General features: G+C 38.9%; 2 protein-coding genes across 2 annotated transcripts; both read left to right on the plus strand.

The window, feature by feature from the left end:
- The first annotated feature begins 21060 nt into the window (after positions 1-21060).
- Positions 21061-33019, plus strand: LOC104088739 (uncharacterized). Its single transcript, XM_009593475.4, has 8 exons — positions 21061-21239; positions 21331-21761; positions 23005-23202; positions 23306-23578; positions 24296-24398; positions 31524-31642; positions 31728-31904; positions 32207-33019. The coding sequence occupies exons 2-8, from the start codon at positions 21465-21467 to the stop codon at positions 32951-32953; spliced, it is 1914 nt and encodes a 637-aa protein (XP_009591770.1). The 5' UTR covers positions 21061-21239; positions 21331-21464; the 3' UTR covers positions 32954-33019.
- Positions 33020-45885: 12866 nt separating this feature from the next.
- On the plus strand, positions 45886-47197 carry LOC138898776 (uncharacterized). Its single transcript, XM_070184873.1, has 2 exons — positions 45886-46477; positions 46563-47197. Exons 1-2 carry the CDS (start codon positions 45886-45888, stop codon positions 47195-47197), a joined length of 1227 nt encoding a protein of 408 aa, XP_070040974.1.
- Positions 47198-72089: the final 24892 nt, after the last annotated feature.

A 72089-nucleotide genomic window follows, 5' to 3' on the forward strand; every position in this document is an offset into this window, starting at 1 on the left:
TAGCTCTCAAAAAACAAGTACCCTGATCAAATAAGGACTCTCTATTCCCCGAGAATCCTTATATATTCAAAGACCTTAACCTATACCCTTTTTATGGGATCTGATTCTAAAATTTGGTAAACCAGTCCTATCCATAACATAACTTTCTCTAGCAGCTCGAGGAAGTTCATTAGTATTTGTGAACCTCAATTTGATTATATAACAAATTATTTTTAACACACTTCTTATACTCATTATCAAGGTAATTAGCAGTAGTCCATAGCCTCTTTTGCAAAACAACAACTATTATTCCCAACCATCATCATCACACTTATAAGTCTAAAATCATTTCGGAACTTCATCTTCTTATACATCGTGCTCTTAATTTGCATACTTAGATATGACCAAAATTATTTCATGGCTCGGGTCTACTTACATACGCCGAGCGACTCAAGCCATTGACCGGTAACACGGAGTATTACATTGACGAAACTTATTCTCTTCGATTTCTTGACCTCTAGTCCATACGACACTTCCCCAACACTTTCTAAACTTAGCATAACCACTTATAACCTCAAAAATAATCTTGTCCTTACAAAAGTACGGGATGTAACACACGCAAGTCATAATACATAATATGAAGCTACTCAAAGTCCCAAACCATCGAATGGAATGCTAAAGCTCAAAACTATCGGTTGGGTCGTTACATTCCCCCCACTTAAACATGCGTTCGTTCTCGAACGTGCCAAGAGTCGTTCCAAAGCCATCAAATCGCCATATACCCTCACCATACACATAACTATGGGTGATCCCACGTCACCCCAATCGATATAAGCCCGACAACAACACCTAATAGAGGATCTTTACTTCATCCTTTGTCCATAAACCTTAAAACCCAAATCCCCAACATCCGGAACTCATTATATGACTCGATTCTTGCATTTATGCATTGTATAATTATGAACAAGCTGTATCAATCCATAACTATATCTCAAGACATAATCACATGATGTACCACATAACTCAAATACTCATAGCAATAACTTTCGACTGCAATAGATGCTCGCTAAACAACCCGACACTAGTAACAAACCTCATATCAACTAAAATCTTATTCTGAACCTTCGTACACTGCTAATGATGAAAGAAACATACAGAAACGCATAACCACCCATCAAATTAACAAGTCGTGGAGCTCTCTTGCTCGATAAGAACCATAGCCAAAATCTAAGTCAACTAGTGACACAATTCTTGCAAACATACCTTAATCAAATCCGATGGCACTCATTTTAGGACCAATAACCTCACCTCATCCAGTACAAGCTACTCGACTGACCTGTCATACAAATCCTACTTAGAGCCACATACCATGCAGTACGTGCACCAACGAACAATAACTCAAATATACCCAATAATGGAAAGAGAATACAAATGAAGAAATCATCCCACCAACTCAATAGATACAACCACGAAGCGCAATGGTATCAATCCATCACACAAAGGGAAACATAACACACGAAATAAGCACAAAGGATCATATCTTAGCATAACGTCAGTGCGATGCATGACCTGATTTTTGCAACTACATACTTTCCTGGAATAAGAAATCCGAACATCGGTCCATATGAAATACCTCAAGCCACAATGCTCAAAATCAACAACCACACGCAATTCGACATCAAGTATATGAAGTGCATGACCATAACCATGGAGAAGCTAATAACACAATATACCACATCCCTAAAAGACCATAACCAAGGTGTAATCAACCTTTCAACACTCCAATAACCATTTCGCTGGAATTTCGCTACAAGGCCCAAATGAAACCGCATCAAGTATGCATATAACCAACAAATCATAACCCCTCGTAGCATAGAAGAGTAACAGATAGAACGTATCAGAATACGAACAAGATCAACTCTAACCGAATGACACACCTTTCAGCAATAATGGTGTTGAGTCAATAAATTTGACCCGGTGTAGAATACACATCCTCATTGGGCCTACCAATGGGCCCCCAAATCAACTCTGGTCATCCCCAAATTGATAAATGGCCCTCAAAAAGTCCACAATGACCTAACCATAACACGTACTACCATCTAGCTAACTTTGGCCACAACTTCACAATCAGCAACCACGAAACAATCTGCTTTTGAGAACTCCCAGTCTCCAAATCCATAGAACACATGAATCAGCATAGCCGATCCTAACTCCACCATTCGAATGACTAACACATCTCTCTCATACATAATCATCCACACGAGTAATACTTCTATAATTCTTCCATGCCATATAGCAAAATCTAAACATTAGCAGTCAATCAACCAGGCGAGTATGCAATACCAATGAAGCATCCGTAAGTCAAAACACAAGGCACATTTTTGAAATGCGTAGCCTTCTCAGGTGATATAAGATTGTGCCAGCATTCTTCTGAATATCTGAAATTGCCAATGTCGTCTAAAACTCAAGACCTTCCTTTTGAAACTGAAATGTATACTTGCACATGCAAATCTTAATCTTACACGATGCATCTCCTTTATCAGGCCATCTTATAAAAATACGAGAACCTCATTACCAACTCGAAATCACAAGTAGAATACATACTCAAATAGATAGAAACCTTCCACTTGATCCCATCAAGGAGAAAATCGCAATGCACAACAACCTCCCCATGTTATAGAAAATATCCATCCCACGTCGTGGTAGAAATCATCGAGAACTCTACGAAACCCATTTGCACATAACTAAGCCATCAGAACTGAATTCCTCTAACTTAACCAAGTCATGCAGGTCACAAAACCTAAGAGTATTGCCACAAAACACCTGTAAAGCCTTATCACATCGTAAGAACCAAAAGAACCGAGCATACCATTACCATACTGATCCAACCTGCTACTCAGATGTCCTATATCCTCTGAGTTTCTTCTGAATTGCCTTCAAGTTAACACTTTTCTTTGCTAGCACGCTACGACCCTTAACTCAACGCTACCACGAGAGATCCTAGCATAAAACCACATCGCCCTAAGGCCCATAAGACGTTGTATTCCCATTTAAACACTCAAAATACCGCATCTGAGATACCCTCTATGAAGAGACCTTATGTGAATCTAGAACTATTTTCTTTATCTTCCTAATACTTAAATTTAAAATCCATAATGATATAGATATACCGCCAGTCTCGACATCATCCAATTCAAATCTCATATTCTAGCCATAAACAAATTCAAAAAATTCCCAATTGCCACATATAAATCTTAAATCCATTAGAACCTTCTCAAGAGTCATCCACTCTACTCAAATCTCCATTACATCGCCCAAGCGGGCCGAACAACATGTGCCCCATTAGCACAACAACACCCAAAGAAGTGACCCCGCCTTAATACAATCGAGCAAATTCCTACTCCGTGTGCACTACATCCTTCACGAATAACATCTCAATCATTCCATGATTCCCATATACCCAAAAAGTATAATACTCCATGCATCCAGAAATTTCCTTACTTAATCCATCCTCAAAACCACCCTCTGTAAGTCATAACCGATCCACAAGTATGCCTCAAACCGAAACCAGTACACCACATAACCATGCAATCAAATTGTCGATAGCAGACTCCCCCACTTGGCTCGAAGCCATAGATCAAAACATTCGATAACTTACAATACACATACTTTATTACTGCCATAATCCTGCACCGAAATTAAGCTAAATCATTCATAATCTCATGAAACACAAACCATCTAATACCTCTTCATCCTCGTGATGGTCAAGTCGACTTTCTCAATCGAGCCAAACTCAAATCGCAACACATATAACCCACTGATAGAAAGGAACTCTCCACACAACATCATGACAATTACACATTCGTAGACTACCCCGTAGGAGATAACCCCCTTCTTAGCCTCAAACTGGTTTCCCTCTATACCCTTTCATGGCTACGACCACTATGCAATCACTGCATTTCCTCGAGTCTGAACTCGTCAACAAGACATGAGAATCCACTTTATTGCATAAATGAATAACATGAAAGAATCGCTCAAAACACTAATAACTCAAGACTATATAACACATCCGCAGAAATCAAGCATTCATAATCCTTTCACATTCCAAGCAAAATCTTCCTGTTATATCAAAAACCATCTGAACACATCTCGTAGTCACAACATAATCACCATTTAGTCATCAAACCACTCACTGAGCCATCAATCTCGCTCCAAGGGACACAACCGTACATATAAGTTAAAATGCACACGCTCACACAATTGGAACCATCGAGCCCAAGCTATGGTCAAAACCCAGCCTCAAGTCCTCCAGACTGGCATGTCATCAAATTACAGAAAAACATATCTCACACCTCCTCCATGGAAACCACAAGTCGTCGATGCTTAGTTGATACCGAGCGCGCACATACGCATACGAGTGAGTGGAAGGAATTCAAAGTGATATGCATCAAGCTGAATCAATTTTGCACGATAAGGAATGAAATATGGTAAGTTTATCCTAGATGCCCTGTAGCCTCTCGAAGATAGGTATGGACGTCATCATATCGATCTGCAAGACACTACCAGATATTTGCTCACGACTCGTAGAACCTATCAACTTAACGCTCTGATACAATCTTGTCACGACCCAAAATCCAACTATTCGTGATGGCACCTAACCCAACTCGCTAGGTAATCCAAATATCAAAAAAACACAATTTAATAATAAAATTAAGAGTCAATATGAAACAACTGAATCTTTATACAACACCCCAAGGACTGGTAGTACAAGTCATGATCCACTAAGATTTAGATTTACGAAGTGAAATGAGAAATGATACATCAGTTTAAAATGTAAATGAATAAAATCTCAAATCTAGAGCTACCAAGAACTAGTGGTAGCAAAATCTGGAACGCGGTACATCTTTAATGCTAGCTCCCGCCATTCATAACAACATCAACTCCAAAATCTACACGCAAGGTGCAGAGGTGTAGTATGAGTACAACCGACCCCATGTACTCAATAAATATCCTAACTAACCTCGGTGAGGTAAAAGAAGCAAGAACTATAAATGATACTTACCAACACCTGTGCAATTCATAATTTCAACAAGTATAAAAACAGATATATGATCAAATCAGGAAATCTCAGGTAAAAACCACTTTGATGCTCATAATTATTTGTTTAAAATATTTTGCTCAGTCAACAATCCAGCATATAAGGAATATATGCCAGTAAATCAGGAAAACAATCAAGGAAATTGCAAGTAAAGATGAAATGCAATAACCAAATATCAGTCTATTGCGGCACGCAACCCGATCCAATAATAAGACAATAAGGCCTGTTGCAGCGTGCAACTCGATCCAAATATAGTAACCAGCTCTCCCAGAGCTCACATCAACTAGAAACCTGTCGGTTTCTCACAATCCGCGTGTACACAATCAAGAGAAAAACATGATATGGTTACCCTAGAATGATGGATCCTTATTCACACGCAAACACGACTAATTAAACATGCTACTAGCCCGGCGTGGTTACAGACTCAATATCATAATCCGCCTGGCGTGGTCACAAGCTATATCACAATCCGCCTGGAGTGGTCATAAGCATATCATCACAATCTGCCCGGCGTGGTCACATGCATATCAACACAATTCGCCCAGCGTGGTCACATGTATATCAACACAATCTGCATGGTAGGTCATAGGCATTAAAACACAATCCGCGCAGCGTGGTCATAGGCATATAGTCCAATCATATAACAAAGAAGCAAATAAACAAGAATACATATATGTGATGAATGAATAACAAATGTCATGCTTCTGGACTAGTATAAATGACATGCTAAAGTGTGGCATGTGCAAAGTGTGCTATCATAGCTCAAATCGGTAATTTTATCATAGAATAGCATTTATCAAGTTCATTCAGGGATTAAACCTCTATGTAGCCTCAAATACAGCTCAAATAGTTCACACAATGTTAAAATATGAGAAACATCATAGCTTATAGCTTAACAGTCAATTCTAGGTTTATCATGGCCTAAACACAACTCGAGCATGGATAAATACCCCTCGTTATCAGCACATGGGTTCAAACCCCACGCATGCGCGCACTCATAGCACGTAGCTATCACAAATAATTCAGTGCCTCAACCAAGCTTAAATAAGATACTTACCTCAAACAAGCCAAAACAATACCAAGCAAACCAAACAATACTCTAGAAATTCCATCTCGTGCGTATCAACCTCCTAACGGCTCAAAACTAGCCAAAAGAAACTCAAGAACATCAAATAATGCCAAAGGAAACAAACTCAATCGCTAAAGGCCGAATCTTTAACCAAAAGCCCAAAGTCAACCAAAAGGTCAACATCGGGCTCGCCTTGGATTCTTAATCCAAGCTTACCCGAGCGAAGCTCGAACCAATACAAGCTCACACAAATGAATATCGACTCAATAGGAGTTCGATAGCTCAACCAATTTGTCAAAACATCGCTCTAACTCAAAAGGAATCAAGAAATAAACGCCTCTAACTCATTTTTATTTTTTAAAAATTTAGGACATAACCGTAGGTCTTGATTTAAAGAATTAAATGGATTTTCAATTAAAATCACTGATTAAAGCTTAAACCAAGGGAATGAATCAAAGGAATATACTTAGGTTATGGTTTAGACCTTACCCCATGGAAGAAACTTGAAGAACATCCTTGAACTCCCAATCCCAAACTTTCAAGATGAGAAAAACTCCAACATTAATAGCCAAAAATGCCCAGTTATTCTTCCTTGTTTCTTGTGTTAAATGATCCTGAAACTTACTTTTGATGCCTCCAATGGATTCCTCGTAAACTTTCAGTTAAGTTAGGCTTTTGAATCACTCAATTTGACCTTATAATGAAGGAGATATGTTGGTTTCACTATTTGGAATTAGTGCAAATTTTTAAATGCGAATTCAGTAGCAATTGCGTAATTAAGCGAAAATATCTGGCAACCCGATTCTTAGTAAAATGACCATAAATTCCTCATACAAAGTCAAAACTTGATTATTTCAGTTGCTATGGTTCTAAAATTACGATATGGATATAATACTTTAGTTGAAACACAATCAAATGTCGTTTGTTCAATATGGTAACCTTTATGCTCAAATCGACATCGAAATCGAAAACAATCACCATACAACCCAAACTTATCCAAAACTCGTCGGAATTTAACCAAACTTTGTGGACATATCCAAAATCTTCATAAAAACTTACTGGAATAATTAAAACCCAATTCTGAGTCTGTTTGCCCAAATGTCAAACCTTAGTCAACTCTTCCAACTTAAAGCTTCTAAATCGAGAATCATTCTTCCATATGAATTTTGAACCGCTCGAAAATGGAAACCAACCATACACAAGTCATAATACATAATATGAAGCTACTCAAAGTCTCAAACCACTGAATGGAACGCTAAAGCTCAAAACGATCGGTCGGGTCGTTACATTTCTCTTACTTGTCTTACCCGTTTTGTCAGTATTTGATAACTTGTGGTTCTCATTATGTGTTCCTTTCTTGTTGCCTTCTAGATTTAATTTCTGTCAACAACTTACATTATTACACTGCTTAGTCATCACTCATTTCATCGTTTACCGTTAGTTGTCTTTATTATACATTATTCTGTTTATCTTGTCCTAGTAGGTGTCTTCACCTGGCCTCGTCACTACTCTACCAAGGTTAGACTTGATACTTACTAGGTACCATTATGGTGTACTCATGCTACGATTTTGTACATTTTTTTGTGCAGATCCAGGTACGTTTCCCCGTGATTGATTAACTTTTTTTGGAGACTTTAAGGTATACCTGTTCGACGTTCACAGGCCTCGAAGTCACCTTCTGCTTTTAGATATTCTACTGTTTATTTCTTGTTCCAAACAATATTGTATTTCGAGACTATTAGTACATTCTTGTAAAGTTTATGACTCTGCTCCACCAAGTTTTGGCGAGTTGTTGACAGTTGTATTGTTGAGTTCTATTATGATAGTTTAAATGGTTTAATTTGAAGTTTTATTATTATTTCTGATGTTTCTCAATGCATGTTAGGCTTACCTAATCTTAGAGACTAGGTGCTATCACGACATCCTAAGGTGGAAAATTAGGGTCGTGACATTGTTTTTCATGGTATCTTAGGATTTCATTTCTGTTTATTTAATTTTCGAACAAATGTTGTATTTATTCATTTCACCAGCTTTGTAAATCTAAATCATAGTGGCTTATGACTTGTACTACCAGTCCTTAGGATAGTTGTATTGAACTTTTGCAGTTTTTATTTTTTAAATTGATTATTTCTCATTATAGTTATAAATTATACCGCTTGACTTACCTAGCGGGTTGGATTAGGTGTCATCACGACTTGGTGGGGTTTTAATTGGATGCTTATGCGATAAAGAAAATGAATCTTTAGGACACGCCCTATTCCAATCAGTATAAGCCACACATACTCGCTATTTACTATTCTTTTTCGTTACTACAATAGTATTTGCTAACTAGTCAGGATATTTTACCTCACGTTCAAGAGTTTACTTAACTCTTCTTATATTACATGGTTATTAAAGCACCTTGTTTTCTCTTCATTTTCTTTACTGATGGATGTAAGGGATGTTGACAACCATTTTTGGCCCTCTTTTTTTTTATTAATTTACTACGCTCCCTAATCAATAATAACATAATAAAGTATATTTAAAATTATTATTACTTAACATATTTTCTAAGTTTGAGCGCCTTCAACAGGGTAGCATGACCGTTACTAAGTATGAGACCAGATTCGTGGATTTATCATGCCATGGAGCTATCTTGATCCCTACTTGGAGGGAGAGGGTGCAGAGGTATATAGATGGCCTTACATATGGCATCAGGCTACAAATTGCAAGAGAGATCGATGATGGTATTTCTTTTACCAGGGTAATGAAGATTACTAGGTAGATCGAGAGGATTAGTGGCTAGGGTAGAGAGGCGACTTCTGACAAGAGGCCTCGTCATTTTGGTGGCTTCAATGGTGCCTCGTCTGGAGGCAGGGGTTCATTTGGTAGAGGCCATCCTGTAAGGCCGGTTCAGTCAGTGCTTCAGGTACCACATAGTGCTTCGAGCAGTCATGGTTCTTATGGGTCTTATCCCGAGCACTGAGCATTCAGTGTACCTTCAGTTCCCATCAGTGCACCACCGATTCAGAGTTATCACAGTGGTTATCTGGACCGTCAGGGTCAGTCCCAGATTCAGCAGCCACGTCAACCGAGAGAGTGCTTTGAGTGTAGGGGTATGGGGTACATCATGAGAAATTGTCTGAGACTTCATAGCAGCACGCCACAGTAGGGGTAGTCATTCCATAATTTCGGCATCAGTTGCTCCACCACACTCAGCTAGCTAGAGAAAGGGTCAGACTGCCCGAGGTGGAGGTCAGACAACTAGAGGCTGAGTTCAGTCAGTGAGGGGACATCCGAGAGACGGAGGTCATATTGATGGGGCTCAGCCCCGTTGCTATGCATTTCCAGTTAGACCTAAGGCAGAGAAAGGTCTGTCATAGAGATGCATCAGTTTTATTTGATCTTGGTTCCACTTATTTGCATGTGTCATCTTATTTTGCTTCATATTTGGGCACATCTCGTGATTCTTTGGATACTCCTTTCTATGTGTATACACCCGTTAGGGATTCTATTATGGTGGACCATGTTTATCACTCTTATTTGGTCACTATTGGGGGCTATAATATCGTAGTTGATCTTTTGTTGTTATATATATTGGATTTTGAGGTTATTCTTGGTATGGATTGGTTGTCCCTATATCACGCTTTCTTGGATTATCATGCCAAGACTATGATTTTAGCCATGTCAGGGTTGCCTAGGTTAGAGTGGAGAGGGACTCTTGGGCACTCCACTAGCAAGGTAGCCTCATATTTGAAGGCTCGGTGTATGGTCGAGAAGGGATGTTTGGCATATTTGGCTTATATGTGTGGTTCTAGTCCTGAGGTGCCTTCCATGGATTCGATTCTGGTGGTTAGTGAGCGCCTTGTTATAGCCTCATCTCTACTTCGTCGAGGTTAGGCTCGGCACTTACAGAGTACATAGGGTAGGTTGTACTCATACTACACTTCTGCACTTCTTGTGCAGATTTTGGTGTTGGTCCCAGCGATGCTTAGTGGAGATTTGCTGGGACTATCATTATCAGGAGACTTGAGGTAGAGTTGCATGACGTTCGCAGACCCTGAAGTCCCCTTCTTACCTACTATACTGTTTATTTCATTTCGGACAGTTGTATTTTATTTCAGACCTTGTTTGTAGTACTTTTAGCAACTCATGTACTTGTAACACTAGTTTCTGGGTTTAGACTAGACTGCGTTGGTTTTATATTATTATATTACAAGTATTTCAAACTTATATTCTTAATCATTTGCGTATAAATTCTTAATCATAGGCTTGCCTAGCAGGCGAATTTTAGGCGTCATCACAGCCCTGTGGTTTAGATTTTGGGTTGTGACACAAAGTATTTTGTAGAAGGATTATCAACTTAAAATGTAAACCTGCAAGGTACAAATAATCTCAGGAAGACAAAACGACAAAATGGGCTACCCGACCTAGCTATTTTCAGAAAATAAAACAGAAAAGAAATAGGATTTCAAAACTGACTGGCCCAAACATTTCTGGCCCAATACTTAGAGATTTATGCCCCTTTTAAATGAACCCCAAGTAAGTAAACCAACTATGTTTATTAGACTTATTTTACTTAGCCTAATTTAATCCCTCTAAATATAAAGGTATACGTGATGGTAGCTTCTCTCATATTTTTTATTCTTACTCACATTTTATTAGTTATAATGTTCTATCAAGTCTTCATCATATAAATTCGACAACTATCTCTTCTTTAATTTCTCTAACCAACTTATGACATACGAGCTTCTTTAATGATTTGGGTTTCAACTTTCTGTTACACTAATAATTAGAACAATAGACTATTATCCCCATATTTTAGACTGAGTTTAAGAAACTATCTTTAAATAGATTTTAAGGGATGTCACACCTTTAGAATAACTTGAACCCTTACCTATAATCTCACTAGTTTAGTAGACTATTAAGAATTGATCTTTATCCGACTTGTAGTACCCTAATATACCTTAAATATTAAGTGGTGACTCCTTATCTTCAAGAACCTCGGAATTACCATTATATTGAATATTGTCTTAACTAGTGTAAAATAGGGTGTGTCAATGGATCTTCATCCAGTTTGTGAGTCATTACCTCTGGTGTAATACTTGTCATATCTGAATGCGACCAAGCAAAATAATTAGAGTTAGTTCGCACAAAACTCAATTAACTTACATTTTAGCTTCGGGCTTAGGTTTGTCCCAATGTAAACTTTTCTCTTTGGCTAGTGGAAAAATAAAATAACAGCCTCGAGCTCCTCCGATGTTGTTTTGATAGTATCATTTTCCTCCGGTTTCTGAATCACATCAGGTTTTGCATCTTTGTCAGCTTCGTTTCCCGTATTTGATGTTGCGGTTGCTGAGAGTTCGATGTGCTCCTCAGCTTGGCACTATAATTGCTATTTTTCTTCTCCATCCTTGGTTGCACCACTTGCTATAGCCACAATTTTTATTTTTCGTACTGCTCAATGATCTCCTTTGATCTGACGAATTTTCCACTGTGATGGAAATTTAATAACTTGTGCAAAAGTTGATGGTACTGCATCCATCTCGTGAATCCATAGTCTTCCTTGAATCATGTTATAAGCCATAGCAGCTTTCACCACTTGAAATTTGGTGTCTTTCACCACCCTTCGGTGAAAGTTGACAATGTAACTTCTCCCTTTGTTATTACACTTGAATTGTTGAACCCAGACAGAGATCGAGCCTTAGGTATTATGCAATCTATTGCTTGCATTTCACTAACCACTCGTAGTATAATATTTACTGAGCTACCTGGATCAATCAAAACTCATTTCACATTAGTATCATGAACAAGTAGAGAAATTACCATTGCATTATTGTGGGGTATGAACAAATCATCTGCATTTTCATCATCAATTATTATGCTCTCCCCCTCCAAGACCTAACGAATGCATTGTGTGGGTCACGAATATCTTGGTTGTTCTCTTCGCCGCCATGTATGTTACTCCATCGACCTCTTTACCTCCGGTTATGACGTTCACAATCCTTTTAGGTGACAAAGGCTTCAGTGGTTCTTCTCTATTTTTCATGTTTACCCTTTTCACTAAATAAGTTAATAAGGTAACCTTTCTTTCATAAGTAGTCTACATCTCCTTGTAAGAGCCTGCAATCTGTTGTTCGGTGTCCATGATCATTGTGAAATTCACACCAAAATTTCTAGCTTTTTTTGCTTGGGTCTGACCTCATTTCTCTTGGCCATCGTAACTTATCTCACATGCCTCTTAATACTGCTACTAATTCTAAAGTACTTGCATTAAAATTGTAATCTGCTAATTTTGGTTTGGGGCTCTAGTCGTTGTACTTCACCATTTCTCATTCCTTTTCAAATCGAGAAGAAGAATCAACCTCCTTGCCTTGACCTTTGATCAGATCATACATGTTCTGGCTTTTGCATGCAATCTTCGTTGGTCCCATATAAGGATCGTACATATTTTTTACATTTCTTTATTCTGACTTTGATCTTCTAGGCCCGAACGTGTCTTTCACCTTTGGCTGACACACCATGTCTTCCTCTATTTGAAGCTTCATGTTGTACCTATTATAAACATCATCCAAAGTTGTCAGTTGGAATTCTCGTTAACTTTCCTTTAACCTTCTCATAGCTTCTGAATTTCTCTCATTCAAGGTCTTTGCAAAAGCTATTGCTGCCCAATTATCAGGTACATGAGGTAGCACCATCCTTTCTTGTTAGAAGCAATCTACAAACTCCTTGAGTAATTCTATTCGTCCTTGCGGTATTTTTTTATGTCCTCCATTCATTTCTTTACATTTTGCGCTCACAAATGTGCTTTAATAAATGAATCTGCAAGCTCAGCAAATGAATCAATAATTTTTTTAGGTAAACATGAATACCATGTTAGCGCCTCTTTTGTAAGGGTTTCACCGAACTTTTTCACTAGCACTTACTCTATCTCCTGATTAGTCAAATCATTTCCTTTGACTCTTGTGCAAAATACAATTACGTGATCGCGAGGATCAGAAGTTCCATCATCCTTAGGAATATCTGGCATCTTGAATTTTTTTGGTATTGGTAACGATGCTGCATGAGATTTTTATGGCTATTACAAATTCTTATTCATATCCACACCTTTAATTACTAGCAGTACACCCTGGATTTATTCTATCCGTTCATTCTGTTCCTTGAGTTACTTCTGCAAGGTTTGAACTAAATTTTATAAATCAGAATTATTTATCATATGTGACCCTCCTACTCCAGAGTTGTTTGACATTTCTCTACTGCCTGAATTATCCAGTCCTGAATTAGGATTTTTTGTAGTGGTATTCATTATTGGTGCTACTGAGACTACATTTGGTTCATTGTTTGACAAAGCTTGCAATGCCTTACCAATGTGTTGAGCAATGAATTCCTTCAACTCATCTTGAAAATCTCACTATTCTTCATTTCACTGCTCGATGATGCGATTAGCGGACCTAACTGTGAGTTGTCATGTGAACGTTGAGGAGAATGTGTGGGTGAAATTCTTGGAGCCGGTCCTCCTTGTCCATTCCCATGCTGAGTAATTTCATTTGTTTCAAACATAATTTGTTGGTAGAATGTAAATATAAAGGTACAGTAGAATCCGTTGATTTACCTTAAGAAGAAGATTTAGGAGTAGCAGAAGTTCTGAATTTATAAGAGGAAGCAGATCTTGAAGAACTTCTTTTAAAAGAAAAAGTATTTCTATTTTCTAAGGAACCTAGACTATGACGTCTTCCACCCCTCCTTCTATTCCTTACCGGAGATATAGTAGAAGGAAGATCATCGACTCTAATAGCACGACGAGGAGAAGTAGTAGAAACAGTAGGGGACGAAGATTTGGAAGCCATTGGAGATAATAAAGAGGAAAGTTAAAATCAGGAATGAATAATTGCAGAAAAGGTTTGAAGAAAGAAGACAAAGACGAAAGAAAGAATAAGGAGAATTTTTTGAGAATGTAAAGTTTCGTATTTATAAAGGAGAGATATATCATCATAAATCGTCATTATGGAATTGTCATCTCAGGTTGACAGAGTCGTTTGTGCCTGGAAAACCACTGCAAGCTTTAGAACCAATCACGATCAGACACGTGTCTCGAGCATTAAATGGAAAGAGTGCATGTCTTTTCACTTCTGCAACACGTCATAATGATCTCGGGAAGAGATGGAAAATATTTCCCCCATAAATAAACGCTCCACTTCCCAAATATTTAATTGAGAATATTCAAAAAGTTGGGGAACTATCTGTATTAGTGAAAAATAAACTCATCATGTGGACTAATACTGTAATGACAAGTGTCATGGGAGTCAATACGACAAAGAAGGGTGACGTATTTAGAAAGTGCACATAATACCTATGGGGTTTTTCGTGTATGTACCGTGCCTATTAGTCTCGGTGCTAAACATAAGAGAAGTCACGAGACTGATAATTATGGTCATTAATAGCTACGCGTAAGGAAAGAATCAGTCAATCCCTGATTATATGCGACTTGCTACCATTATCTCAACCGTTACAAATCAATCACGTAACATGTAATTAATGCAATAATGATCGTAATAGGCAGGAGCTAAACAAAGCAAATGGTTACGAGTAGTTATACTATTTAAACCCCCTTCCATAACGTGTATCCCCATCAAAAAATTCATAAGTCATACTGTCAATCATAGAATTTTCTTATCATTCTCTATTGTCAGAAGATTAACTCCTTCCTTTCGGAAAAGACTGCGATCATCAATAAGATTAGTATTTCCTTTATTCTCTCAATTTATTTCTTTATAGTTATTATTCCTATTTGGTATCAACTATATTTGAAAAAAAAAAAAGAAGTAAACTGGTTGTTAGAAACCTGAATTATTCTATTTAATCGCTTTTGACTTCAAAAACTATTTTTTGAGTTAAACACCTATTGTTGCAATTATAGATTCGACAATACTCGATAATTTTAGTCTAGATCTTATATTTATGTTAAGAAATTCAATTAATATGTATAAATAACACATGATGAATTCCTTAATTGTTGTTCTGCCAAAAGATATAAGAATGCATAAACTTAAATCTTGAATCATCTTAAGGGAATCTTCTATAATTTCACACGTCAGAGAGATGATTTCTTAGTTTTGTCCCGTCATTAATAACTTGATCTCAGTAACTTAAGGCAATCATTTATTCTTTACTTACTTTTTTTTTATTTCTCACCGGGTGTTCGGTAACCGCATTGGAGCCCAATTCCGGATTGGCGCCTCGTATGGTCCCATTCGGAAGGAAGCGCTCTCTACCAATAATTTTTCCATACTCATGGCTCAAATCCGAGACCTACGATTAATGGAAGAGCAGCCTCATCCACTGCACCACATACTTTGGGGTATTCTTTACTTACTTTGTTTGTTGAAGAAAGCAAACGATCCATTAAACGGTATATGCGTCCGCTTGAAAACTTTTCCTGTTCAATCTTTAATGGTATAGAGTTAAGGTGCTTGCTTTGACTTAGAACATGAAAATATCCATTGATTCTTTTTCACCAAAAAAATATATTTTCCTCTTCATTCCTATTCATCCAACTTCTTTAATTAAGAGATATAATATTCATTATTATGTATGAACTCATCTCGAGATTCATCATCTTGCTTATTTTTCAATAACCACATTAAGTCAATTACACATGGCTAATAAAGAATACTTACGTTAATAGCTGCATACTTTGACATCGTTTAATTGCTAGGTAAACATGGCCATGGAATCAAGTGGTGGGTTTCTCTTTAATTATACTCCTTTTCTTTCTTTTAATTTTTAACCTTGTGTTTGGTACCTGCTTTTAGTCTCTACTAATTTAAATTTATACCGAAAAATTCTATTCTAGGGATAAAATATTCTCACAAAAAAAGACTTCATTCTCAAAACTCAACATGAAACTATTTTTAAGGATATTTAAGTACCATCCAATACAACTTTTGGTGGTATTTTACTCTCAATTTCTAGCTAGTATCTGATTTATACTTTGAAACTTTTTTTATTTTCGATGTTAACATGTATTTTAGTTTAGCCACCTCCCTAGCAAGAGGATGAAAAAATTGATTAATGTGCACTTATTCCTCTTAATTCTTTTTATTTAGTAACATTCAAATTTTAGTAAATTTTAAATTTTTGTGAGTCATTACCAACTTGTTTTTTATTTTATGACCTCATTTATTTTACACATAAGAAGAATATATTTTTTATACATAAGAGATCTAAAATAGATACTTTCTTAATTTTTACATTGTAAAAAGTCATGAAAGCCCATTTCCTCTCCAATATCATAAGGCCAATAAGAAAACAAAAAGAGAAAAAACTAAGGAAATAACTTTCAAGAAAGAATAAGAACGTGATTCATTATTCACGATTAATAACTTTTCTTAGAAAAATTCTCCGTAATGCTTGTATAATGTCCACCTGAGGACAATTTTATTAACTAAGTTAGACAAATTAATTGGAATTATTCATTATAACTTTTCTCCACCACAGGCATTGTCATCGAATAAGACAAGATAGTGAGGTAATTGGAGCAATAAGAAACTTCAGTAGGCATCATTGTCATGTCTCCGAACTTCAGAGCGCAATATAAGATTATGACCAAAAAGTATTTTTTACGAGAAAACACAAACGACGTAACAGGAAAGCACTCGGATCGGATCCAGCTTTCTCAACTCTCGTCACCGCACAATATTTTGGCCAAAGTTGCAAAATTATCTTCTTCTTTTTTAAAAGTGTTTTTTCTTTTAAAAGAAAGTATTTTTGACCAGAAACAATTTGTTTTTGGCTAATTAATTTGAAAAACACTTATAGGCAGTATTTAGTAAGCTTTTAAAAGCTGCTTCTAAATGTATTTTTCTCAAAGTGCTTTTGGAGAGAATGCTATTTTTTTCTGCTTCTCCAAAACTTCTTCTACTTCTCCTCAAAAATATTTTTTTTCTTCCAAAAACTTGGCCAAACACTTCAACTTTGAAAAAATAATTACTTTTAAATTTTTTTTTGTAAAAAAAGTACTTCTAGGATTAGAAAAGCTTGCCAAACAGGCTATAAAATACTACAATCGTCTGTCATTATCTTCCACGCCTATAAAAGTTTTTTTATATAAAAAAAATCACCTTAACGTTGCACTTTACTCCCTTACACTCTGTTTGGATCATTGTTATCTATCGTTTTATAATGTAACGTATTATACTGTAATGTATTGTATTGTATTATATTATTTTAATGATACAACGTTTGAATAGATTGTATCGTTTGCTGTTGTTAAATAACATTTTTGCTTTTTGGTTTGATTGTATCGTAGTAACTGATAAGTTTACTAAAATACCCCTAATTATTTTATATATTAAAAAAAATATTTCCTAGATTAAATAATACTCGCTAAAAATAGCTAACTTGTGAGAAAGATAGAGTTCGAGAAAAGTTCTTCCATTTTGTTAACTATGAACAAGATGAAGAGCGAAAGGCCTGATACTTCATGTTTAATATCATGTACTTAACACGGGTTACTTACTAGGAGTATTAAAATAGTTGGAGACATGAACAACAAAATGGAGCCATAATATAAAGATAGTTATTTTTTCTTAAAATGATATCCAACGGACAAGAAAATTTATGTGCCAATTACGAAGGCTTGCTCCTATTTGACATATAGCTGACCATAAAAAATTTAATAAATAAAACGTGATCAACAGTTCGGAGACAGAAACAACAAAAATAAATTTGCATATGAAAGTAGAAACATAATGTGTGCCATAAATATAGAAAATAGTTTGAGAACTAACATGTGATAGATATTTGCAAATCACTGATGGTATTTTAATAACTTCTAAGGTTAAGAACGAACCATAACTTGGAGTGATAACGATGGATACTTATTTGGGCGGCGCAAGTATAAAATAGGATAAAGACAAATATAATTATGGAGCAATAGGTAAGGGTATGATTGGAAAGAAAAGTATGAAACAATCCCACCATACAGATTTGGTTATTTCAAAAAATGGGGGTTTTCATTGTTATGAAATAATAGATTTAACAATACAATACAATCAATTTTAAATAAACAATCAAAACAAACATTGTTTTGGGATAATAATACAATATTATACAACGGGTAACAACCATCCAAACAAGCTGTTATGTAAGAGACTTTTTTTTCTTTTTCATTTTTTCTTAGGCACCTTATTGAGTAGACTCTTTTACCCATCATCTCTATTACAAACTTCAATCTTTGCTATTTTCTCATGTCACTGTATTTTCTGCTATTTGAAAATGAATTTTGGTAAGATGAGCAGTGATAACATCCAACTTTAGTCCAAAAAAAGATAAGAAATCACTGTAAATATAATCCGATCTAAAAATATAAAATCGAATCCCACAAAAAATTAAGGTTTCGATATAACTGTTCAATATCACTAAGGAGACAAACTCGAACAAATTCCTAAGTTATAAAAGATTGGGATTTTTATTTTAAACTAATTAACTAGCAACTATTAAAAGCAGTAAAAATTATTAACTAAGGAGACTTAGAGTTCGAGACAAATTTAAGGAGGCCTAAAGTTATGATTTTCTCAATTTTCGGAATTCTTCCCGCTACATCTCCTATAAATTCACCTAAGTATTCTCTACCGATCGTGAGTACTTTCAGTGTCGTAATTCTCTTCCGAGCAACTACCAAAATTTACTAGACGTATTATTCCGAACTACACTAGCTGGCACTAATTCACTGCTCACTAAGATCGCACCAAGGTTTCGTTATTCATAATCCTCTGTATTGATTCCTCACCTACGTTAGGAGTGATGTCGTTCAACAACTACCTAAATATGTACCATTTTCAAAGCAATACATACTAAATAGGCATAGTCAATTGAGAGCTCTTCAATCAACTGAAAGTAGAAAAATCCAAAAGCTAAATTATATTAACACGTAACAATAATTCATCCTTTAAAAGGTTCCATCAAAACTCTAGATAATAAATTAGCTACTCATAATACTAAAAGTCATAACCAATAATGAAAAATAAGAAGAAAAAAGGAAAAACGCGTGGCTGAATCTTCCTCTTTGCTCATAGCATATTCTTGCCTCCTTAGGTATTGTCTTACCCTAAAGTAGTGTCTCTACCCTCAAAATGACGTTTTAGGATGTATTTATATCAATTAGGGTTTGTACGGGGCGACCTTGAGCTCTCCTATTTCGAAAAGGAGAAGTTGAGTTGCGTGCCTAGGGTTCATGCAACGCGCAAACCCTAGGCACGCTCCTCGTTTTTTTTCTTTTTTTCATTTCGCTTGCTGGAGGTTGGTGCCAAAGTGCCATACGTCACTAATTTAGATTCACTTTCTAGGTCATTTTCATGCCTAACTTTTATGCGAAGGCTTCCAAAGGCGATCGACTTTCCATACTAGTTGTTACCTTACGCTGCTATTTTTTCAATATTATTGAATAGCATGGCCTGGGGCTAAGATAACTTCCAACAAGCAGAATAGAAGTTGACCATAAGGCCATCTCGAGCATGCAAAAGAAAGGCGGCGGGGTAGGGCTTTAGTTTTTCGCTAGAAGCTCAGCCTAGAGTTGATCGACAGGTTAACCTCGGAATGAGTTGATCGACCGGTTACCCCCCGTAATTGACCCTTAAGCTCGGGGGAATCGGAAACTATTGTATCTTTTCTAAAACGGCACTCTCCTTTGATTTTCCTCAAAAAAGGAGTCAACCTGTCTAAACTTCTCTACAAAAGTCTTCCTCTCGCTGCTGGTCTTTAAACTTGCAACTGCTATCTAAGTCTAAGACAAGAAATTTTTCTTACTCTTAAGTTTGATCTTTCGCTAGGAGCCTTAGCAAGAATGGTTGGAACCGGTCCTACCTATGAGACTACTCGAAAGGAGGGACCATGCGAGCCGGGATGATATTAACCAAAAAGATACCCTCCTCGAAAGAGCCTGAAATCAAAGAATGCACTAATTGTGGCACGCTTCCAACTCTTGCCTCTCAAGTCTCAACTTCTTTTTACATCAAATCATTCGATTTTCACCAACTTTTATCCAAACTCATTCCTACACATACTAAACACGTGATGAGCATATTATTCGTTTATAAGCATGTGATCTCCCGCAACTGACATAAGAAATAATATGCAAACATAAAAAAAAAATGCACTTTTCATTATTTATCAAGCACACAAATAATAATTTATTGAAATTTTATTTCTAAAAGATGATCAATATTATTATTAAGATCATCTTTAAAATACATGAGCGATCATCTATCTATTCTCTTTAATGCCATCATATGTGAAATAAATAGGATTGTACATTTTCATATCTAGAGCATTATCTGATCGAGTAGGCAACAACACTTTACTGATAGAGTTTTCACTAGTACCTTATCACCACCCTTTTATTTATTTAATTATTATTTTTTGATTTTAATGTGTAGCTAATTTTTTACGAAATTATCTTTTTAAAATATATTTTTACTATGTAATAAAACATACTAAGACTCAATTTATTCCGTGATAATTAATATTATGTGTCATCTTATTCCTTTCTTTGGAGTTTTTTATTTCTTACTTTGCGTTCATAATTACAATAAAAGATCAACAACAACGAATAAATTTCAATCCCAAACAAGTTGGAATCAATTATATTAACCCATGCTTCAATTAAGCACTATATAATATACATATCATGTTCTAAATTCGGAAAAAAAATTGTCCTGATTTTTTCTAATTGACCTAATATTAAAAAAATTAATTTTATACAGTAATAATAAATATTTACCAATCGGTTCACTGGTAAGGTATTTGCACATAAATGTGTATACGATAAATATTGGCTAGTATATAATATTAAAAAAATGACTAAATAACTTGGTATAACATAGTGCTAATATTATTTTGATAAATTTTTATTGTGCATATAACTTGGTGAAATCACACTCACGCAACAAAGGGCAACAATGCCATCTGACGTTACCGCAAAAGCAAACTCCGTCTCATTTCCGTTTTGGCGTTTATCGTCTCCGTCAAGCTCCTTTCGCGAAAGCGTGTGTATAATGTCTTCATGAACACTTTCCGAAATCATATAAGTATCTATAATCAGTATCATATTATAATGTACGTGTAAACAATAATTTATTTCACTTCTTCCTCTATTCAATTTCACGAAAGCCCTAATTTTTCAATCCAATCTTGATTTATCTGTTAGGTGTACAGTGAGCACAGCTTTGATCTGAGTTTGTGCCGGATATTAGGTGTACAGTGAGTATCGTGATCTACAGATCACCAAACACGGATTAATTTAGGGCTGTGATTTGACAGCTGAATCGTAATAATCTGAGAATGGCCGCGACGATGGTGGCGACGGCGGCGGGGGCGGTGGTGTTATTGTACTATGTGCTGAGTCGCCGATTAACAACTGCGAAGGAAGGAGAGGAGGAAGAAAGCGGAGATTACTCGAAAGCAGCAAGTAGATCTGTGAAGCGGAGACTATCACGAAGGCCAGCTCAAGCTCCGGCCACGTGGCTCGAAACAATTTCAACGTTGTGTGAAACTCTTCGGTTTACATATTCGGAAACACTTGGGAAATGGCCTATCGGTGACTTGGCTTTTGGGATCAACTACCTTATCCGAAGACAGGTGAGCTTATCTTCTATACTTCTAAGCTTTTATTTGATACTTTAGCGTTGGATTAATGATGAAATTGTGTACCAATATTGGAATGAAGTGGACGAATAGAGTGGAAGTGTTATAGAGATTTATATATAGCTGGCTTTGAATTGGTTGGGATTGAAAATGTAGTTGATTGATTGATTGGTAAGTTTAAGCTCCTAAAGGCGGAATCTCGAATGGAAAAATTCATTTACCAGTACTCGAATGAGATATGCCCGGATAGTGCCAAGTGGATATAGATGATTCAGTTAGTCTATCTCAATTAGTTTGGGAGTAAGGTATAGTTGATTGATTCATATTAAGTGTTGAGTTTGTAGAGTTAGAATCTTTTCTCGCTAGATGTTTTTACAGCTCGGTGAATGGAAGTCGATGTGATGTATGTGAATGGACTGATTTCTCATCAAGTCCTATACTATCTGAATAATTTCTTGTTGCATCCTTTGCTTTTGTTTTTTAATAAACCAACATAAATACATTTTCCACTATGGTGAACTTCCTGCCATCAAAAGTAGTTATGTGTTCAAATTAGCTAGAGGAATTGCTTGAATAAGTAAAATTGAGTGAAATATAGTATTCTTTATTGCTGCCAGTACATTCTTTAATTGATACTCCCACTCGAAAACTAGACTGCTTTGCTGTAATTTCAGCACATCATTGTGTGTGCTTGTAGAGCTTTATCAAAAAATTGTGCTCACTTTTAGAGCATAGTTAGTCCATTGTAGGTCTATAACTAGCAGATTTTAGCAAACTATGCAATTGAGGGTATCTTTGTCGCAATTTCCTGTTAGAGTCGGGATTAACTGAAGCATGTCACCAGTCGGGACATCCAATTCTGACCTTGGTTTTGTCACATTATACTCTTACATTCTTAAGTTATAGTGATGAATATATCATTTGGGAAGGTTTCTGATAGCCAAGATGACACTACTGCTGCTTTTGATGGATGTTTTGTCTGTTATTACTTCTCTTTAGTTATGTGTTTTTGCCTTTTTCTGATATTTGTGCGTCATCCTGTTCATGAAAGAAATTCTAGAGGCTGCACTCTTTAGTGCCTTGAAATTCAGGCCCAAGTCCCTCAGTGTTATTTTTTCTTTGAGAGGGCGATCTTGTTTTATAAATGCAGGGTTACAATAGTTGTGGGGTGCTTTATATATGTGTTTTGTTATGCTTGAATTCTACCTCAATTTCATATGTTTTTATGATCTTGAAGGGAAATGCACCAGTTGCAAGTGTATATGCTGGGGAAAGCTGTGTGCAACTAAAGGGTGCTGAGATTATTGCTCAGTTGTATCATTACTTAAGGTTGGTGACACTTTGTATGCTTTTTTCAAAGAAGCCATTTCCTGTGTTTTTGGAGTCTGCTGGCTACTCTCAAGAAGATGTCCTCCTTCAGAAACCTAAAGCAGGAGTATGTAATTGCATTACCACTACCCTGCTATTTCGATTTATTTCACAACTTTATAGTAATGTTTTGATGGTCATAACTAAGATTTTGAAGTTTTTGTTTGCAGCTTCTTAAACCCGCCTTTACAATTATAAGAGACAGAAATTTAAAATGTTTCCTTCTTCTAATTCGGGGCACTCATAGCATCAAAGATACCCTGACTGCAGCAACAGGTGCTGTTGTACCTTTCCACCATTCAGTTTTAGATGATGGTGGGATTAGCAGTCTTGTTTTGGGATATGCGCATTGTGGGATGGTTGCTGCTGCTAGGTGGATTGCCAAGCTTAGTATGCCTTTCTTGGTCAAGGCTCTTGACGAAAATCCTGAGTATGAGATAAAGGTAAAAGTTAATATTCACGTCGTTATTCTTATCCTTTTTCCTGTTGAATATGGAGATTGTAAGGTGCTTTTGATGCGTCTTTTCATTCATTAACTTGTTTATACTGAAAGATGGCATAGTTTTACATGTTAAAATTGGAAGATTCGACAAGTTATGATTGTAGTTCAACGTTTCTTGTTACTCCCATTTTTGGCAATTATCATTGATGTACCACGAGATTTGCTTTCATTTGGATATTTCTGATACAACCTAATGTTATATACTGTGATTGCATCTCCTTTCTGTTCATTTAGATTGATCTCAAATTTCGGAGTACCAATTACTCTCCTCCAAAGAGCAAGTCACAAAGTCACCTTCTACATTCCTTCTATTCTTTTGATGTACATTAATCTCACAGTCATGTGTCCTTTCGTTCTTGTTGCTTTTCATGTCTTGGGGATAAGGGTGACGGACTGAGATTATTAAGCAGATAGCTTTATCAAAGTAAGCATTACCTTTGCTTATCAAAAGAAACAGTAGTCATTACCTTTGTTGGTATCATGTAAATATTCTGAACATACCTGATATATATTAATATAATGGTGATTCTTGAGTGGATACATAATGTTAATATACTTTCAAAAGTCAGGTTATTTAATTTTAAAGTGAATTAGTACTTCGTGTTTCTAGTTTTTAGTGCTTTATATCAATGCTGTAACCCTAGTTTTGAACTTTCAGATTGTTGGGCATTCACTTGGTGGCGGTACTGCTGCACTTCTGACCTATATCCTTCGTGAGCACAAAGAACTTTCCTCGAGCACCTGTGTCACTTTTGCACCAGGTGTGTTTCTTTATGCTCCAGTTGCAGATCTCTGTTTAAAAGTTGAAAGGTTTATTTTTCTTCTTCTATTGTGGTTGCTAGGTTGATATATCTGTACCTCGTATATGAGAATTGTAGGTGACAAGGAGGAATGTAGAACATTCTCTCATCCATGCCTTTTTTCCATATTCTTTAGTGAATTTTTTAAGTGAAATTAGAAGTCATCTTATTTGCCCTTGTTGGGCTTCTAGGTCCTACCGAAATGATTTACGGTCCATTAAGTGCTAAATTAGAGCGGGCTTTCTGAAAATTTTATGTTTTAAATGGCTGTTTCCAATTGAGTCCTAATATTTGTGATAAATATATATATATTTCATCTTTTTACATTTCTTCAAAAAGTTGAGTTTATGATGCATCTGTAAGACCAGTATTCCAATCTATGATACTGCTTTCAACAAATCTATGCTATCTGGAAATTGTGAAGTTGGAACCAAAAATTTCCGAAAGTCAATGCTCCATTAGTTGAATGATGAATTCTTTCATAAGAAACTCTTTGACTGTAATTGGATTTTTAGAAATGCCAAATGTTCTATCTTGAGTTGTTTGTTATTTTATGTTACTAGCTTTTATGTTTTATTTGTAAATTATAAACTACACATATAGCTAGATCTCAAGAAAGGTTCTAATTTAGAATGAGAAAGGAACCGACTATTAAAACTGGTCATCTCGGAATAGACATCTCTGTTTGCTCAGTATAGGTTTTCTTTGGAAATTGAAAAGGCTGGCCTGTGATCGATTCAGTATTTTCCAGGTTTTGAACGTCCAAAGTTGTTCCATAGTTATGCGGTATTACCTTGAAGTGATCATGGTAAAACAACATATTATTGCAAACTGAAAGAGGAGACTAGGGATTGCCTACATTGTTAAATTGTGTTTCCTGAAATGAAAATGAAATTGAATGACTGAGATCTTTATAAAAAAAATAAATTTGAAAACTGAGCTGAGAGCATATATCACACGTACTAGCTAAACTTTTGGCAGAACTGTTTTTTTTTTTGACAGACTGTTTTTGGGGAGGTCTGAAACGTCATTGGATTTTAAATTTTTTCCTAGAAACACTTTTGAGGAAAAAAGCTCGCAATATTGCCCCTAAGGCTTTGGTCTAGTGGTAAGGACACAACACGTGATGTGTGGATCAGGGGAATGTCTCAGGCTTGTACCTTGCGTAGGCAAATGTCTGGTATTTAGTATTAAATATGATATTATTTTGATTAGGGATGGCAAATGGCGGGGCGGGTGAAGCTTTATTCTGTCACATATTTGACCTGCCCAGCCCCGTTTAACAACTTTTCTTTTTTTAAACCTGCCCCTCTTAGCCTGCCCCACCCTGTTTAACTTATTTTTTTTCCCTTCATTTTTAAGTTTTCATGTTCTTACGTATTTGGACGGGTCTGATTCTAAGTTCGATTCGAGTAAAAGTAAAAGCAAACTAAGTCAATAGAATTTAATAACTTGTAAAATCTGAAACTTGTTTAAAGATAGGGAGCTCTAATAAACAAACAAATTATAATATTTTACTGAAGGAAACTTAAGCATGTACTTCATAAGATGTATCATGTTTGACTCAGTAAATGTTTATGAAAGTTTGGATTAGAATTGGGCAATATTATCATTTCAAAGATTTGCAAGGAGAAGAAAGGACCAAATAACAAAGTACGAAACGAAAAATAGAAAATAGCAAATTAACAAGTTAGTGATACTTTCACCAATACGCAATCCATTTGCATGTTCCCAGTGAAAACACTCCATTCTAACTATAGTGTAAACTATGAATTATAATTCATAATTCATGCTATAAATTATTACACATTAAATTCATAATTAAGGAGGTATACTAAATCTATAGGCAACACACTGTATTGTAAAATGAAAAAGTTTCAGATTATTTTTGATCAATTTTGCAGTTAAAACCCTTGCCCTGCAACCTGCCCTGCCTCATTTATAATTTTCCAAAAATATTCTTTGACCTGCCCCGCCCTGCCCTTCCCCGTCTAAGTAATCCCCTGTCCTACTCTGTTAAGGCCCTAACCTGCCCTACTTTTGCCCTGCCCCATTCCATCTCTAATTTTGATTATAGTAGAATGCTAAAGGGGAAAAATTAATTAAAAGATCACAATATAAAAACATACAAAATATCGCGGAGAGTACTTGGAATAGGTTTTGAGGGATTTGAGGGGCAATTATGTCTTTAACCATGTATATGCAAGTATTAAAAATCCTTGCATTGCTAATACCATGGTTTGCTATGTATTAGTTATACATAGGATAATACCACATAGGATAAGTTGAAATAATACCAAACAAAGTCTTAGTAATGCACAAAGCTAATGCTTGCATTGTTTTTTCTAATACCTCCTACCAAACGATCCTTTATTGCCTTAGTGCAAAGTGCACCTCAAGTGAGCCTTTGGAGGTGGGTGGTGAAAATTAGCTCTCTGAAGTGTTCTAAACCTTTCTCTAGGATGTCTTTGTAACTAATACAACACCTTTCCCTTCAGGTTGTGTATTAATGGTGCACACTCATTGGATGTTGGACATGTGCTCAAACAAAAATCCAATGGTATCATTTTAGTAGTATAATTGGAGACTACTACCTAATTTCTATCTTCTTTCTGTTGATATGCTTTTCTGCGAGGTACAAAACAAATGGCATTCTTGACGAAGCCGAAATCAGAATACCTTTTCACGACCCAAAATCCCAACCATGGGGTCGTGATGGCGCCTAACATACTCGTGCTAGGCAAACCAACCTTAGCACAATAGACAAAAGCAGTTTAACAACTAAAGAGGCATTAACAATAATAAAGCTTGAAATAACATAAACGTATAATAGATGTACAATCATCGCTGTCTAAAACTGTCCCCAGAATCTGGTGTCACAAGTATATGAGCCACTAACAATGCTAAATACAAGTCTGAAATGGAAAATACAGTACTGTCTAGTACCATAAACAATAGTAAAAGATAGGAAGGGGACTCCAGGGTATGCGAATGCCAAACAACACTACCTCAAGTCTCATGGGACAAGGTCCGAGCAATCACCTCTGAACGCTGCTGGGACCACCGGAATTTGCACAAGAAATGCAGAAGTATAATATGAGTACAACCGACCCCATGTACTCAATAAGTATCGAGCCTAACCTCGACGAAGTAGTAACGAGGCTATGACAAGACACTCACTGTAAACTTGTACGAGTAATGAGTAGAGAGGCAATAACAGTGCAGAGAAATGGATAACTACATAACGAACAGAATAAAAGAAGTAGATAACAGAGGGCCCCTGAATAACGCCACGTCACGTCACAACCTCGAAACCTAAGTTGCTCGGACACAGGTACGGGTATCCGACACGGGTGCGGATCTAGAGGTCGGATACTTCAAGATGCAAATTCTAAGATTCCGGGACATGGATCCTAGTATGGATACGAGTGTGGGGACCCAGCTAAAAATAATTCAAAAATATAAAAATATCTCTAAATTATGATGAATTTTGTGGAATACTTGTGTATAGCTTGTAAAGTGTGTCTATTGTACTTGCAGAGGTCACGGGTTCGAGCTGTGCAAACAACTTCTTGCAGAAATGCAATATTTCATCTCTTCAACAAGTTTAGTAATAAGCATAGCGACCCTATTGTTCCGATGGAGAGAAGAGCCTATGATTAGCTTTTCGGGAAATTTCCAAACAAACAATTTTAACGAAATCTTTCAATTTCTTATTTTACTATGTTCAACTCTATGTATTCCTCTATCCGTAGAGTACATTGAATGTACAAAAATGGCTATAACAGAGTTTCTCTTATTAGTATTAACAACTACTTTAGGGGGAATGTTTTTATACGGTGCTAACGATTTAATAGCTATCTTTGTAGCCCCAAAATGTTTCAGTTTATGCTTCTACCTATTATCTGGATATACCAAGACTCTTGTGGTCTGGCCCTTCCCCAGAACCCGCGGATAGCGGGAGCTTAGTGCATCGGACTGCCCTTTTTTTTTTTTTATTTAGATAAGTAAATGATTGATTTTCTAGATAAGATATGTTATTTTCTTCAAATTTATCCTAGTTTTGGTTTTGATTTCGGGAATCAAATTGTAGCTCAAAGTACCCAAAATTGTTTGACCAAATCCGGTACGGATCCCATAGCCACACTCATACTAGTGTCGTGTCAACACATGTGCAGTACCTAAACTACCGTGTCGGAGCAACTTAGTTCGAAACATAATACAACACTGGAGTATAACAACCAAGAACAATTACTTTCCGTTGCGGCATGCACCCCGATCCAATATATATCAGTAACAACCACATACAATGAATCTCATAACATAACGTAAAAGGGAACTAAGACTCATAATTCTCTAAGGCAATCCAATATAACATAGTAGAGTGAAACATGAAACAAGTAGAGGCATGAGACAGGTAAAAACATCTATCTAATAACATGTAAGAGCACGTAACAATTAAAGGTGTACAATAACTAAGAGTATGAAATAAGCTAGAGCAGTGCTATCAAAGGCGCGCTTAAACCCTGAAGCAGGACTCAAAACATGTTGGGCACTTCGCCTCGCTTTGTGGGCTCTTCAGTGTTGTCATCAAGGCTCTAAGTCATACTTTTCCTTCCAATGAGCGTAATCCTGAAGAGGCGACACTAAACAAGTGATATATCACTTTGTCGTAAATTCTCTTCAATTTCTTGGTCCATATATTTGGTATTCATGCTTATAGATATTAGTCTTGGACTATACATATATATTTGTAGTTTTTCTCCATTTGCGTCTTTCTTCATTAAAGCCCACGCTTTATTTGCGCTTAAAACCTCACCAGACCTTAGAGCTTTTTTGCGCTTTTCGCCTTTGCTAACACTGAGCTAGAGCGTGTAACAATTAAGGACATGTAACAAGAAGGGACACATATATCAAGTAAAACATGTATCACGTATGAGCACCTAGCAAATAATAACATGAAATAAGTAAAGACATGGCATAATTAAAGACGTAAAATAAAGTAATACATCCTGCATGCTTAACCCATGATAACACATATACACTCGTCACCTTGCATATATGCCGTCCCACACATAGATCACGTAGCAAATAGACCAATCATGTCCCAATTTCCTCAAATCAAATTTAACCGCGATACTTACCCCTTTCCAGAACAAGATCAACAACTCAACACGACTTTCCCTTTAGAACAAGCCTTCAAACCACTTGAATCTAGTCAATTATTGTTCAAACAAGTCAAAACAAGCTTTAGACACTACCCTCGTACTAAAAAAAATTCGATCTTTAACATAATTGGAAAAGTTAACATAAAGTCAAGACCCATGTGACGAAATCCGAAATTAAGACCAAATCCCGATTACCTATTCATTCCCGAATCCAAATATGTGATTTGTTTCGAGATCCGACCCCAATTTGAAGTCTAATCCTCAATTTTACAAAATTCCTAATTTCTACCCAAAATACCCAATTTGTACTCTATGAATCTTAAATTTGATAATGAAATTCATGAAAAAGTAATGAAAATTGAAGAAAAACAAGTTAAGATTGCTAACCTATCAAGCTGGGAAGAAATTATTCTCCAACAATCGTGAAGTCTAGGTCTCAAAAATGATGTAAAATGAGCTAAGTCCCGAAATCCCTAATTTCTACCCAAAACCTTAGTTTTCACCCTATGAAATCTGATATTTGATAGTGAAAATTCATGAAAAAGTAATGTAAACTGAATGGAAGCAAGTTAAAGTTACTAACCTATGAAGTTGAGAAGAAATTGCTCTCCAAAAATCGCCTCTATGGAGTCTAGGTCTAAAAATGGTGTAAAATGAGCTAAGTCCCGAAATACCTATCTTTTACCTAGCTGCAAGTATCGCAACTGTGAACGAATGATCGTAAATGCGATCAATGCCTGAGCCTCCCAGATGTCGCAAATGCGACTAAACCTTCGCATTTGCTAAGAACCAGCCCATCGCAAAAGCGGACTAAGCTTATGCGAAGCTGCTCCTCAACTCCCAGTGTCGCAATTGTGACCAATTCCTTGCAATTACGAAGCACGGCTAGTTCGCAAATGCGAGGCTCGCATTTGCAAACAGAACCTCGCAAATGCGAGATCTACAGACCAGCAACACCAGCAAACACAATAGCTATGCAAAACAGTCCGCAACCTATCCGAAACTCACCCGAGTCCCTCGGGCTGCAATCCAAACATCCACACAAGTGTAATAACACCATACATCTAAAATAAAGAATCGATCATCAAAACTCAAGATTTTCAAAGTTCAAACTCAAATTTCCAACATTGCACATAAAGCCCCGAAACCCCAACTAAACATGCGTACAAGTCCAAAATCATCATACGAACCTACCGGAATTGTTAAAACACCGATCCGAGACCGTTTATCAAAAATATTGACCGAGGTCAACTCTAGCTACTTTCAAAGTCAAAAATTATATTTTCTTTAAAAATTCACATTTAATCTTTCTCGAAATCCATACGGACCACACACGCAAGTCATAAATCGATACGGTCCACACACGCAAGTCATAAATCATCAAATTAAGCTATGGAAGGTTTCGAAACACAAAAAGGGAAGCTAGTACTCAAAACGACCTATCGGGCTGTCACATACCTTGACTAGGAAAAATGCGAAAATCTTCAATCTCCTTTATCTCCTTTACTTGACTGCATCCCACATATTATCCAAACAAGTAGTCTCCTTCACTTGACTTCTCTACCAGGCTTAGATTTTATACCACTTTTTATGCTGTACAAGTACTCTGAACTATTTGCAGTACTTTGTTAATCTTGTTCGTGTGTGATCTGTTTATTCTGTTGTTTTTAATATTGGATTTTATGAAATTAATAAAATGATCTTTCTCTTAATGCTGCAACTCTGATGCTTTTTGGATAGGTTGAGGCGTATAATAGCACAATCTCTTTTCTCCTTTGTGCCATGCCTCCAATTTTTAATGTACAACTGTAGTGTTTATCTCCTTGCTAAATTAGCATCTCTTACATCTTAGCCTGTGAATGCAAATGCCTTGATGTGGTTTTCTTTCCTATATTCTTACTGTGTTAGAGTTGCGCAGCTGCTTGTATGACGTGGGAGTTGGCGGAGTCAGGAAAGCACTTTATCACTACAATAATTAATGGTTCTGATCTGGTGCCAACTTTCTCAACCGCTTCTATAGACATTCTTCGTTCTGAGGTATGCCACATTACTTGGATTCATAAACTTCAAAGTCTTATCTTGGATTTGCTGTAATTTCTAACTTCAAAATAATCAATTTCAGGTCACTGCGTCATCCTGGGTGAATGATCTACGTGACCAAGTTGAGCGCAATAGGGTTTTGAAGGTTATTTATCGATCTGCCACTGCTCTTGGCTCTCGTCTACCATCTATTGCTGTAGCAAAAGCAAGGGTTGCTGGTGCAGGGGCACTTCTCCATCCTGTCTCAAGCAGTACTCAGGTAGGAAGTTGGGGCCTTCCAGTGGCTTTGCCCCTCTTCAACTTGTTAGTCCTAATTTCCCTTATTGAATGATGCACAGCATTAAGTTTGTGAATAAATGGATTATGTAATTCTAACTTGAGTTTTCAGGATCAGTAGTAATTATATCTTTATAGTTCTGGATAAGTAGATGGAGTTAAGGTGAAATATTAATAGGATATTGCCATTGAAACTTTCAGGTTAATTATGGTTGCCACATCTTCAACTTTCTGTCTCCTTAATTTTCATGGCAGGAAAGCTGATTTTATTGCCTTAATGTGCAGGTGGTGATGAAGCGGGCACACGATGTTGCCCAAGCAGTTGTCAAGACACGCTCCTCTTTATCATCATGGACTTGTATGGGCGTGCGTCGTCGTGTTGTCTCCCCATCGGCAAACTCCAAATCAGATGAATTCTGTGACGCACCCCTTATAGCTCCAAGAACATGTGAAACGTTTGTGAGTGAAGTGGTAAGCAGTGTTCCTGATGGGAACAAAGTCGAATATTGTTCTTCAAGCAGTGGATCTGGACAAGATGAGACCGATGAAGAGGAAGATGCTGTTGGAGTGGATAAAGCAATTGGTACTTCCACCATAGAAGATATCACCGAAGGTGAATTATGGTATGAATTGGAGAGGGAGCTGCAAAGGCAGGAGCTTGAAGCTGATGTCCGTGACCAAGAAGCAGCTGCTGCAGCAGAAGAAATTGCTGAAGAGGAGAAAGTGCTGGCTGATGCAGCCGAAAACCAAACACCAATATCTCCATCAGATGTGTCAGATAACCACCATTTTTACCCTCCTGGAAGAATAATGCATATGGTTTCTATACCATCATCGGAGACAAGTGATCTGGAACACGATTGTCCAACTGAAGACAATGTTGGGATATATGAGACCCCTAGAGAATTGTATAGTAAGCTTCGTTTGTCAAAGACAATGATAAACGATCATTATATGCCAATGTATAAGAAGATGATGGAATTATTGATTAGGGAGCTAGAAGATGAATTAGACTGTGATTGTGAATCATGAGTTACACAAAGAACACAGTATATATTGAAGGTGCCAAACAAAGGCAACAGATTGAAATTTCTGTCATCCTATCCTTCTCTCTCTCTCCCTCTCTCTCTCTTCCATGAGTTAGTGTATTTTCTTTTTTGTTTCTTCTCCTTTGCTAGAGTAAATTCTATTCTTTGTAAAGCCTCTGTCAATTTTTATATTTAATTTGTGCTAATTTCGGGCTTAAATGGTGCTAGTAAAGTGAACCTGAGGTGTAGAGGACCCACATGAGGGTAATAAGATATTGAGATTCTGACATAGTTGGCGGCTTGGCCAAAAAGTAAAACAAATCGCCTGACCCATCTATATTACAACTTGTAGCAATAAACAAATAAAATATACTAAGCAGTAAACTTATATGTGCCCGAGTCCGGAACTAAAGTATGGTTCATTTGGACTCAACAAACACAAATAGGTCAAAAAAAAATTGGGCACCATTTTATATATAGCGTGGTTATTCACCACGCTATTCCTTAACGGTAGTTTTGTCCGTTAAGGTATAGCGCGGTGAATAACCGCGCTATATATAAAATGTGGCCCCACCAATAAGTCATCTGCACTTAATTGACGCACCAGTAATTCATATAGGTATAACGCGTATTATGGATGCGCTATACATCAAATAATTGGACCCCGAACTGAATTTTTCCTTATTTAAGGAGTTTGAGAATTTGGTAAAAATCCATTCAGCATTTTTCGAGTATTTTGAAATATTTGATCGTTAAGTTATTTTGCATTTTGTCATAATGTCCGAAGAGTAAAAAATTAGGGTTTCATTATATTGGGGGGAGGGGGGAGGATGAGTTTGTGGCGGAGAATAACTCAGTACAGTATAGTTGTTCTCCACAGTATCATGTTAAGTTGCCACTTACAATAGAGTACGATAGAATGGTATCGTTGTTATGTTAAAAAATGAGTGTGAGCAAATGTTCGGTGAATATTAAAGTAACCGGGATATATCCGTATTCTGTTACTCCGCAAGGGGTTGCTTCTTATGCTGAGTTTAACATCGAAGACGATCAAACTCCGACAGAATTTTTGAGGACTCCGGATGAACACCGGGAACTTCTTGTGATAAAAATGTTGGAAATGTACGTCAAGGCTGAAGACGTTCGCAATAATGAGGTTCCGCATAGCAGGGATATCCCTCAATCATCGGGTAGTTTTTTTGGAGCAGTTTTAGCCGAACAGGTTCTGGTGAAAGAGTTTGGCCTGATCTAAACTTATCTCCACGAGCGAATGAGGAGCGAGGACATAATTTATCCCCAAGTTTACATAATCCACAAGCCAAGTGGTAAACTTTAATTTTCCTTTGTGTTACGAAGTTTATTTTTATGTATTAAATTTGTATTAAAACTCATATATTCTACAGGGGGTACCAACCAGATATGAATTTTACAAGTTATGAACCAACATACAGTTGGAACATGCCTAGTTTTGGTGTGTTGGATCATGGTGGTCCATCCGGGAGTCATCAGCAACAGGATAATGTGCATCATGGGATATCAACACATTTTGATTTGTAAGTTAAGTGATAAAGTTTTTATGTAAAGTTTGGATGAATTTGGAAAACTCATTATTTAATTGGTTGTGCAGTGAAAACGAGCAACTTGAAGGTCCTGTCCTTACTCAATTGCCCGAAGACGACATATTTAATCGGGATCTGCCAGATGCGTAGAGTCAGGAAGATGACAGTGATTATGACAACAATGCTGATGAGTCTGGAGATGACACACCCTTCCCTGATGAGGGTGATGATGACGAGGACGAGAATAATGAACCTGATTTGACGAGGGAGTATAATGACCCGGCCGATCGTTTCGAGAGTTATAGCCCCGTTTCTCCCATTTCTGCTTCTTTTGTGCTTTACAGCTATATTATGTCTTACCGGGTTGGTTGGTTCGGGTCCGAAGTAGTTTTGGAGTGAATTGTGATACTTATTCTCTTAATTAGAAGCTTAAGTTGGAAAAGTCGACCGGATGTCGACTTGTGGGAAAATGACATCGTATTTGAATTTTTATGGTTCCGTTAGCTCTGTTAGGTGATTTTGGATTTAGGAACGCGTTTGAAATGTGATTTGGTAGAATTAGGTTTGAATTGGTGAAAGTTAGAATATTGACGATTTTGGCTAGCAGTGAAATTTTTTATATAGGGGTCGGATTGGATTTCCGAAAGTTGGAATAGGTTCATGGTATCATTTTTGACTTGTATGTAAAATTTGAGGTCAATCGGACGTGGTTTGGTAGGTTTCGGCGTCGTTTGTGGAATTTGAAAGCTTAGAAGTTCTTTAGGCTTGAATTCAGATGTAATTGGTGTTTTGATGTTGTCTTGAGTGATTCGAAGGTTCGACTAAGTTCGCATGGGGTTATATGACTTGTTGGTATGATTGGTTGAGGTCCCGGAGGCCTCGAGGTGATTTCGGGTGGTTAACGGCTTGATAGGAGTTGAGGAACTTGCAGCTAAAGATGCTGCTACTGGTGTAACTTCACCTACAGAGTGGGAACCGCAGGTGCGAGCCCGCAGAAGCGAAGGAGGAGCCACAAATGCGGCTAAGGAGAACCTGGGCAGAGGACACAGGTGCAATGACATTCCCGCACTTACGATGGTCGCAGAAGCGAATGTAGGGGCGCATGTGCGAGTTTGGACCGCAGGTGCGATGCAGTTCCCGCACCTGCAAAGAGCGTAGATGCGGTCACTTGATCGCAGGAACAGAGGCAGTGTTTAGGAATTTTTCTGCAGAAGCGGGGCTTTGCTCGCAGATGCGGCTCCGAGATGCGAAAATGGAGCCGCAGGTGCGAGACGCTGGGGCAGAACCTATAAATAGAACACTTAGAGATTTTTCACCATTTTCATCATTTGTGAGCTCGGATTCTGGGGATTTTGAGAGAGATTTCAGAGTAATCACTAAGGTAAGTTCCTTGTGCCTATTTATCTTCAATAATGGTATTTTTCCACTGATTTTACACCTAGTTGGTGAGTGTTTGAGGTGAGATTTGGGAGATTAGGGCTTGAAAATTGGAGAGTGAATTATGAGGTTTTGGAGGGGTAATTGAGGTCGAATTTTGATAAATTTGGTATGGTTAGACTCGTGAGTGAATGGGCTTTCGGATTTTGTGACTTTCGTCAGGTTTCGAGATATGGGCCCGGGGGGCCGGGTTGAGCCGATTTCAAATTTTAGACTATATTTTAGTAGTTTTCTTGTGGAATTGATCCTTTTAGCCAATATTGATTATCTCGTATTGTTTGTGCCTAGATTCGGGGCATTTGGAGACCAATTCGAGAGGCAAAGGCATTTTAGAGTAGGATTTCTACGCGATTGAGGTAAGTAACAGTCTTAAATATGGTTTTGAGGGTATGAAACCCCGAGAATTGGTATGATGTGAATATTTAGAGGTGACACACATGCTAGGTGACGGGCGTGTGAGCGTGCACCATGAGGGATTGTGACTTGGTCAGTCCCATGAGACTGTAAAGTCGAATAGCCATTGTTATTACTTGTTTTTCTTTGTCTTTGAGCAATTGACTGCCTTTCATGTTAGAAACAATTCTTAGGTCATATGATATCACTGTTGGGACCCGCAGTGGTTGAATACTTGTTGAATTGACTGCTAATTACTGTCTTGTACTCAGTCACAGTCTTACTTGTGTGTTATATCTTCGTACCCTCTCATTTCTTGTAGATACTTGTTGTATTCTCTGTTTGGGCTAATTATTATGATATTCTGTGAGCCTGAGGGGCTGGAGAGGTTAGTGACTGAGATAGGGCCTGAGTGCCAAGTTGCGAGCTACGAGCTGTGAGGTATATGGATCAGGTTGCACGCCGCAACAAGCCTTCGGGCTATATATATACATTATTGGATCGGGTTGCACGCCGCAACAATATAATGTTGGATTGCACGCCGTAACAATATAAGATCGGGTTGCACGCCGCAACAATATTGGATCGGGCTGCATGCCGCAACAATATAGCACTTGGGCTGAAGGATCCCCTCCGGAGTCTGTACACCCCTAGTGAGCGCAAGTACCTATTGAGAGTGTGTATTGAGGGCTGAGAGACGAGAGTATGAGCTGTTGAGATGAGTTGAGTGACTGCTTCCTTGAGAGGCTGTACTTACTTTTATTTATTGTTGCACTTAGTTGCTATCCGATGTTGTTGTGAAATTTCTAAAAGATTCATATCTGTTTTACTTGAGCTCGAACTGATTTGACTTATACCACCGGATTTGAAAGCATGTTCACTCTTTATTGAAAACTTTTGAAATGATCTATATTATTATAGTTCGTCACTGCTCCTCAATTCCTTATTTAATTCCGTTACTTGCTGAGATTTTTGTACTCATGCTACACCCTGCACTTCATGTGCAAATCCAGGTGTGTACGGTTCTAGCGGTCACTGAGTTCGTGTGCAAGCTGATTATCGGAGACTTACGAGGTAGCTGCCGGCATCCGCAGTCCTTGTTTCTCCTTCCTTATTATCTTTTCTCTCTTGTATTGGCATTTGGCACAAATTGTAGTAGACTCTGTTTCTAGATTGGTTATTAGATGCTCATGACTTAGTGACACCCTGATGTCGGGCTATCATTCCGCACTTGTGTTTTGGGTTTTTAACCCGTTATTATGTAAACCTTCAGTTAGTCTAATTACTTTAGCTCACTTCTGTTATATATTGAAAGCATATTGAAAATGTCGGCTTGCCTAGTTCCACGATATGCGCTATCACTACTGGTTAGGTATTTGGGTCGTGACAAGTTGGTATCAGAGCCTAGGTTACATAGGTCTCACGAGTCATGAGCAGGTTTAGTAGAGTCTTGCGGATCAGTACGGAGACGTCTGTACTTATCTTCGAGAGGCTGCAGAACTCTTAGGAAACTCCACATTCTTGAATTCTTGTCGTGCGAATCTGTAGATTCTAGTAACTAAACATCTGTTGTTTCATTCTCTCATAGATGGTGAGGAATCGTACTACCGGGCATGATGGACAACCACCAGTACCACCATCTAGGGCCACGAGAGGCCGAGGTTGCGGTAGAGGCCGCGGTAGGGGCAGAGGTGCAGCCCACACAGCAGCTTGGGCAGTACCTGCAAATCCACCAGTTTCCCTAGATCAGGACCAAATTCCAGTTGTTGATGCACCAGCTGAGGCACCACCTGTGCCTATTGTGATTCCAGGCCTTCAGGAGGCCTTAGCTCAGATTCTGACTGCGTGTACTAGTCTTGCTCAGGCGATCTCTATTCCGGACGCAGCAGTCACTTCTCAGGCTGGGGGATGTGCTCAGACACCCGCTGCCCGCACACCAGAGCAGGTGGTACAGGGATTCCAGACATCGGGAATACCACCAGCCAGCTGGTTGCAGCTGCTCAGGACTATGTGGTTCCTGCTATGCCTGAGGATGATCAGCGTAGATTGGAGAGGTTTGGGAGACTCCAACCTCCATCTTTCAGTGGTGTAGAGGGAGAGGATGCACAAGGTTTATTGGATAGGTGTCATAGGATACTCCATACAACAGGTATTCTGGAGACCAGTGTGGTCTCGTTCACTACCTTTCAGTTCTCTGGGGATACATTCAGTTGGTGGGAGGCTTACGAGAGGCGTAGGCCGGTCGGCGCAATGCCCCTTACCTGGAAACAGTTCTCCGTTATCTTTTTGGAGAAGTTTGTGCCTCAGTCCCGAGAGAGGAGCTGCACAGACAGTTTGAGAAGCTTCGTCAGGGTGATATGTTTGTGATGCAGTATGAGATGCGATTCTCGAAGTTGGCCCGTTATGCTATCTAGTTGGTTCCCACAGACAGGAAGAGGATCAGGAGGTTTATAAATGGCATCACTTATCAGCTGCGATTGCTTATGACCAGAGAAAGTGTTTGGTGCTACTTTTGATGAGGTTGTCGACATTGCTCGTCAGATTGATATGGTTCCCAGTTAGGAGAGGGTTGAGAGGGAGGCCAAGAGGCCTCGTGGACAGGGAGTATTTAGCAGTGCTCCTTTTATGGGTCAGTTCCAGCACGGTAAAAGCCGTCCTTTCAGACATGCTCAAACGGCTCGTCCAGGTCACCGTGGTACATCATCTGGCCATGGTTCTCACAATTATCAGCAGGTCCGTTCATCTCTCGGTGCCCTCCCAGCGTATAGTTTGTCTCGTGCTCCATCGGGTCAGGGTTCGTCTATGCCAGGTCCTTCTGCTAGTTATCCCGGTGCTCGAGGTTCCCTTCAGTACCTGAAGTTTGGTCACACGAGGATAGAGTGTCCCCGTATAGTGGGAGGTCCAGCTCCATAGATGAGCCAGTCTATGTCATCAGCACCAGCCCCTCCACCACCCGCTCAGCCAGCCCGGGGTGGAGCCCAGTCAGCTAGGGGTCGCCTGAGAGGGGGAGGCAGATCAGGGGGTGGCCAGGCCCTTTTCTATGCCCTCCCTGCTAGACCGGATGCCATTGCTTTAGATGCTATGATTACAGGTATTGTCTCAGTTTGCCACAGAGATGCCTCTATAATATTTGACCCTAGTTCCACTTATTCATATGTTTCCTTGTATTTCGCTCATTTTCTGTATATGCCCCGTGAGTCTTTAGTTTCATCTGTTTATATATATCTACTCCTGTGGGTGATACTATTATTGTGGACCGCGTATATCGGTTATGTGTGGTGACTATTGGGGGTCTAAAGACTAGAGTGGATATTTTGCTGCTCAGTATGGTCGATTTTGATGTGATATTGGGTATGGTTTGGTTGTCTCCATGTCATGCTGTTCTAGATTATCACGCTAAGACTGTGACGTTAGCAATGCCGGGGTTGTCGAGAGTTGAGTGGAGCTGTTCTATAGACTATGTTCCCAGTAGAGTGATTTCATACTTGAAGGCTCAGCGGATGGTTGAGAAGGGTTGTCTATCCTATTTGGATTTTGTGAGGGATATTAGTGCAGAGACTCCTGTCATTGATTCTGTTCCGGTGGTGCTTGATTTTCCGGATGTGTTTCCTGAAGACCTATCGGGCATGCCGCCTGACAGGGATATTGACTTCGGTATTGATTTGGTGCCGGGAACTCAACCCATTTCTATTCCACCGTATCGTATGGCACCGGCGAAGTTGAAGGGACAACTTCAGGAACTCCTTGATAAGGGGTTTATTCGGCCTAGCGTGTCACCTTGGGGTGCACCAGTTCTATTTGTAAAGAAGAAAGATGGTTCTATGAGGATGTGCATTGACTACATGCAATTGAACAAGGTCATAGTCATGAAAAAATATCCTTTGCCATGTATTAATGATCTATTTAACCAACTTCAGGGGGCGAGGGTGTTCTCCAAGACTGATTTGAGGTCAGGGTATCACCAGCTGAGGATTCGGGATTTGGATATTCTTAAGACAGCTTTCAGGACCCGATATAGCCATTATGAGTTCATTGTGATGTCTTTTGGGCTGACTAACGCCCCAGCATCGTTCATGCATTTGATGAAGAATATGTTTCAACCTTATTTGGACTCGTTTGTTATTGTATTCATTGATGATATCCTAGTGTACTTTCGTAGCCAGGAGGAACATGCCCAACATATGAGGATTGTGTTACAGAGATTGAGGGAGGAGAAGCTTTATGCAAAGTTCTCCAAGTGTGAGTTTTGGCTCGGTTCAGTGGTTTTCTTGGGACACGTGGTATCCAATGAGGGTATTCCAGTGGATCCGAAGAAGATAGAGGTGGTGCAGAGTTGGCCCAGACTGTCCTCAGCCATAGAGATTAGGAGCTTTCTTGGTTTGGAGGGCTATTACCGTCGTTTTGTGGAGGTTTTTTTCATATGCTGCATCGCCCTTGACCAAATTGGCCCTAAAGGGTGCTCCATTCAGGTGGTCAGATGAGTGTGAGGAGAGCTTTCAGAAGCTCAAGGCTGCTTTGACCACAACCCCAGTTCTAGTTCTGCCATCAGCTTCTGGTTCTTACACACTGTATTGTGATGCCTCGCGGTTAGGTATTGGATATGTTCTGATGCAGGAGGGTAGAGTGATTGCTTATGCTTCACGCCAATTGAAGACCCATGAGAAGAACTATCATGTCCATGATCTTGAGTTAGCAACTATTGTTCACGCCTTGAAGATTTGGCGGCACTATTTGTACGGGGTCCATTATGAGATTTACACTGATCATCGGAGTTTGCAGCATCTATTCATACAGAAGGATGTTAACTTGCGTCAACAGAGGTGGTTCGAGCTTCTTAAGGACTATGATATCACCATTTTGTACCATCCCGAGAAGGCCAATATGGTGGCCGATACCTTGAGTCGTCGGGCAGAAAGTTTGGGGAGTTTAGCGTATCTTCCAGCAGCAGAGAGACCCTTGGCATTGGATGTTCATGCCTTAGCTAGCCATCTTGTCAGATTGGATATTTTGGAGTCGAGCCGGGTATTGGCTTGTGTGGTCTCTAGGTTTTTTCTTTATGATCGTATCAGGGAGCGTCGGTAAGATGACCCCCATCTGCTCGTCCTCCAGTACAAGGTTCGGCTATGTGATGCTAGAGATGTGACTATTGGTGATGATGGCGTGTTGAGGATGCAGGGCCGGATATGTGTGCCCAATGTGTATGGGATTCGGGAGTTGATTCTTGAGGAGGCCCACAACTCACGGTATTCCATTCATCCGGGTGCCGCGAAGATGTACCAGGATTTGAGATATCACTATTGGTAGAGGAAGATGAAGAAGGATATAGTTGGGTTTATGGCTCTGTGTCTCAACTGTCAGCAGGTTAAGTATGAGCATCAGAGACCGGGTGGCTCGCTTCAGAGGTTAGAGATCCCAGAGTGGAAGTGGGAGCGGATCACCATGGATTTCGTAGTTGGGCTCCCACGAACTTCGAGGAAGTTCGATGCTATTTGGGTGATTGTGGATCGGGTGACCAAGTCCGTGCACTTCATTCCAGTTGGTACTACTTACTCTTTAGAGCGGTTGGCTGAGATTTACATCTGAGAGATTGTTCGCCTTCATGGTGTCCCAGTTTTCATCATTTCAGTTAGAGGCACACAGTTTACATCGCAATTTTGGAGGGTCGTGTATCGAGAGTTGGGTACTCAGGTTGAGTTGAGAATTAGACTTTCACTCTCAGACGGACGGATAGTCCGAGCGTACTATCCAGATATCGAAGGACATGTTACGCGCTTGTGTCATTGATTTTGGGGGTTCATAGGACCAGTTTCTACCGCTCGCGGAGTTTGCATATAACAACAGTTATCAGTCGAGCATTCTGATGGCTCCGTACGAGGCTTTATATGAAAGGCGGTGTAGATCTCCGGTGGGATAGTTTGAGCCGGGCGAGGCTAAGCTCTTGGGTATATACATGGTCCAGGATGCATTAGACAAGGTGAAATTGATTCAGGAGCGGCTTCGCACAGCGCAGTCTAGGCAGAAGAGCTATGCTGACAGGAAGGCCCGTGATGTATCTTTCATGGCCGGGGAGAAGGTTCTACTGAAGTTATTACCCATGAAGGGTGTTATGAGGTTTGGGAAGAGGGGCAAGTTGAGCCCTCGGTTCATTGGGCCCTTTGAGATACTTCAGAGGATCGGGAAAGTGGCTTACAAGCTTGCCTTTCCACCTAGCTTGTCAAGTGTGCATCCAGTATTTTATGTTTCTATGCTCCGGAAGTATATCGACGATCTGTCCTATATTTTGGATTTCAACACGGTTCAGTTGGATGGTGATATGACTTATGATGTGGAGCCGATGGCCGTTTTGGAGCGGCAGGTTTGGAAGTTGAGGTCAAAGGATATAACTTCAGTGAAGGTGCAATGGAGAGGTCAACCTGTGGAGGAGGCCACTTGGGAGACCGAACGGGAGATGCGGAGCAGATATCCACACCTATATGAGACTCCAGGTATGTTTCTAGACCCGCTCGAGGATGAACGTTTGTTTAAGAGGGGGAGGATGTAACGACCCGGACAGTCGTTTCGAGATTTATATCCCCATTTACCCCATTTCTTCTTCTTTTGTGCTTTACAACTGTATTATGTCTTACCGGGTTGGTTGGTTTGGGTCCGTAGTGGTTTTGGAGTGAATTGAGACACTTAGTCTATTAATTGAAAGCTTAAGTTGGAAAACTCGACCGGATGTCGACTTATGGGAAAACGACCTCGGATTTGAATTTTTATGGTTCCGTTAGCTCCGTTAAGTGATTTTGGACTTAGGAGCGCGTCCGAAATATGATTTGGAGGTCAGTAGTAGAATTAGGCGTGAATTGGCGAAAGTTGGAATTTTGGAGATTTTGGCCGGCAGTGGAAATTTTGATATCGAGGTTGATTGGATTTCCGAAAGTTGGAATAGGTTTGTGGTGTCATTTTTGACATGTGTGTAAAATTTGAGGTCAATCAGACGTGGTTTGGTACGTTTCAGCATCGTTTGTAGAATTTGAAGTTTAGAAGTTCTTTAGGCTTGAATTCGGGTGTAATTGGTGTTTTGATGTTATCTTGAGTGGTTCGAAGGTTCGACTAAGTTAGCATGGGGTTATATGACTTGTTGGTATGATTGGTTGAGGTCTGGGAAGCCTCGGGGTGATTTTGGATGGTTAACGACTTGATGGGAGTTGAGGAACTTGCAGCTGAAGCTGAAGCTACTGGTGTAACCGCACCTGCGGAGTGGGAACCGCAGGTGCGAGCCCGCAGAAGCGAAGGAGGAGCCGAAAATGCGGCTAAGGAGGACCAAGGCAGAGGACGTAGGTGCAATGGCATTCCTGCACCTGCGATGGTCGCATAAGCGGATGTAGGGGCGCAAGTGCGAGTTTGGACCGCAGGTGCGATGTAGTTCCCGCACCCGCGAAGAGCGCAGATGCAGTCACTTGATCACAGGAGCGGAGGCAGTGTTTAGGGATTTTTTCGCAGAAGCGGGGCTTTGCCTGCAGATGTAAAAATGGAGCCGCAGGTGCGAGAAGTCTGGGCCGAACCTAAAAATAGAACACTTCGAGATTTTTCACCATTTTCATCATTTTTGAGCTCGAAATTTGGGGATTTTGAGAGAGATTTCGGAGTAATCACTGAGGTAAATTTCTTGTGCCTATTTATCTTCAATAATTGTGTTTCCCCACTGATTTTACACCTAGTTGGTGAGTGTTTGAGGTGTGATTTGGGAGATTAGGGCTTGGGAATTGGAGAGTGAATTTTGGGGTTTTGGAGGGGTAATTGAGGTCAGATTTTTGATAAATTTGGTATGGTTAGACTCATGAGTGAATGGACTTTCGGTTTTTGTGACTTTCGTCGGGTTTCGAGACGTGGGCTCAGGGGGCCGGGTTGAGTCGATTTCGGATTTTAGACTATATTTTAGTAGTTTCCTTGTGGAATTTATCCTTTTAGCCAATATTGATTATCTCGTACTGTTTGTGCCTAGATTCGGGGCATTTGGAGGCCGATTCGAGAGGCAAAGGCATTTCAGAGTAGGATTTCTGCGCGGTTGAGGTAAGTAACAGTCTTAAATCTGGTTTTGAGGATATGAAACCCCGAGAATTAGTATGATGTGAATATTTAGAGGTGACGCACATGCTAGGTGATGGGCGTGTGAGCGTGCACCATGAGGGATTATGACTTGGTCCATCCCGTGAGACTGTAAAGTCGAATAGCCATTGTTATTACTTATTTTTCCTTGTCTTTGAGCAATTGTCTGCCTTTCATGTTAGAAACCATGCTTAGGCCATATGATATCACTGTTGGGACCTGTAACGGTCGAAAACTTGTTGAATTGACTGGTAATTGCTGTCTTGTACTCAGTTACAGTTTTACTTGTGTGTTATATCTCTGTTCTCTCTCATTTCTTGTTGATACTTGCTGTATTCTCTGTTTGGGCTAATTATTATGATATTCTGTGAGCCCAAGGGGTTGGAGAGGTTAATGACTGAGATAGGGCCTCAGTGCCGAGCTGCGAGCTGTGAGGTATATGGATCGGATTGCACGCTGTAACAAGCCTTCGATCCAATAATATATATATATATATATATATTATTGGATCGGGTTGCATGCCGCAACAAGTCTTTGGGCTATATATACATTATAGGATCGGGTTGCATGCTGCAACAATATAGCGCTTGGGCTGAAGAAGCCCCTCCAGAGTCTGTACACTCCTAGTGAGCGTATGTACCTATTGAGAGTGTATATTGAATGTTGAGAGCCGAGAGTATGAGCTGTTGAGATGAGTTGAGTTACTGTTGCCTTGAGAGGTTGTACTTGATTTTATTTATTGTTGCACTTAGTTGCTATCTGATGTTGTTGTGAAATTTCTGGAAGATTCATATCTCCTTTACTTGAGCTCGAACTGATTTGACTTATACCACCAGATTTGAAAGCATGTTCACTCTTTATTGAAAACTTTTGAAATGATCTGTATTATTATAGTTTGTCACTGCTTCTCAGTTCCTTATTTAATCCTGTTACTTGCTGAGTTGATTGTACTCATGCTATATTCTGCACTTCATGTGCAGATCCAAGTGTGTACGGTTCTGGTGGTCGCTGAGTTCGCGCGCGAGCTGATTATCAGAGACTTACGAGGTAGCTACCGGCGTCCGCAGTTCTTGTTTCTCCTTTCTTATTATCTTTTCTCTCTTATATTGGCATTTGGCACAGACTGTAGTAGACTCTATTTCTAGATTGGTTATTAGATGCTATGACTTAGTGACACCCCGATGTCGGGCTATTATTCCGCACTTGTGTTTTAAGTTTTTACCCCGTTATTATGTAAACCTTCAGTTAGTCTAATTGCTTTAGCTCACTTCTGTTATATATTGAAAGCATATTGAGAATATCGGCTTGCCTAGTTCCACGATAGGCGCCATCACGACTAGTTAGGTATTTGTGTCGTGACAGGGAGCATGCTCCACCTCCCGTTAGACCAAGAGTGTACGAGTCTTAGGTGCCGTTTCATTCAAGGGTGATCCCCTACCTTGATCAGTTTCCAAGTATGCCGGATGTCCATGCCCTCACAAGGGATCTTGACAAAATTCAGATAGCAATGTGTGATGAATCTATAGCAACGGTGCTATCAAAGGGCATGCTTTTTGCTGATAAAGCGCGCCTAAACAGGGCGGTACGAATGTACAATATAAAAGAGTGTCGTGAGATCGAGGTTCATGAGTCCTCTTCCGAAGTATACAAGGTTATTTGTCATAAATGGTTTCAAGGTTGTAATTGGATGTTGCGTGCGAGAAAGTTGAAAACAAATATGTGGATTATGGGGAAATACAAAGGCACCCACAATTGTGAAATGGATACATTTAGTGGTAATCATTTTAACTTGAATGTTGACTTGATTTCTTTTGTCTTGATTCCACACATTGAAGCGTCCATAAGGTACAAGATCAAAAAGTGTATAACATCTGTACACCAGGTATATGGATGTACCATTACCAAAAGAAAGGCATTTCTCAGGCGTAAATGTGCGTTTGAAATTGTTTATGGTAACTGGGATAAGTCATTTGCCGCTCTACCCAGGTACATGGCTTCATTGCAACACTTTAACCCCGGGACTGTTGTTGAATGGAAGCTTAAGCAGAGTCCGGGAATACTAGAATACATATTCAGATTTGTGTTCTGGGCATTTAAACCAGCCATTGATGGTTTTGTGCATTGTCGCCATAGACGACACTCATGTCTATGGAAAGTATGATATTGAGTTGTTGATCGCAGTTGCTGTAGATGCTAATAGAAGTATATTTCCCCTAGCATTTGATATTTGTGCCAATGAAAGCCAAGATACGTGGACATTATTTTTGAACCACTTGAAGGAGCACGTTGTCAAACAGCATTCATGTATTTGTCTAATATCTGATCGGCATGGCGGTATTTTAAGTTTTGTACAGAATTTGCGTGCATGGCAGGAACTGTATGCCTACCATCGTTACTGTGTTAGGCACTTGAAGGCCAACTTCCAGAGGGCTTATCCGAACAAGGACTTGCATGATTTAATGTGGATGGCTGCAACAGATCACCAAGAGTGTAAATTCAGGAGGCAAATAAAATTGATTAGGCAGGAAGACCTAGAAGCCTATCGTTGGTTGATGCGACATGAGTTTGACAAGTGGACTTTGCATGCGGATGGTGGTAGAAGATGGGGAATTCTGACTACAAATGTGTCAGAGTCTTTCAATGGGTTATTGAAGTCTACACGTGGATTGCCAGTCACTGTCATGGTGAGGATGTCATTCAAGCAGATGGCAGAGAGGTTTGTTGAAAGATCTAGAGATGCATCGTCATTGATGGAAAATGGGTGTTGAATTTATGCCACAACCAATGAAGCGATTTGAGAAATATAGGAAGCAAGCGCAGTGGCATTCATTTTTGCAGTATTGCAGCGAGCAAAATATTTTTGAAGTTTGCACTGGTCTACATCACAACCGTGAGAATAATACACACACCGTCAATGAAGCCAGAAGATTATGCTCCTTTGGAAAATGGTCAATCTATCACTTGCCATGCTCACATGCCATGGAGTGCTTTCAACATACAGGTTTCGGGACAACGAGGTATGTTGATGAAGAATATAGTGTTGCTGCATACTTAAACACCTATAGTGGACAGTTGCAGCCAGTGGGTGATGATCATTATTGGCCATCGAAACCATTTAAAATGGTGTGTAACAAGGATGTGCATCAACTACAAATGCAAAAAGAACGCGTATACGGAACCAAATAGATGTTGGTGATACCGTTTATGCGCATAACTATGGCATATGTTCCCAAACAGGACACGACCGCTGTAAATGTCCTTCAGATGGTTTGGGAAGCGGTGGTAATTCAGCACCAGGTGGCAGTTCATCCAACGTGCCCAATTATCAAGGATAAACGTAGTATTTTATTGGAGTAATTTTGTTGTACTAAATTTATGTAAATGTTCAGGTTGTAAAATGTATGAAATAAAATTATGTTTCCAATGGGGTTAAATCTAATTGTTATTTAGAATTAAAGATTCAATACAACAGTTTAACATACAGCCCAAGGAATACAATTTTGTTTTCATTCGCCATTATTGTCGCTGTCTGGCAGTATTTCATTGTCACCGTCTTCATCTTATTCGTCAACATCTTGTACGCACCCTTCAGTACCAAGGGCATCGTAATCTAGGCCCCAATTGACACACATTTCTCGTATTTCATCGCTATCATCAATAAGACCACTTGTTTGATTTCTACAACAATATGGGACTCCTATGTCCAATGTCTGTGGTAAAAACTTAGGTAGTCCCTCCTAGTCGACAACTGTTGGGAAAACATGATACTCATTGTCTTTATGCAATTTTTCATTTTATAATATATCCCAGTACTGATCCTCCGTTCCTTATAGGTAGTTAAGATCATCGATAGCATGATGAACAACAAGTGCCTTTTCCATCTCTAGAATCTCCTTCATCAAATGCCGAATCACTTCTGGTTCATGTTTGTGTGTATTTGTTTGGAAGGTTGAAGATAGTGCTTGTGGTACAACAAGCCCATGCCAGTGACATAGTACTTCATAATCACACCGTTTTGAGTATAGGGGAACCCATTGTAGTTTTTCGCCCCAAACTCGCATACCTTCAGGATTTGTAGAATGCGCTTCGCCCTCAACAATATGCCCTGCAACTTTTAGATCAGTATGTATATTGATAGGCTTATTTTCCAAGGGACGCAGAACACCATACCACTTGTCATCAACCAAATCAGTATAGCAACCTAGCATATTTTTTTCAAGGTAGGGATCAATTGTGTTATGACGTGTTCCATTTGGATCTTTTGAACTACCTTCACCTTTTTGCTTCTTCGTAAACCACTTATTAAATGTTAGTGGCATTTCTGAATTGGATGCTGTTCTGGTTCTTCAAATGGTATTTGAATATTGATCTCTTGGTTCAAGTTAAGAAGAACTAAGCTGCATGTCGACCTGTATAAATGCGAAACATGGCGCCTCACCAATATGCGCTATGTGTATTGTCATGTTGACCTGAAAAAACTGTCAACCTGAAAAACTTGTTGACATGAAATGTTAGGCCCACTTATACCCCAATAAATCATTATCATGCAAAAAATAACACCTTGCCAATATGCGCTATGTGTATTGTCATGTCGACCTGTAAAAGCTGTCGGCCTAAAAAGGTTGTTGACATGAAATGCTGGGCCCACTTGTACCCAAATGAATCATTATCACGCAAAACATAGCGCCTTACCAATATGCGCTATGTGTATTGTCATGTTGACATGAAAAAGCTGTCGGACTGAAAAAGCTGATGACCTGAAATGCTGGACCAACATGTACACGAAAGAATCATTATCACGCGAAATATAGCGCCTCACAAATATACGCCATGTAACCTAAAATCACTCTTAGCTGCCTCGCACATTTCAGTTATTATTTGCGTGGTAACGAAACGAATAGAAAGACTTTCCATTAATTTTCAATTTTTGACCATTACGACATATTTGGACGCAATTACGTACCAAGGTGTTACTATGGAAAACGTGCGATTTTGAAGCAGTGTTGGTCAAATTGCAATCTGGGGCACGGACGTTGGATGTGTAAAAAAGTTGTAATTTATTATTCTTGGAAGAAATATTTGTTAATACTTTTTATATAACATGTTAATTAATAGTCTTGTGTTATTCTCTCAGTGGTAGGACGAAAAGAAATATGGTTTTGATGAATGGTATGATGAACCCATTAATCAGGAATACTACAAATCATGTTTGCTAAACATTTGGAATATGACCGGTGAATATGAACTCCAGATCGTGAAACTACAAGAACAACTTGCGGCATTGCAAGAGAAACTAAAAGAGGCAGAAGAAGAAAAAAAAAATAGGATAGAGGAGAAATTTATGTGGTTGAAGCACAAAATAATGGACGATAGTGATTTAACAAATACATTGATACGCTGTGTGTAGTATTTTATTTTTATGCTGTACGTGTCATGTATTATCTTTAATTTGTAACGAATTTAAATTTTATGTTAAGCTGTCATTTTTTGTTGTGTTGAAGTGTTAAACTAATAAATATCTCGAGAAATAAAAATTTGTGCGCAAATTATGTAAAACATAAATAATGTGGTTATTATATATTTAATGTCATATATACGAATAATAGTAAATGTCAATGTGTCCCACAACCTGTATGCTTTAAAGCATTGGCTGGCCTGAGGCACATCCCATCCCGCTCGGCTACGCTATCAGGATCATCCTCATCACGTCGCCTCTTTATCGGAGGATGCGCTGCAGCATGATCATCGGTATCGCTGGCAGACTCGGTAGAAGCGGCCGTTGGGCCGGCAGTAACCTACAGAATAATAAGATATTTTACTATATGAAATAATAATTAATAACGTACGTATTAGGAATTCTTTTTAAATGGCCATACCGTGGTCTCAACGGGCTCCTGAATAAGATCATCCATCTCTGGCATCTCAGTATTGCACAATGCGGCCTCCGTGACGGGCAACGCCGATGTCTTTAAAAAATATTAAAATGCTTTAGATATTACTGACTAATCAATGAGATAAAAACAAGTAGAAATATCAGTAATACAAACAAATCTGGGTATGAGTAGCACCACAAGGATCTATCAGAACATCAAGGTGCACTGGAGTAGATGAAGTATGTGCCAGATCCTCAGCATCCCTCGGTGATGAGCCATAACTCAGTCATCGCCCACTATGCACCTCTCCTGTCGGACGATAATCAACAACCGTCTATGGCTCTAGAGAATCAGAAAAATACTGATCCCACTCCTGTCGCGTAATGGCTATGACCACGATTAATAATGGAGCTGACAGGGTCACATGCAAAGTTCCTGGCGACAACTGAAGGCTGAATGATGGCATGTCATGATGAGCATCGTGTTTCTCAGGGTGGTCACCCGACTGATCATCTCTAATATCGTCCATGGGTGACTCAATGCCCCCTTGCTGGGGACCCCATCATCGCCGACCACCACGACCTCATAGGGCACCCCTTCCTCTCTGCCCACGTCTGCCACGTCTACCACGTTCAGGATCCACTGGTGGCCCATGATGGTACTCCTTTGGCGGCACATAGGCAGCCCCTCTTATCCTAAGCACTCATCATCTCGGGCATGCCTCAATGTCTGGGCAGCCAGATCTATAACCTGCTGGCCATACTCGTGCAAAGCTGCCGCTCCCTCGCCGGTATGCTGCAGCATCTGCAGTCCCAACCGGTAGAACTGATGTAAGCCAATAGCCTGCATAATATGTAAAATATTAATTATGGAAGGATAATTTAACGTTATAAGTAAGTGTAACAAGTAACATACCAGTGCCTCAGGCCTCCCGACGTATGGAATGTACCAACCACCAACGCGATGAACGGGATTCCCGACGAGAAGTCGGGTAACACTGCGATACCAACCCATATACTCATGCTCACCATCCATACCCTCAGGTGCAAGGGGTGGAGGAATCAGGTCATACCAATGATCCCAAACCTCAATCTAGGCCTCTAGCCAGGCCAAGTATGTCTGGTCAACCCTAGAGCGATCATCCTGCTGGTAATGTGTCCTAATCCAAGTGGGCGGAATAGGTACAAGCTATGGTCGACCAAACTGGCGAAGGACTCGCTCCGTGGCATTATGCTCGACAATATCGAGACATATCAATCGGACGGAAGAGCTCCACATAGCTCGGCCGTGGGAGCAATAATTGGGCAAACCAGCTATGAGCGCGTCGCTGTATGGCCTCCATAAGAACTATTAATTAAACACAAGAATCGTGAGTAAACGCAACACATATAAAGACAGGCCAAGTAAACTTAAGTATACATGTACCTGCGTGCCTTCAAGAAAATCCAACAAATCTCTGTAATAGGGGAGTTGATGTCGAGCCTCGAACTTGCATCCGTAGCCTCGCCTATCAACCCACCTCCAAGCTAAGGGGAGAAACGGTGGAGGTGGTGCATCCGGAGCGATGGGTGGTAGAGGTGGCTGGAACTGCAGGAACCGTTCCCAAGCCCAAACCTAATATAGATAGTGGATGTAAAATTTAAGGTATTGTTTTACTATGTGTGTTATAATCATGAAAAGAATTGACTATGTTTTTACTTGCAGCAATGGTAAAAATATGGCAAATTATCTCTGGGTGCCCATGCTAGCCCAACATATCTGCCTATACAGATAACCTAGCACAACTGCACCCTAGCTGTAACTGGGTAAATTATCTAGCCACTCAAGATGATGTAGAAATATCAAGCTGACTAGGTTTCCCGAAGTGTTCGGGAACAGTACACCACCAAACATCAATAGCAGCAACAATCTCGTGTGCCGATCGATAACCTCCGGTGGTGAATCATCCGTAATCTCCGCATCCATCGCCTCCATATGCAAACGACTGGCCCCATTCAATGTAGTCTCCTCCGCTGGCTGGAAACCGATGAGCATGCAGGTAATACAATCCTCTATAGTCTCTAAGAGCATGCGGGTAAGCTACAGGTAATCCATCAACCGGCAGCCTGAAGAGAACCTCCACGTCCTCAAGTGTGATGGTAGCCTCGCCGATGGGTAGATGAAATGTGTGCGTCTCTGGTCGCCACCGCTCTATCATAGCCGTGATCAACGCCCAATGGAGCTGTGACCGACCGATCTCTATGATCCTGTAGAAACCTGTATCCTGAAGGCGTCTAACTATACAGGGATGTAGTGGGTGGTCCCTAATGAACTCCCACATATCGTCTATACTTCTGGGGCAGAATGTCTGGGACAAACACTACCCATCCCATATGTATGAAGACCTATGGTTGGCCTGTATCAATAGTCGTTCTAGAGATGCAAGTCCGGGATGCACATGGGGAACCTCCATGACGATCTTTGTAAATTGAAAATATTAATTGAAGTATTTTTGTTTTTAATTACTTAACATCTTTAAGTATATTGCAATATCTTTTATATTAATATTTAATCGATATTTTTACTATATTTTTACTTAGGTTGATACATTTTCTATATTATAATTTTATATGTTAATTTATTATTTTATATGTTAGTTTATTATTTTATATGTTAGTTTATTATTTTATATGTTTCTGTCTTATTCACCTATTTTTGGGTATAATAGAATTAAATAATTAAGTTTTATATGAATACATGATTTAATTAATAAGTATTCATATACAAATAATTAGTTTTAAAAATATTGTTGTTTTTATGTTATTTTCTTACATTTGTTGACTAGAATTTGAGAGAGTTTGTGTTTAAACTATCATCTTTTTTTAGATATTTTTTGGGGTTAACATATAATTAAATAAATAATTTCAATAACTACAAAGATACTATACTAAAGGACCTACATTGTACTACGCTAAAGGGCACTACATTATAATTACGAGCACTACATTAAAATTATGGGCACAACATTACACTAAAGGAAACTAAATAACACTAATTATTCATAAAATAATAATTTATCTATTTTACTAATCTTTTAGCACATAAATAATCAAATCCGGATAACAAAAAACAAATTAATTTAATCACAAAATAATCATGAAAATACATATACCACAGTAAACAATAACTAATAAATATTTTTTATAACAACTAATAACATTAATTATTCATAGAATAAAAATTTCTCTACTTTACTAATTGTTTTAGCACAATAATAATCTAATACGGATAAAAAAATAACAAATTAATTAACAATCACGAAAGAATATATATCACAGTAAAAAATAACTAATAGTCATTTTTTATACATGAGTTTTAACAAAAAATAAGTCGGAATATCTCGATTTTAAATTTTTTGAAAGGTGAAGATTTGACGATTTGGGGACCGAAACGAGCAATCCATTACGCGATAACGCCTTAGATCCGATGTTAGCTTGCTACAATACCGAGAATCTATATTTTTTGTGGGATCGGTGGGCTCCAATGGAGTTTGTTTGCGTTAAAAATGGAGGGGTACCGCTGGGAATTAAAATGGGGGCTGCTGGTTCACGTCTGGTGGGGGAAGGAGATGACACATTTTTTTATATAGATATAAAGCGCATATATAAGGCGCTATACTATAGCGCCTTATATATGCGCGCTATACCTCCGGCCCATTTTAAGTTCAAATATAGCGCGGTGAATAACCACGCTATATATAAAATGATTCCCATCTATTTTTAACCTATTTATATCTCTTGAGTCAAATGAACCATACTTTGGTTCCAGACTCTATCTCCCTTCCTAGTTCCTAGCCGCCACACTTGTTCCTCTTCTTCCGACCTCTCGTTCACTAAAGTTACAACTCTCCTCTACCCTTTATTATTCTCAACCTCCTTTCCACTGTAGCCCACCACCTTGTCCCACCTAATAACTCTTCATCACTAGAAAACCAACAACCTCCTCCAACTTTCATACACATATTCTTACCGCCATGGATGAGCGTTACATCTTATTCCTTCACATAAATTCAATCAATCTTTAACAATCAATGAAACACTACAATCTACAAAGACCCATCAATAGACATTTAGCCAGCCACCATTAAAACCCCAAAAATACGCAAAAAGAAAACTCATATTATACAGTATGTAGCAACTATACAATCTATACTCACTATATACTCTAATTGTACACTGTGTTGCTTCCACCATCATTGTATATTAAAATATTAAATATATATATTTATTATATATTTAGTGTATACTCACTAAATATGCACTGAGTATGCTATGATTATACATTGTACACTAAGGATAAAAGTAGAATACAAACAAGATACTGGGATACAGTAGATACAGTTGGATAATGCCTCTCCTTTAACAGAAAAATGCCTGAATTTGCTACTTCAATCAACACCAATACCCTAAGCCCAAACCCTACCCCAAACCCACGCTTGAGAGCTATGGTGATAAGCGATTTTGAGTCGACAAGAAGGCAATTTTCATACAGTCATTCTCACCATCTATACAGCCCCCTACAACATCTATAAACCCTAATTCAATCCAAAACTACACAAAATTACTACAACCCAATGCATTAAATGCTTTCCTGCAACTATTGCCCCACGTAAACCTAAAACCTATGAAGTATCTTCATGGAGAACCTCTTGTTCGATGGAAAAAATAAAAGTTAGACAATCTATTACCCAACAAGGATTACAACTTGCAGTTCATGGGAAGTTTTCATATGAGAAACATGTTATTCGAGAATTGGGTATTCTAATTCAATGTAAGTTAAAAGGCCCCTGTTTGATTGGATTGATAGAGGATACACACGTACTCATCAAACTCTCATTCATGGAGGAATATATTCACTTACTATCAAAGCTTGCATTCTACTTGAAAGCTCAAGGAGATATGTGGAAGATGAGATGCATTAAGTGGAGTCCATGGTGGAAGTCTGAAGAGGAGACTCCTATTGCCATTGTTTGGAATTCTTTTCTGGATTTTCCTCCTAACTTCTTTGGCAAGGAGTTTATTTTTTAATTAGCTAATGTAATGGGTAGACCTTTGCATGCTGATATGGCTACATAGAATGGTACAAGGCCTATTTGTGCTAAGGTTAAAGTAAAGGTGAATTTGTTATCTAATTTCCCTCAAAGAATTATGATCATATAAGAGGAAGATGAAACTGGGTCAGAAGAATCAAAATGGATTAAAATCAAGTATGATTACATGTCCAAATATTGTAGAACTTATATGAAACAAGGTCACAAGGAGAATGAATGCTAGATCATTCATCCTGAGCTCATGCAGGTAGATCAACCAATAATTGATAAAGGAAAGGAGAAGGATGTTGTGGGAACATTTGTAGTCTTAACTAAGGTATTGTCCAGTAGTAAAGTTGTGGGAAAGACAATTCAAAATCCTGCAAAATAAGAATATATGCAAAGACGTTAGAGTAAATATCAAATAGATAAAAGGGGATACATAATAATGCAACTGGGAAAGAGGTGGAAAATGTGACTGAAAAGGTCAATGATACTGGGATTTCAATGGGCAATGATTTTCATGCCCTAGATGCTGATAGGGAAAATAATAATGCTTTGATGTTATATGAGGACTAGGTGAAGGGAGAAGTGCAGAAAGCACCTGAACATAAAACGAAGGATCCAGGAAATACTAGCCCTAATCCTAAGGAAAAAGGGATTCAAATTGCGGTAGTGGAGAAGAGTCCTAATCCTATGTCTTCTAGGATTGGGGAGGTTCCTAAAAAGAAAAGATTGTTGATTGGGTATCAATTACTTTTGGCATACCTAAAGAAGTTCTTAATGTGAATTAAAATCAGTCGTTCTAGGAGATTCCTTCACAAACTTTTGACAACTCTAAAAAGGGATCAAGGTCCAAGACCAAGGATAATGCTAGTGTTCGTTGGAGTGATGAAGTGGAGACTATGGAGGAGAGTAATGATGCAAAAATTTCACACAATAGCTCTGTCAAAGCTGGAGTTAATTAAGAGAAGCAAGCTGGTGAACAAGTTGCACCTATAACTACCCGATCGGTCATTTTGAGTGTTGCCTTCCTTTCAGTGGTTTGAGGTCTTGAATAGATTCATATGATATATTACGACTTGCGTGTATGGTTTCTTTTGATGTTCGAGAGGTTCGAAATTGATGTGGAAGAAAAGTTTCATTTTTGGAAGCTTTAAGTTGAAGAGTTGACCAAGGTTTGAATTTTGTGTAAACGGTCTTGGATTCACATTTTGATGGTTTCAATAGGTTCTTATGGTTATTTTGGACTTAGGAAAATGCTCGGATTCATATTTGGATTTCTAGAAGGTTTTGGTTTTATTTGACAACAATTGGCAATTTGAAGGTTTTGAAAGTTCATAGGTTTGACCAGAAGTTGACTTCGATGATATCAGGTTTGAGTTGTTGTTTTGGTAGTTGGAATAGGTTCTTTATGTCATTTGGAACATCTGTGCAAAATTTGGGGTCATTCCAAGTTATTTAAACGAGTTCGGCACAAGTTTGTAATTTAGAAATTTGAAATAGTTCATTAAGTTTGAATTGAGGTGCAATTCATGGTTTTGATCTTATTTTGTGTGATTCAAGGCCTCGAGTAGGTCCTTGTTATTTTTTGGTATGTGTTGGTATGTTCAGACGGGGTCCCAAGGGACTTAGGTGTATTTCGGGGTAGTTTCAGACCATATTCCCCTTGTTGTTGATTTCTGGTTTCTTTGATTTTTCTGGTGCTGAGAGTGTTCTTCGCGATAACGTGAAGAGGGTTGTGATCGCGAATTGTTCTGGGTGTTAGCTGGATGTTCTTCTTCGCATTCGCGATACTGGAGTCGTGTTCGTTGAGGCTTTAAGCCTTTGTGTTCGCATATGGGACCACACATTCACATAGTTTTGAGTTAGGTTGGGAAGGCTAGGTTGGTTAACCTTCGCGTTCACGAGACGATACGTAGAAGTCTTCGAGGCTTCTATTTAGCGGAATGCATATACTACTATCTGTGATGCCATGCACCGTGATTGCTTGCCTGGGGCCGTGTACACGTAGGAGTCTTCGAGGCATCTGAAGTTTTGTGCTTCATGATCACAAAGAGTTTACCTGGGAAGCGCATATAAGTGGGAGGCTTACGAGAGGCGTAGGCCGGTCGGCGCATTTCCCCTTACCTGGAAACAGTTCTCCGTTATCTTTTTGGAGAAGTTTGTGCCTCAGTCCCGAGAGAGGAGCTGCACAGACAGTTTGAGAAGCTTCGTCAGGGTGATATATTTGTGGTGCAGTAAGAGATGTGATTCTCGGAGTTGGCCCGTTATGCTATCTAGTTGGTTCCCACAGACAGGAAGAGGATCAGGAGGTTTATAAATGGCATCACTTATCAGCTGCGATTGCTTATGACCAGAGAAAGTGTTTGGTGCTACTTTTGATAAGGTTGTCGACATTGCTCGTCAGATTGATATGGTTCCCAGTTAGGAGAGGGTTGAGAGGGAGGCCAAGAGGCCTCGTGGACAGGGAGTATTTAGCGGTGCTCCTTTTAGGGGTCAGTTCAAACACGGTAGAAGCCGTCCTTTCAGACATGCTCAAACGGCTCGTCCAGGTCACCATGGTACATCATCTGGCCATGGTTCTCACAATTATCAGCAGGGCCATTCATCTCTCGGTGCCCTCCCAACGTAGAGTTCGTCTCGTGCTCCATCGGGTCAGGGTTCGTCTATGCCAGGTCCTTCTGCTACTTATCCCGGTGCTCGGGGTTCCCTTCAGTACCTGAAGTTTGGTCACACGAGGATAGAGTGTCCCCGTATAGTGGGAGGTCCAACTCCATAGATGAGCCAGTCTATGTCATCAGCACCAGCCCCTCCACCACCCGCTCAGCCAGCCCGGGGTGGAGCCCAGTCAGCTAGGGGTCACCCGAGAGGGGGAGGCAGATCAGGGGGTGGCCAAGCCCTTTTCTATGCCCTCCCTGCCAGACCAGATGCCATTGGTTTAGATGCTGTGATTACAGGTATTGTCTCAGTTTACCACAGAGATGCCTCTGTAATATTTGACCCTAGTTCCACTTATTCATATGTTTCCTTGTATTTCGCTCATTTTCTGGATATGCCCCGTGAGTCTTTAGTTTCATCTGTTTATATATCTACTCCTGTGGGTGATACTATTATTGTGGACCGTGTATATCGGTTATATGTGGTGACTATTGGGGGTCTAAAGACCAGAGTGGATATTTTGCTGCTCAGTATGGTCGATTTTGATGTGATATTGGGTATGGTTTGGTTGTCTCCATGTCATGCGGTTCTAGATTATCACGCTAAGACTGTGACGTTTTCAAATATAGCGCGGTGAATAACCATGCTATATATAAAATGATTCCCATTTATTTTTAACCTATTTATATCTCTTGAGTCAAATGAACCATACTTTGGTTCCAGACTCTATCTCCCTTCCTAGTTCCTAGCCGCCACACTTGTTCCTCTTCTTCCAACCTCTCATTGACTAAAGTTCCAACTCTCCTCTACCCTTTATTATTCTCAACCTCCTTTCCACTGTAGCCCACCACCTTGTCCCACCTAATAACTCTTCATCACTAGAAAACCAACAACCTCCTCCAACTTTCATACACATATTCTTACCGCCATGGATGAGCGTTACATCTTCTTCCTTCACATAAATTCAATCAATCTTTAACAATCAATGAAACACTACAATCTACAAAGACCCATCAATAGACATTTAGCCAGCCACCATTAAAACCCCAAAAATACGCAAAAAGAAAACTCATATTATACAGTATGTAGCAACTATACAATCTATACTCACTATATACTCTAATTGTACACTGTGTTGCTTCCACCATCATTGTATATTAAAATATTAAATATATATATTTATTATATATTTAGTGTATACTCACTAAATATGCACTGAGTATGCTATGATTATACATTGTACACTAAGGATAAAAGTAGAATACAAACAAGATACTGGGATACAGTAGATACAGTTGGATAATGCCTCTCCTTTAACAGAAAAATGCCTGAATTTGCTACTTCAATCAACACCAATACCCTAAGCCCAAACCCTACCCCAAACCCACGCTCGAGAGCTATGGTGATAAGCGATTTTGAGTCGACAAGAAGGCAATTTTCATACAGTCATTCTCACCATCTATACAGCCCCCTACAACATCTATAAACCCTAATTCAATCCAAAACTACACAAAATTACTACAACCCAATGCATTAAATGCTTTCCTGCAACTATTGCCCCACGTAAACCTAAAACCTATGAAGTATCTTCATGGAGAACCTCTTGTTCGATGGAAAAATAAAAGTTAGACAATCTATTACCCAACAAGGATTACAACTTGCAGTTCTTGGGAAGTTTTCATATGAGAAACATGTTATTCGAGAATTGGGTATTCTAATTCAATGTAAGTTAAAAGGCCCATGTTCGATTGGATTGATAGAGGATACACACGTACTCATCAAACTCTCATTCATGGAGGAATATATTCACTTACTATCAAAGCTTGCATTCTACTTGAAAGCTCAAGGAGATATGTGGAAGATGAGATGCATTAAGTGGAGTCCATGGTGGAAGTCTGAAGAGGAGACTCCTATTGCCATTGTTTGGAATTCTTTTCTGGATTTTCCTCCTAACTTCTTTGGCAAGGAGTTTATTTTTTAATTAGCTAATGTAATGGGTAGACCTTTGCATGCTGATATGGCTACATAGAATGGTACAAGGCCTATTTGTGCTAAGGTTAAAGTAAAGGTGAATTTGTTATCTAATTTCCCTCAAAGAATTATGATCATATAAGAGGAAGATGAAATTGGGTCATAAGAATCAAAATGGATTAAAATCAAGTATGATTACATGTCCAAATATTGTAGAACTTATATGAAACAAGGTCACAAGGAGAATGAATGCTAGATCATTCATCCTGAGCTCATGCAGGTAGATCAACCAATAATTAATAAAGGAAAGGAGAAGGATGTTGTGGGAACATTTGTAGTCTTAACTAAGGTATTGTCCAGTAGTAAAGTTGTGGGAAAGACAATTCAAAATCCTGCAAAATAAGAATATATGCAAAGACGTCAGAGTAAATATCAAATAAATAAAAGGGGATACATAACAATGCAACTGGGAAATAGGTGGAAAATGTGACTGAAAAGGTCAATGATACTGGGATTTCAATGGGCAATGCTTTTGATGCCCTAGATGCTGATAGGGAAAATAATAATGCTTTGATGTTATATGAGGACTAGGTGAAGGGAGAAGTGCAGAAAGCACCTGAACTTAAAACGAAGGATCCAGGAAATACTAGCCCTAATCCTAAGGAAAAAGGGATTCAAATTGCGGTAGTGGAGAAGAGTCCTAATCCTATGTCTTCTAGGATTGGGGAGGTTCCTAAAAAGAAAATATTGTTGATTGGGTATCTATTACTTTTGGCATACCTAAAGAAGTTCTTAATGTGAATTAAAATCAGTCGTTCTAGGAGATTCCTTCACAAACTTTTGACAACTCTAAAAAGGGATCAAGGTCCGAGACCAAGGATAATGCTAGTGTTAGTTGGAGTGATTAAGTGGAGACTATGGAGGAGAGTAATGATGCAAAAATTTCACACAATAGCTCTGTCAAAGCTGGAGTTAATTAGGAGAAGCAAGCTGGTGAACAAGTTGCACCTATAACTACCTGATCGGTCATTTTGAGTGTTGCCTTCCTTTTAGTGGTTTGAGGTCTTGAATAGATTCATATGATATATTACGACTTGCGTGTATGGTTTCTTTTGATGTTCGAGAGGTTCGAAATTGATATGGAAGAGAAGTTTCATTTTTGAAAGCTTTAAGTTGAAGAGTTGACCAAGGTTTGAATTTTGTGTAAACAGTCTTGGATTCACATTTTGATGGTTTCAATAGGTTCTTATGGTTATTTTGGACTTAGAAAAATGCTCGGATTCGTATTTGGATTTCTAGAAGGTTTTGGCTTTATTTGACAACAATTGGCAATTTGAAGGTTTTGAAAGTTCATAGGTTTGACCAGAAGTTGACTTCGATGATATCAGGTTTGAGTTGTTGTTTTGGGAGTTGGAATAGGTTCTTTATGTCATTTGGAATATCTGCGCAATATTTGGGGTCATTCCAAGTTATTTAAACGAGTTCGGCACAAGTTTGTAATTTAGAAATTTGAAATAGTTCATTAAGCTTGAATTGAGGTGCAATTCATGGTTTTGATATTATTTTGTGTGATTCAAGGCCTCGAGTAGGTCCTTGTTATTTTTTGGTATGTGTTGGTATGTTCAGACGGGGTCCTGAGGGACTTAGGTGGGTTTCGGGGTAGTTTCAGACCATATTCCCCTTGTTGTTGATTTCTGGTTTCTTTGATTTTTCTGGTGCTGAGAGTGTTCTTCGCGATAACGTGAAGAGGGCTGTGATCCCGAATTGTTCTGGGTGTTAGCTGGACGTTCTTCTTCGCATTCGCGATACTGGAGTCGTGTTCGTTGAGGCTTTAAGCCTTTGTGTTCGCATATGGGACCACGCATGCACATAGTTTTGAGTTAGGTTGGGAAGGCCAGGTTGGTTGACCTTCGCGTTCACGAGACGACACGTAGAAGTCTTCGAGGCTTCTATTCAGCGGAATGCATATACTACTATCCGTGATGCCATGCACCGTGATTGCTTGCCTGGGCCGTGTACACGTAGGAGTCTTCGAGGCATCTGAAGTTTTGTGCTTCATGATCACAAAGAGTTTACCTGGGAAGCGCATATAAGTTGTTATTTTCGGACTTGGAACTCATTTTACCACATTTCGAGATTGGGAGCTCGAATTGAGGAGAGTTTTGTGCAATTTTCACCCACTTGGATTGGATAAGTGTTCTTGACTCAATTTTGATTCTTATTCATGATTCTACCTTTGATTTTGGCATTTGATTGGTGAATCTAAAAGAGAAATTGGGTGTTTTTGCCAAAAACTTTTCTATAGTGAATAATTAGGCTTTGAACATTGATTCAGAGTCATATTTGGATGAAACTTGTATGGTTGAACTCGTATTCAAATAGGTTATGGGAATTTGTGAGTTTTTTGGATTTCGGGGTGCGGGCCCGGGTTGATTTTTTTGTTGACTTTGAGTTTTTTTTATTAAAGGTTCGATCTTTATCGTTTGGGTTTGATTCTGATGGTATTATTTGATGTTATTGAGTTGTTTGGCTAGATTCGAGCCATTCTAAGGTCAATTAGCAAGGGAAGGTATTTTTAGAGTATTGGTTTGGCCTATTTGAGGTAAGTATATTTCCAAGATTTGGTTGAGGGAAATTTCCTACTAATTTATATTGTTTGCTGCATGCGGGGGTAATGAATATATGTGGTGAAGAGCGTATATACAAGTGCCATGTGTATTCATGTTCTAGGTAGATTCTAGCTTACTCTATGCCTTATTTATTGTGTGTTAAACTTGATTCTATGTATTGTTCTATTAATTGATTATATGAGCACAATAAACCATGCTAGAGAAATGTTTAGGCTATATACCTTATGTTGGACATGATGAGCAAATCTTAAGAGTTAAGCTTAGCTCGGAGGCAGATACTCGTATGTTATGAATACCTATTCGTACTTATTCTTATGTTGAGCCTTGATTGAGACATGTGCACTCTGTGACACATATGTGATTTTGTATTGCCGCAGTCATGTTTTATATTTGAACCCTATCCACACTTTTGTTTATTATGTCCTAGTGCACTTTCTTGATGAGTTATGAGGGTATGCTTCTTGATGATGAGGTGTTATTTTGCATTGTTGTGATTGTGGCACATGTGGACATGTTGGGCGGATTGTTGGGTTTTGGTACGAGATTTCTGCCGTGCTATTATTATTGTTGATATTGCACATATGACGAGACAAGGCGGGATATATCGGTTTTGCACATGTGGCAAGACAAGATGGGATGATTTGTTATTATGCATGTGGCAAGACAAGGCGGACAATTACTTTATTTTAGCACACACAATGAAATAAGGGTGGCATTGTGGGCATGTTATGGGATAGCTTGGGGGAACTTTTATTGATTATGTTTGTGTGCTGGTACAAGAGGGATATTCTTGTTTGTGTTTATGACTTATTTATGTGTGTCATGCATTTTTTTACATGATTCGTTGCATTATTTCTAACAAGCTAATCTATCCCTTTGTTATTGTTTGATGATTTGAAATGGATTTACCTACGTTGAGTTGTTATGTCATATTCTGTTGAGTTGTTGGTAGGTAACATATTGAAGTAAAAAGTAAGTTATTATCATGCATTACTATTTCTGATTCTTGAAAAGTTCTCTTGAATGTGTTATTTGGTAATTGATACAGAATCAGATTATATTGTGACATGAAGTCCTTTCCGTGCGAGTGTGATATATATTGTGGCACGAGGTCTATGTCGTGAGAGGGTGATTGATAATGTGGGTACGAGGCGCTAAATATGAGAGGGTATATTTAATGACTTATTGTTGAAGCTGAGCCTTTACTTCTTTTAAATTGTTATCACTTATTCTGATGAGATTGTAGTTATTGTTTTTCTACTATACTTCCCGTTTCTAGTCTTTGATATATTGCATAGGTTATTTGACTGGTGAGTATCTTTCGACTTATAAACCTCGTCACTACTTTTCTGAGGTTATTGAACATACTTATTGAGTACATGGGGTCTCTTGTACTCATATTACACTTCTACACTTTGCGTGCAGATTTCAGAGCTGAGTAGCTGTAAACACGAAGCTTTGAATTGGAGATGTACCAGCATTCCAGATTTATGCTACTCTCTTATTCATGCTAGCTTAGGATTTTTATTTACGTTTATGTAATTTTCAATAATTTCACCAGCTTTGTAAGTCTAAATCGTAGTGGCTCATAATTTGTACTACCAGTCATTGGGACAATTTTATTTAATTCTTTTGCAATTTTATCAATAATATTAATGATTCTCATTATAGTGACTTGTACTATTTGGCTTACCTAGCGGGTTGGGTTAGGTGCTATCACAACTTTGTAGGATTTTGGATCGTGACAAGTTGGTATCAGAGCTGTAGAATCAAAGGTTCTACGAGTCATGAGCAAATGTCTAGTAGAATCTTGTAGATCGGTATGATGACATCCATATTTATCTTCGAGAGGCTACATAGCACCTAGGAAACTTTCCTTCTTTCTTTCCTTATCGTGAGACCTTGTTTTATCTTGAAACCTATATCTTTGATTTCCTCCTACTCACTTGCATGTGATGTTGCGCACTCAGTATCAGCTATGCACTGATGACTTGTGATGATGTGGATGGACTACGAAGGGCTATGGATTCTAGATTATCATTGCGTTATGTCGACTAGTAGTGGAAGCAGATGTAGTGGTAGACCTTTTAGTTATTCATTTGTTGGATGCAACAGATTCCTTTATCTGGTTGATGAGTATGAACTTGGGAGGATTAACTACTTGCCTAGTTGTGACCGTGGTAGGGTCCTGGGAAGATGTTGATTCGTGGCTAGCTAGTAGGTTATCTCTTGTGAGAAGATTTGAGGTTATGTGGTTCGTATGAGGCTTCTATTCAGCGGAATGCATATACTACCATTTTTGAGGTCTTTAGGAAGTTCGGGCAACGGTCACAAGGATGATCATACACTTAGCAGAGTCATTAGAGTGTTTTATGATTGGTGTTACAAGAATTTATGAAGTATTCAGTTAATTAGCAATGCAAGATCGGGACAGTTATAAAGGAAGGGTATTGTGTGTTACATATGATGTGTTCTATGGCTTCAAGCCAAGTGAGGGAGTCTGCTATCGATGATCGGATTGCATGGTCATGTATTATACTAGCTCTTAGACTAGGATGTGTTTGTGGATTAGCTATGATTTGAGAAAATTTTCATCGAGGATGATTTTGATCAAGGGACCGGTTGGATGTATGATGTACTACACCTTAAGGATATATAGAGGACTTGGAATGATTCAGGTTTGATACTCGTTGTGGATGTAGTGTGCAGGGAAAATGAATAACTTGGTTGCTTCTTTTGGATATTCATGTGCTGGTGGAGTGCAGGTTGTTCGATGGGTAATGGATCCACATCGAGAATTAGATCAAGGTGAATGACCTTTGAGAAGGTTCCAATGGGCTCGTGACTTCTATGTGATATTTAAGGGTTTTCATATTTGTGTATGGATAAGACTTGTGGCTTGCATTGGATGGTGCTGAGACTTGTTGTATTTTAATATCATTATTGATTCTATATTGCGGTATTAGAAAGGTGAGAGAAACAACTTCAGATTCATTAAAGGGTCCTTCAGGGCAAGCATTTTCATGTTGAGGTACTATTGGTTTTAGCAGTCTACGTGACTTGGTTGACTTATAGGGTTTTAGTTCTAATGGCTTTGTTATGTGCAAATGGGTTTCGAAGAGTTCGTGAAAATTTTGACCAAGACTTGAGGTTGATATTTTCCACGGGTATAGAAGGTTGGTCGAGTGTGGTGATGTCCTACTGGATTGAGTTAAATGGAAGGTTCTTGGTTGATGAAATGTCTATACTACTTGCGATTCAGAGTTGAGAATGGGATTCTCGTATTTTTCATACGATATCATGATAGAGGTGGTTCACTGTGTGGGATTGGGATTTCATGGGAAATATTGCGATTTGATTTTTAAAAGAAGGTCATGAGTTCTAGATGACATGGGATATTTCAGATGCTTAGAGGATATTAGAACTACATTGTATCGCCTGAGGGGTGTGCGTATTAGGAGACACAGTGTGTTTTGAATTGCGAATGCTTGACTAGTATTACAATAATTGCCTGATTTTTGGCTACTGAGTTTCAGGTTTTGCTACGTGGCACCGAAGATCTATGTGAGTATTTTTTGTACGATGATTATATATGAGAGATGTGACTGTCATTTGGGTGGTGTAGTTGGGATTGAATATAGATATTTATGTATTCTCGAGGTTTAGGGACCGGATGTTCTTAGAGATAGACTATTCCTTGGTTGCGGACTGTGAAGATGTGTTACGAGTTAGTCAGCTGATGGTATGTGCTATGGATAGGTTATTGACGCTTTTGGAAGGTATTTTACCCATTTTGGGATGATTGGAACTGATTTGGGAGCCATTGGTAGGCTTAATGAGAATGTATGTTCTGCATCAGATCGGGTTTTGTTTACTCAACACAGTTATGGTTGGGGGTGTCTCACCAGCTAGAGTTGACATTATTCATGTTCTATCATGTTTCACATGTTGCTCTTATGCTATGACAGATTGTGAGACTACTGGCTTTTCACATGCCTGATGTGATTCCATTTAGTCCATGTGGCAAGATTTTGAGCGAGGTGGCTCTTGGGGTGTTGAAATGTTTACTGCACCTTGGTAATGGTTTTCCTATCTGGGGTATATTGCACTATTCATTTCTCTATGGTTATGGTTATGCATTTTGCATGTTTTCTATTGGTACACGTGTGGTTGTTGATTGTGAGAATTATGGCTTGATGAATATTTCATGTGGATCAATATGTTTGGATTGGGTCACGTACAGCAACAGAGTTATGTTGGGATATATAGTCTTTGTGCTTGCTTCTTGTGTTTTGCTTCTCCCTTGTGAGATGCATTCATAGCGTTGTGCTGCTTTGAATTTGTAGGGTGGTTCTCTTATTTGGTTCTCCTTTCATCTTTAGTTATATTCAAGTTGTTACTTATTAGGTGCGTATTACATCATATGTGGCTCTAGGTAGCATTGTGTGTGACATGTCAGCTGGGCAGCTTGTGCGGGGGGAGATGAGATCATTAGACCTGGAATTTGTGCAATCGGACTTGAATAAGGTATCTTGGGATAAGAATGTCATTAATCAACTTAGAGTTTGGCAATGGTTCTTATTGAGCGAGAGAACTCCATGACTTGTTGATTGGGTGAATGGCTATGAGTTTCTACATATTTCTTACATCATTAGCAGTGTTTTGAAGGTTTGGAACAAGGATTTATTAGATATGAGTTTTGTTACTAGTACCGGGAAGCTATTGTGGTTAGAGATATTGCTACAGACATCTGAGCGATGGGATATGTCGTGTGATTATATCTTGGGAATATATCTATGATTTGCTACATCTTGTTGTGTCATGACCCAAAATCTCACCCATCGTGATGACGCCTATCTCAATACTAGGCAAACCAAAAATCTCAATAAACCACAATCTCTCAAGTTTGAAAACAAAATAATTAAATTCAGCGGAAGAAATCTCAACATTTCAAATATATCACTCCCAAAACCCGGTGTCACTGAGTACACGAGCATATAATGTGAATACAATGTTTGATTGATAAAAATCACTGCCTGAAAGTATAGAACATTACAATAATTGAAGGAAAGAGAGACAAGGTCAGCGGACGCCAAGCAACTACCTTAATAGTCTCCAACTGACAGTACTCTGAAATCTAACAATCTCCGTGTCCGAAAGCATCTGGATCTGCACATGAGGTGCAGAGTGTAGTATGAGTACAACTAACTCAATAAGTAACAAGACTAACCTCTGGGCTAAAAGAAATGATGAGCTCCGCAGGTACAATCCAGTAAAAATAATGGCACAGAAATGTAGGCATGCTTTCAAGTTCAACAGATAAACTCAGTACAAGTGAAATAGATCAATACTGCATGATATAAAGAATATGACATCTCAGTAGCAAGACCTCCTGTAGATACTGGTCACCAATTATACGGTCACTCGGTACAGTTTATGGCCAGTCCAGCCCCGGGGTGTTCCAACCCGTATATATATGCACATCAACTGACAGTCAGTCATTTAGTACCGTATAAGGCTAATCCAGCCCTGGGGTAATTTATCCCCAAATGTAAATGATATGGACAAGATCCATGTCTAGGTAAATTCATTACAATATAAATAAGTAAGGCAAGTCCATGCCCTAGGAAAATCCATCCCAAACATATATATAAGCAGTAAGTAAGGCAAGTCCATGCCTTGGGAAATCCATCCTGAATATATATAATCATCTACGCTCACTAGGGGTGTACAGACTCCGGCGGGACTCCTTCATCCCAAGCGCTATAAGTCGACTGCGCTCACTGGGGGTGTGTGCAGACTCTCGGAGGGGATCCTTCAGCCCAAGTGTGATATAAAGCCAATATGGCCTACTGCAGGCGGGAAGTCCCGATTCATATAATAATAAAGCCAATGAGGCCTGCTGCAGGTGGGCAACCCCGATCCATTTAATAGTAAAGCTAATAAGGCCTGCTGCAGGAGGGAAGCCCCGATCCATAAAATAGTAACATATATAAAGCCAAATGGCCTGCTGCATTGCGCAGCTCAATCCCATAAATATCCTTAAACTGGACAATTATTACTGCGTGTGAAATGTATATTTTAGAATAATTAATTCAACAGCATCACGACCCCATGGGTCCTAAAATATCGACACATAGCCTAAACATGATCTTTATTACTAGCCTCAACTTAATTCCTTTAACACGTGCCACATGTTCAGATAATAACATGATTCTTTAATTTTTCTTCTTCATAGGATTTATTCAAGATACACATTCTATGGTGCACGTCTACATGTTCGTCACCTATCGTGTCTGTCACCTCCAAACAATTTATATCATACCAAATTCGGGGATTCATACCCTCAGAACTAAGTTTAGAAGTGTTACTTACCTCAGAGCGTGAAATTCTTCACTCTGCTATACCTTTGCCTCGCAAATCGGCCTCCGAATGCCTCGAATCTAGTCACAAATAATTCATTTTAGTCAATAAAATTTATTGGAATTAACTTCATAAGAAAATGCAAATTTTCCATAAAAATCCGAATTTTAGCTCAAACATTGCCTATGGGGCCCACGTTTTGGAACTCGATAAAAGTTACAAAATCTGAAAGCCCATTTAACCACGAGTCTAACCATACTAATTTTATCAAAATCCGACCCCAACTCGACCCTCAATCTTCAATTTAAACTAAGAGGGTTTTCAAACTTTTACAAACTTAATTCGCCAATTAAATGATAAAAACAACCATGGATTCGGGTAATTTAACCAATATTGAGTTAAGAACACTTACCCCGTTATTTCCTCTGAAAATCACCCAAAACTCACTTCAATCCGAGCTCCAAATCATCAAAAACTTTCAGAACTTTAACTCATTGGCCAGGCTTTTTCTTCTTCACGATCGCGGTCAGTGCCTCGCGTTCGCGAAGCACAAAATAGTTCCCGTCCAAATTCCACCTTCGCGAATGCGATATCACCCTCGCATTCGCGAAGCACAAAATACCTCTACCTCAATGCCTTCTACGTGAACGTGTTCAACCCATCGCGAACGCGATGCTTCATTCCCCCTCACTACGCGAACGCGACACCCCCTACGCGAACGCATAGACTAATTGCCTGGGGTCCTCAGCTGCTTCCTCTTTTCTTCGCGAACGCGTAAAACCTCTCGTGTTCGTGATGCACACCTAGTCCATCCTTCGCGAATGCGTTCTTCTCTTCGCGAACGCGACGAGCAAATATTGCCAGCCTCTTAGTTCCTCTTCGTGAAAGTGAGGCTCCAATCGTGAACGGGATGAAGGAAACCATATGGTGCATGAGAAAAATTCCAATAGAGTTTCAAGTCCAAAATCCAACCCGTTAACCATTCGAAACTCACCGGGCCCCTCGGGACCTCAACCAAATATACCAACAAGTCCTAAAATATCTTACGAACTTAGTCGAACCCTCAAATCACCTAAAACAATGCTAAAACCATGAATTACACCCCAATTCAAGCCTAATGAACTTTGAAATTTCTAATTTCTACAAACGACTCCGGAACCTATCAAATCACGTCCGATTGACCTCAAATTGTGCACACCAGTCATAAATGAAATAACAGAGGTATTCAAATTTTCAGAATCAGATTCCGACCTCGATATCAAAAAGTCAACCCCCGGACCCAACTTTCCAAAATTTAACTTTCGGCATTTCAAGCCTAATTCCACTACGGACCTCCAAAAAGTTTTTTCGGACATACTCCTAAGTCCAAAATTACCATACGGAGCAAGTGGAATCATTTGAATTAAATTTCGAGGTCGTTTACATATAAGTCAATATCCGGTCAACTATTTCAACTTATGCTTCCAAGCTAACTCCAAGATACCTTTAAACCAAAACCAACAATTCACACAAGTCATAATACCTCGTAGGAAATTATTCAAGGCTTCAAATAGTAGAAAGGAGCGTAAATGCTCTAAATGACCGGTCGGGTCATTAAATGTTGAAATTGATATAATATTTATATGCGAGAATTAGATCGTATCAGGAATTTCGAATGTTGAAATTTGGATCTATGGTTGATATATTAAGGATGAAGGAAGAGTCTTTGGTTAGGTTGTTTTTATGAGATTTTATGGATTTAGATTAAGTAGGATCTCCCATGGGTATGTTTATGGTGATTTTATTCAGTGGTTTGATGGCTTTGGAATGACTCTTGGAATGTTCGAGGATGAACATATGTTTAAGTGGGGAGAATATAAGATTCGACTGACTGTTTTAAGCGTTGGCCTTCCATACGATGGTTTTAGGTCTTGAGTAGCTTCATATGATGTATTATGACTTGCGTGTATGGTTGGTTTCGATGTTCGAGAGGTTCAAAATTGATGTGGAGTAGAAGTTTCATTTTGGAAGCTTTAAGTTGAAGAGTTGACCATGGTTTGACTTTTGTGTAAATAGTCTCAAATTCATATTTGGATGGTTTCAATAGGTTAGTATGGTTATTTTGGACTTACACGTATGCCCAGATTCGTATTTGGATATTTCTAGAAGGTTTTGGATTTATTTGGCAAAAATTGGCAATTTGAAGGTTTGGAAAGTTCATAGGTTTGAACGGGAGTTGACTTTGATATTATGAGGTTTGAGTTGTTGTTATGAGAGTTGGAATAGGTTCGTTATATCATTTTGAATTTGTGTGAAAAATTTGGGGTTATTCCGAGGTGTTTAAATGTGTTCGACGTAAGTTTGGAATTTGAAAATTTGAAATAGTTTATTAAGCTTGAATTGAGGTGCGATTTGTGGTTTGTTTATGTTATTTTCTGTGATTTGAGGCCTCGAGTAGATTCATATTATTTTTTGGGATGTGGTAGTATGTTCGGACGGGCCCCTGAGGGGCTCAAGTGTGTTTCGGGGGTGGTTTCAGACTATTTCCCTTTGTTGTTGATTGCTGGTTTCTCTGATTTTTCTAGTGTTGAGAGTGTTCTTCACAATCATGTGAAGAGGCTTGAAATTACAAAGTGTTCTGGGTGCTAGCTGGATGTTCTTCGCGTTTGCGACACTGGAGTCGCATTTGCGGTCGTTGAGGCATTAAGCCTGCGCGTTCGCGTATGGGACCACACATTCGCACAGTGTTGAGTTAGGCTAGGAAGGTTAGGTTGGTTGACCTTCGTGTTCTCGAGATGACACCGTGTTATTGCTATTTTGTGAAGCCATGCACTGCGATCACGTGTCTGGGACTGCGTTCGTGTAGGAGTCTTCAAGATAGCTGAAGTTCTGTGCATCGCGATCGTGAAGATTGTCCCGCAATCGTGAAGGGTTTACTTGGACAGTGCATACAAGTTGTTACATTCGGACTTGGAACTCATTTTACCATATTTTGAGATTGGGAGCTCGAATTGAGGTGATTTTTGAGGCGATATTTACCCACTTGGATTGGATAAGTGTTCTTGACTGAGTTTTGATTAATATTCATGATTCTATCTTTGATTTTGGTATTTGA

Source organism: Nicotiana tomentosiformis, chromosome 9 (assembly GCF_000390325.3).
Source record: "Nicotiana tomentosiformis chromosome 9, ASM39032v3, whole genome shotgun sequence".
Taxonomy (NCBI): Eukaryota; Viridiplantae; Streptophyta; class Magnoliopsida; order Solanales; family Solanaceae; genus Nicotiana; species Nicotiana tomentosiformis.

Bases quoted from the DNA above. Each gene is read 5' to 3' on its own strand.
- LOC104088739 (XM_009593475.4), top strand. From the start codon at position 21,465: ATGGCCGCGACGATGGTGGCGACGGCGGCGGGGGCGGTGGTGTTATTG. The intron at 23,203-23,305 runs GTATGTAATTGC...TTTTGTTTGCAG, and splicing joins TTCAGAAACCTAAAGCAGGA to CTTCTTAAACCCGCCTTTAC. The intron at 24,399-31,523 runs GTGTGTTTCTTT...AGAGTTGCGCAG, and splicing joins CTGTGTCACTTTTGCACCAG to CTGCTTGTATGACGTGGGAG.
- LOC138898776 (XM_070184873.1), top strand. From the start codon at position 45,886: ATGCCGGATGTCCATGCCCTCACAAGGGATCTTGACAAAATTCAGATA. The intron at 46,478-46,562 runs GTCCGGGAATAC...TTGTCGCCATAG, and splicing joins TGAATGGAAGCTTAAGCAGA to ACGACACTCATGTCTATGGA.